At 43.2% G+C, this 62395-nt stretch overlaps 1 protein-coding gene and 1 long non-coding RNA gene across 3 annotated transcripts; one reads left to right on the top strand and one right to left on the bottom strand.

Annotated features, from left to right (window-relative positions):
- Positions 1-21431: 21431 nt before the first annotated feature.
- On the bottom strand, positions 21432-33146 carry TMEM170B (transmembrane protein 170B). The gene is made up of 3 exons (XM_035125517.3): positions 32494-33146; positions 27890-28060; positions 21432-25530 (listed from the first exon to the last, which is right to left on the bottom strand). The coding sequence occupies exons 1-3, from the start codon at positions 32765-32767 to the stop codon at positions 25400-25402; spliced, it is 576 nt and encodes a 191-aa protein (XP_034981408.3). The 5' UTR covers positions 32768-33146; the 3' UTR covers positions 21432-25399.
- LOC148684776 (uncharacterized) lies at positions 32568-58961 on the top strand. 2 transcript variants are annotated; one of them, XR_015951376.1, is made up of 4 exons: positions 32568-32689; positions 38281-38406; positions 40232-40467; positions 51272-51558. It is a non-coding gene; the product is annotated as an uncharacterized LOC148684776 (long non-coding RNA). The 2 variants fall into 2 exon arrangements; XR_015951377.1 differs by lacking the exons at positions 32568-32689; positions 51272-51558 and adding an exon at positions 57380-58961 and having other exon boundaries at positions 38278-38406.
- The last annotated feature ends 3434 nt before the right edge of the window (positions 58962-62395 follow it).

Genomic DNA, 62395 nt, shown 5'->3' with positions numbered 1-62395 from the left:
CTGCTACGTAGCTAGGGATGATGGGAGTTGTAGTCCAAAAGCAGCTGGAGACCCAAGTTTGGGAAACACTGGTTGAGACTAAAACCAGACCTGGCCCAATAAGAAACATATTGGATATTCGCAACAGCTACATATTCTAAACAGCGCTCTGCTGCCAGTAAGTGGAACAATGGCCCTTGTGCCTAGCTCAGAGAGCTGCCAAAACCAATATTTGGTGCTAATGTGTGTGCCCCCACTCCTGGCTCAGGGACAGCTCTCGAAAACAAAAGGCTTCTAGAGCTGTGTAGTCCTTTGTATGTCCTCCCCCATCCCGTGCATCTTAATCCACACACAAGCCTCTTTTTCAAAACCCTGGTTATAAATATTCACAGAAACAAGGGGGGGGGGACAGGAGGAACAAGGTGACAACCAAAAATGTTCGGCTCACAAAGGCCAATGGAAATGCCTTTACTTGGCCCAAACAATTCTGGTCTTGTGCTCAAGCATATGCAGTCATTGCCTTGCCTGCACAGTCACTTGGCACCTGATGCTGCGGCCTCCCGGCTGAGATCTGCACATTTAATCCAGGCAAGCCTTAAAGCATTTGTGCTGATCCCAGTATTGTGACCAGGCCATGCAGAATTCCCTGGAAATTCTGATGGCAGATGGCAAAGATAGGAAGCTGCACTGTCCATTTTCTGACTAGTGGCATAGCATGGGTTGGCCACAGGGGCGGTTGCCTTGGGCACAAAATTGTTTGGGGTGCAAAATTTCAATTCTGTTGCCGGACTCAATTGAAAACGGCTTCTCCATGCGAACCAGGAAGTGACCTCTCCAGACAACGGAACGACTCTTATTTTATTATCTCTGCGGCTACAGTCTTCTGGGTGATGCAGGTGCCGTTAGGCAGTTGAATGCACATGCATATTCCATCCATTCAACTCCGCACAGCTCCAGGCACTAGCAACCCACGCTACGCCACTGTTTCTGACTACTTGTCCACCTACTCCAGGATTAGGGGGCAGGCATGAGCCCCACCATTTGTGTTGTGTATCTGTATGGGTGAGGATTTTTTTAAATTAAAAAACTAGGTTGCATCTGGTGTTCGTTCTACTCAGAATGGACGCACTGAAATGAGTGGATGTGGCTAAATAAGTAACGGAGGCCTATGAGTTTCAATGGGCCTGCTCTCTTTGTTGGTGGCAACACATAGGTCTGTTTCTGAGTTGCTCTGTGCTCTCTCTGTGTCTGAGTTTTGGGCTTTGAGCCTCCCTGTATAAAACAAACCTCTGCGTTCTGTTATTCGCTACAATGGGAAATATACAAATGTCTAAAATTCCCCATTGGCCAAAGTGGATGAAAGTCCAGAAGACGAGCCCTATCTGAGTCATTCATTCTTAACCTGAAGGTTCATTTCCACTGGAATGTGCATGGTCGTCCTACAGATACAGATACGTCTCAGTGTGTGAAGCAGCTTCTTCCTGTTTGAAGCGGTCACCATCTGCTGTTGTGGAGAAACATTTCCTGCACGTTAGTTCCAACCACCTGAGTTCATGCAGTGCTGCCTGCAAAGCTAAGCAAAGGGGAAATGCTTTTGAGGAAACACATCCTACGTCATTCCTAGAACGTAGTGTCATCTGTGATGGAAATGAAGTTCTGGCCACCTACAGATAAGAGTATTCCCTAATCTTTTTCTTTCTTTTTTTAAAAAAAGAAACCTTCCATTCCACTGCCATCTTTTAAAATCAGGGATGGAGAAAGCTGCTGGACTCCCTTCAGCCCTAGTCTGCAAGGTCAATAGCGAGGGATGATGCGAGTTGTAGTCCAACATTTAGGCGATGCACCACAGGTTCCCTATCCCTGTTTTAAAAAAAAGGTGTTTGAGGCTGCAATCCTATACCTACCTACTTGGGAACAAGTCCCATTGAACACAATAGACTTATTTCTGAGCAGACATGTATATTGCAGCAACAGGGGGACCCCCCCCCACAGCTCAGGGGCTCCAACTCCTGGGGACTGAACCCCATTGAACCCTCCCATATTTGTTAACGGGGGGCGGAGCCCCTTCGATGTTTGTCCAGGTGTCATGCACAATGTTCCATGGAGGGGAAGCAGCCCCTGGCCCGTGGTGGCGGCAGGAGGAGGAGAAGGAGACAGAGGAGAAGCCACAAGCCGTGAAAGCCAAGCTGCTGCGTGACACCCACTGCGTGATGTCATGATGTTGTGACATCGTGTACGGCACCTGGATGCAATGTCATGATGTCATGAACCACTACCAATCTCCTTCCTGAGTTGGCGCACCTGCAATAGCTTATGTACTCTCATCTGTTGGGTTGTGCGCAAAAAAGCTGAGGCTTTTCCTACAGAGAAGCCGTTGCTGCTCTTTCCTCTTCAACCCCCTCCTGGTACTATGAGACAGCAGGGTAGGGGGTGGGAGGGATTCGACTGGCCCATCCCTCACCTGAACAGACTCCAACACATTCTGCTCACCCATTTCCAACAGCTCTGACCATTCCTCTTCCCCTTCGCCCTGCCTCCTGCCTCACAGCTGGCACCAAAGCCCATAAATAGCTGGCCGCCTCTCCTGGGTCAATCCCCAGGCCTCCTGCCTCTGCCACAAGCTCCACAGAATCACTGCCTCTTATCCTGACCTACTTCATAGGGTTTTTGTGAGGATTAAATGTGGAGGGGGAGAGCCATGTACACCGCCTCGAGCTCCTTGGAGGAAAAGGTGGCCTATAGATACAACAAAGGAAGGATATAATTAAATAAATGACTCAAGGCCAGAGGAATTATTTTGGTGCCTGAAGCAGAAAATCCCGGAAGTATCTCTTCCCCTCTCAGTAAAAAGACAACAGCAAAATATTAAACAATTAGCAATTTTCTGCCCTTTTGTGACACCCAAAACCAGCCACCTGAGGCAGACACAGCACTTTTGAGTAGTAGCAGGGCCGGATTGGCAAACCTACTTTGCTCAACCATTTTACGTTTCCTCCAAACATTGCAGAAAACTGTTTGCAAGAGGATTGCATGGGCAGGATGTGCCTTGGCCCAGTAAACCTGAAGGAGCGTCTCCATCCCCATCATTCAGCCTGGACACTGAGGTCCAGCGCCGAGGGCCTTCTGGCAGTTCCCTCACTGCGAGAAGTGAGGTTACAAGGAACCAGGCAGAGGGCCTTCTCAGTAGTGGCGCCCACCCTGTGGAACGCCCTCCAACCAGATGTCAAGGAAATAAACAACTACCTGGCTTTTAGAAGACCCTGTTTAGGGAAGTTTTTAGTGTTTGATGTTTTGTTGCTTCTTTATATATTCTGTTGGGAGCTGCCCAGAGTGGCTGGGAAAACCCAGCCAGATGGGCAGGGTATAAATAATAAAAGAGTATTATTACAGTTGCAGGTGCTCTGGTGAGGTGGCGCTACGTACCTGACCGCCATGTTGCTGCTGCTGCTGCTGCTGCTTACCAGGAGATAGCGGGAGAGGCAGCGTCCAGATTGCCTTTGCTAGTGCATTGGCCCCACCTTGGCCTCCATGCTACCCTGCCCCCCCTTCTACCTCCCAGTAAGCAGCATCAACGCATCTTGATGGAGGTCCAATCGCCCACTTCCTGTGTGCCTGTAACCGTGCAGTCAAGCTACTGCCCCTGTGCGTTTCAGTTGTTGGGCGTTTAAACACTAGTGCAGACAGTCTGAAGATCAATCGAAACATTCACTGCCTGTTCTCACAAGGTGCAATTCGGGGACCAGTTTATTTGTTTATTTTTAACCTGGGCCTATCTGCTGAGCAGGTTGGGAGAACAGATTTGCAACCAGAAGGCTACATTTGCATGCTCCTTTGAGGCCAATGTAAATAACACAAGGCCTAAGCAAATTGGGTCTAGCTATCCCTCCCCTGCAGGCTGCGGCGCCCCCCCCCCAAATAATAAAAGGAGAAGTTCCTGTCATTTTGCTTTGCTTGCCTTGGACCCCAGGTCTTCCATTGTGTTTGGAAAAAATCACAGCATTCCAGTACAAAGAAACAGAAAGCTGCCGAATGCCAGCCAAGTCTTTCAACAATCCTCTGCAAGAGACTTGCTGGCAGAAGTCAACCCAAGGAGCTCCCCCTCTCCCCTCGGGTTTCCTGCCATTGTTATTGCAGTGAGACTGGAATTCCACCTAAATGGATTTGACCCTTTTTGCTAAACAGCCAACACATATTTCCCTGATTACTATATTCCCGTTTTACGAAGGGGACATGCTGCGTGTGGAAGAGGAGGAGGAGGCGGAGGCAGGAGGGAGAACCATAACCTTAGTATATTCTTAGACCTGGGCTTTCCCAAACAGGTCATTGTTGCCCTTTCTTCTTTGCTTCAGAAGAGCAACAGCTCACCCAGCTGGCCAGGAGAGAAAATTTCAGCCTGCCTCTCAACAGCGGACCATAATTTGGGAGTCCTGTACATGGTGGAAAATGCAAGTGGCCCTCAAGTGAGGAACATTTATTTCAAGGGGAGAAAGCTAAGCAGCTGTCTACTACTCTCTGATTTTAAAAAGAGTCAGAAGGAAGTATCCCCCCATTCACATTTGTGTCCTGGCTTTCTTCCACCATGGAAACATAGTAGGAATGGATGGACCTGTCAGTTAGTTTCTTATTTTCCCAGCCTTAATTCAGTTCTCCATATTCCAGGGGCTTAAAAAAAAATCCTCATGAAAATTCACCAGCCTTTCAGTGCAAATTTCTTCTCATAAACATCTCTTGTATGATGTTTTGACTATGATGCACATTTTTGCAAGCAATTTCCCCTAATCGAGCACATTTTTGTATGTTATTCTTGCTAATATATGCACTTTTGTGCACATTTCCCCCAGTATAAACACTTTTCATACATACATATTGTTTGGCTGAAGAACTGCCTTGCAAAATCAGAGACATGCAAATCTTGAAGGATAGCTGTATTTCAGTTCACGTATTGGTTTGAGAAGTGCAAATCAAATTAAATTTGGTTTTCATTAAAAAACCAAAATGAGTTTCTCCTCCATCCCTAAACCCAAGGAACATGATTCCCAAGCGGTCTCCTGCACTGGTTCAAAAGACTACTTGCTGGAGATGAAACCACTGCTTTGCCCCCAAACTGAACTCCTCACTGAACCCCCTCCCCCATTAAATGCCATTGCATTATTAAACCGTAACTGCACTGTTATCTTTCTCAGAAGTGTTGGTTCAAGAATCCAAACAGCTGAAGTTGTAAAGGCATTTCAATATGAGGGAAGTGTTTTAGATTTATGGTATACTCACCCTCAAACTGGCAATGAGAACCAGAAAACCAACCGAAAGGGGTTTCATGTGTGTGATAATGTTGATATCCAAGTGAAACAAAATGTAAGGGGTCAACAGCCAGTCATCGCACAGTATGAAAAATTCATTCTGAGGTCGATGACCATTTCCTCCATTTCCAAGGTTATTACTAGCATGGAGAACACATGTCAGAAAAACTGACGCTGCCAAGTCCCCTTTTTCTCCTTAGCCCTGCTGAAACCAATAAGATTGCAGCGATAAAAATCTGGCCCCTTTAAATAATTTTTTAGAAGCTATTTTCTTGCCCAGCTGGTGGAAGGGATAACGAGGGTCGCGTCCTTTAGATTCTCTTTTATTTTCCTTTGGTACAGGATGAGTTCAATCAAATGTGAAATGTTCAAACATCCCATCCAAGGAATCTGAAGAGCCAACACAATGCACTTTGAGCCAGAGACAATGCCGCTCGCCCGTCTCTCGGGTGCCTCCTCTACACAACAAGCCTCGTTCTGTCTTGGCAGGGCACACCCTTGCAACTCCCTTGTCAGAATGTCAGATTACATGTCGCTACAGAAATAAAACTTGATTCAGCCGGCCAGGTGGTATACTGGCTGCAACAGTCCCATGGTGCAAGCCCTGCCAAGCTAAACTGACAGCGAACTTTCTCCTTTCCTCTTTCTCTGTAGTGTGTGCAGTGAAGCTGCCCCTCATGCATTTGCTCGACCTGATGAATTTCGTGATCAGGTGATGGCTTCCTGCAGATACCACCAGAAGGTCTCTTCTGCTCAAGGGAGCGATTGGGCCTTCAGTGCTGTGGCATCTGCCTTTTGGAATTCTCTCCCTTTGAATACCAGACTGGCGTCATCTCTGTAGGTTTTTTTTTGGCACCCCTTTCAACAAGACTTTTAAATTGAGATCTTCCCCAGCCTGCCTCTGTATTGGAATTGTTTTTGTATTTTTTTTAAAAAAACACACACGCTTGTTTGCCACCCTGGACTCCTTTGGAAGAAACCGCAGGATATAAATTCTGTAAAGAATCCTAATCATTAACCTGTGTGGAAGTAGCTCTTAAATCTGAATGGTCTCCCTCCCCATTTAAGAGCAGGCTAGCTGCAATTTTTCTCCAGTGTTGCTGTGACTGCATTGGTCAGTCTTAGCCTGAGTTTGGAAGAAGAAGCTCTTTTCACCCTTCTCCTCCTGAATCTGCTGCACTCTGCGCATGTGTGAAATTCATCATTGTCTCCCCGATAGTTCCAAAACCAGGAACATAAACCTTTCCCCTTGCGTGTCTTGAACCGTGTATGCATGTGTGTCACTAAAACTTCCAAAAACTAATGCCATTCTTCCTTGCCAGGCACCACACAATGCTTTCCTGAGCAGAAGGGATTTTCAACCCCCCACTTTTCAGCAACTTGAATCTCTGAAGGCAGAACAGGATGTCAAAAGGACAAGAACTCAGATGGTGCTGGCTGGTCAGGAGAGGCTGTACAAATCAAGAATGCAGCGCACACCCCCACACACCCTAGGGAAATTATTTACGCGCCTGGACCATAGGATAAACCAAAGGCCTGGCTTTAAGCAACTGCAACAACAATGGGTCACATTCCAGAAGAGCCCAAAACAAATGCTGCAGCCAAAGAACAGACGGACGGACGAAAATAAACTCAAGCATACAGGCAAGCGATCGAGGATCTCTGTCTGGTGATCGTGTTTGGCGCAATCCAAGAAATGAAACCTAAACCCCATGCCAGGCCTTCCCAGCAACTGTAGCCTTTCAGTTGTGTGTGGCAAAGGTCCCAGCACGGCTCAGCAATTTGTCATCACCCCTGCTGTAGCCTCCATGTGCTCAGCCCAGGAGTGAAGGGGAAAACACAATGTTCAGAAAATATTCAGCATCCCTGGAAAACCTGGATCACCCACTCTTTGGACTATTTGTGTTCCTTTGGTCATGTGATGCCCATTGAGTATTGATTTCCAAAGGGGAACAAAAATATTTTTGGGTTTGTTCCAGTCTCCCAGGAAAGCGAAAGAGCAGAAGCATTTAGAGGTAATTAATGTAAACTTATTTTTCACTTCTGGAGCTGATCTGCGGTATCTCCCTTTTAACATTTCCATCTCCGTTTCTTTTAATGGTTAGCCCATAACTTCTGCAGGTGCCAGGTTCCTTTTGATATGCTTATAATAAACAAAGGCTTGATTCCAACCCAAGCTTTTTCTATTTTCATTATTGCGAAAATTATATTGAACACTGCTGCTTCCCTTGAGCATGCAGACTTGGATGTACTTAGCAGCACCTAAATCAGAGAAGAAGGGTCGTGGCCTTCAGGACTACAACTCCCATCATCCCTCACTGTTGGCCATGCTGGCTGGTGCTGATGGGAGTTGGAGTCCAACAAGATCTGGAAAACCACAAGTTTCCCTTCCGTGACCTAAATCAATCAGCTGTGCTGATCTTCGCAAAGCTTGTGATTCAAGAAGATCACTCTATAATATGGCTGCCATGTCAAATTGCTGGATAATTATCTTGGAATGGGACTGTAGGACTTGGCTAGAACAGAACATGTCATTTAGGAGGTCAACCTAGACTCCAAAAGACAATCTATATCCTGAAGAAATTTATTGTTCTGAAGGATTTACATGGATCATAGAATCATATAATTGTATCAAAATATGTTGATGCTGTAATTATCAGCATCATAGTAATTGTTACACCAATCTTGTGTCAGAATTGTGTCATCTTGCCTAATACAACACGTTCAAAAGCACCCCACCATTTTATTGATCACCAGGTCCCTTTCACTACCAGGAGAGGAAAATCATTACTAAACACCATAGCATTATTTTGTCCCTTTTTATCTTTATTATTCACTTTCTCAATGGAGAATACTTTCCCAAAGTGAAGTGGGTGAGTTCACCATCTACTACACTTTGTGGATAATCAAATCCATTCAGAGTATCGGAAATTCTTCCTGAAGAGCTTTAAGCACTCTTCCAGTATTATAAACATATGGCGCAATTGATAAAAGCACGTGTGGTTTCCTGCTGCTCTTATACAGGTCATCCAGATGTTAGGGAACAATTGCAGTCATCTGTCGAAACGAAGGACTGAACATTAAAAAAAACAACTGTATTTCTGATGCAGGAAATTATTATTATTTTCTTGCACGTGGCAGCAGAATCTAAAAGGCAGAAAGCAACTCATGTGTGCTGCTTCTGAGCCAGGATGCTCACTAATTCCGAAAAGACTAGTGAGGAGGCTAGGAAGCATTTTGTGATAAGTTTTTTTGTAGGATGAAGCTCATTTTGTCCAAGGCAAATACTCAGGTGAGAAAGAGATTGTGTTCATTGCTTGTGATATGAACACTCGATCCCACTATCATCTTTGTCTACAACCTTTGCGAGGTTTCAGAGGGCATTTAAAACCTGGAATATACCTGTTTGATCACAGTAAATCCATAACATGGTGGTGAGGAACTTGTCACTCTCTGGATGTCACAATCTGGGACTGGTGGGAGATGGAGTAGTACACCACCTCCTGGAGACATTCTTATTTAGACAAGCCTATCAAGGTGTTTAGGAAGTTTGTGTGCATTTTAATTTGTTTAGTAAAGGTAAAGGTAAATCTGAAGGGCCACAAGTCCCCCCCCCCACTCCCTGCCACAGAGGAGCAAAAGTAATGAGGATTCACCCCTTGGTCACTGATGGCTTTATCATGCCACTGCACCTATTTTCCAGTGCACATCATGGAAGAGCAATTTATGGATGTAGCAATCACAAGATGCAATGATGGCCAGATGTCTTAGAAAAGGGAATTCGACAATTTCATGGAGAATAGGTTTAGTTACAATAGCTATATGGGACTTCTAGACTGGGGAAATTACGCTGCTGAATACCATTTTCTGCAGGGGGGACAGACCACCTGAAACACTCTTGCCTACATGTCCTGGTTGTGAGCTTCCCTGAAACATCTGGTCGGTCACTGTAGGAAACAGCATTATTAGGCCAGGTGGTCCTTTGATATGATCCGGGGGGAGGTTTGAAAGAAATAGGTGTCACAAACCTGTGCCAATATTATCCAAGACTTTAGTCCAGGATAGCAATACCATGAGTAAAATACTGAACGATCTTGCACAGGCATACCCAAACTGCGGCCCACCAGATGTTTTGGCCTACAACTCCCATGATCCCTAGCTAGCAAGACCAGTGGTCAGGGAAGATGGGAATTGAAGTCCAAAACATCTGGAGGGCCGTAGTTTGGGGATGCCTGATCTTGCAAATAAACCAGACATCCCCAAACTCAGCCCTCCAGCTGTTTTGGGACTACAACTCCAATCACCCCTAGCTAACAGGACCAGTGGTCAGGGATGATGGGAACTGTAGTCCAACAATAGCTGGAGGGCCGAATTTGGGGGTGCCTGAAATAAACCTTCAGCAACCATCTCTCAAGAAAGCTATTCAAATTATTGTTGTTCTATGGTGTCTGTTTCTGTGTGCTTGCCATGAAAAAAGGATGATCCATTCCAAATCAGATTAAGGTATTTATATGATTAGGGTTTTCTTGTTGATTTATTCATGCTATTCCCCCCCCCATTGTAATGATGATGCAATATGGCTGAATGTTCCCCCTTTCTGCCCAATTTCAGCTCCTAGCTTCCTAACCGAGGGATGGATTTCTTGGACCTTCAGTCGTGTGGGTGGGGTATCTGACAAATCACCCCAGGCAAGGCTTCTCTTCCACTCCTGTCTGGTATTTTGTCTTATTGGTGAGTTGACCATAACTGACATCTGACTGGCTCCTGCCTGATGGTCAGTGTCTGGGCTGTGAGAGCTTGTGCTTCTGAAGCATCCTTGGCATATGACCAAGAAAGATGGTAAATCCCGCCATGTCCCCCATTAGGTAACATGTTTGTGACATGTTAAGATGGAAAGAGGAGGTCAGCTTTCAGTTCCTATTCTATAGTTGTCAGGAAAAGATCAATTCGTTTAACCCGGTCATGACCCACCTCCTGTTTGCAGGAAGTAATTGGCCAGATAGTATTACAGGCAATCCTGCCTCCACACAGGTGTTGAGCCAGCTGCTGCTGCTGCTGCTGCTTCCCATCTGGCAAAGGGCTAGCAGACTGAAATCTGAATCACCCACTACAGAAGTTGTTATACATTAGGGGGGGGGAGTTTGATATTTTCTCTTCCTATTAGGACAGCAGCAAGAACTGTGGCTTAGTATCATAGCCAAATGACACATTTTTACATCAGGGAGAGTCAATGGGGGGCAACATCTAGCATCCCTGACCAGTGGTCATGTTGGCTGGGATGATAGGAAGTGGAGGCCCACACAACTTGAGGACACCATGTTGGCTGTCCCTGCATTGCACACAGCCATGTATATATTTTATCTGTTTCCTTTTCCCATCTGAAAGCAGACTCTGTTGTTTGACTCAAAGTTGTCCCTAGCAGCTGATATTCACATTTGGATAACCCTCTTGAGATTGTAGAAGCTCCAGAAAGATTTCCCCATAAACCCCCCCCCCAGTACATTTAAGAAGAGGGCTCCGGGTTCTTGAACACCCTACTGTGCTGCTTCCTTTCAATGGAGAAATCTTATTTATTTATTTATACGCGCAGGGGAGCTTTCAACGAGGGTTGAAATGGTGCAGACACAGCTGAGCTGTGTAGTCCACAATGTTTTTGATTGTGCAGACTTCGGGTCTCTCCAGATGGGAGATTTATTGTGGGTGTATTTGTGACACAATCATACTGTATGAGTGGGGGATTTATTCTGCTTCGGTCTGTTCTGCAATGACGCCCCAATGCTACAACATTATCGCTGCCTGGAGAGGCACCACAAAAGCAGCACAAAAATAAACCAGGACTTAACTTTTGCGGTAATAAAAAATTACAGGATTTCAGCAGAAAGTGGAAGGGTATACACTGATTGGAAACAAATCAATGTGACCACACCAAAGCATCTGAAGGCACAAAGTGTATTAAAAGTGGGACTGTATGTGACCATCCTGCTAGCATCGTGAGCACATATCATCATGGATAAGCAATAAAGGACATATGGAGAGGTCCTAGCTCTCAATACTGAATTGATGCTTCTCTGGGAGTCCATTGGAAACAAGCCTCAAGTGTGCCATGTCACAAGAGACAACACCTGAAAAATCCCTATTGCCCATTCAGATGGCCTCTGGGGGGGGGGTTGGGTCCCATTTTTGTTGCACTTTAGTGCAAGAGTACTCCTCAACTGGGCAATAAAGCGATAACATTAGGGAAGCATTACAAAACTAATAAAGCAGAATGTGTGAACAGTCCAGTATAAATCCACCATGAATACATTTTTGTAGCACCAGTGACATGTTCCAGAATGCACCTGCAACCCCACCCACACCAAAAAACAACAGTGTGAAGGAAGCGCACCAGTTTCCAATGGCATCAAATTGGTTTTCAGTGGAAATGAACTACCTTAACTGGGCATGAGTTGCAACATCAAGCCTCACAGAACAAGGCTTGGGCAATAGCTACCTGTTTGAAAACAGGATGTTCTGTGCATCTCATTGTCTTTCTCTTATCATCATCATCATTTTAAAAACCAGTACATTAACGTCCCACTGATGTTCTGAAGTGTGCCCCCAAGCCTCATTCAGTGAAATGATCAAGAAAGTACATCTAGATCTTGCATTTCCCAACTACCAGCAAATGTTGTTCTGAAATTGATAGGAAGAGTCAGCCCTGTTCTTTTTGTTACTTGACAGCAGCAAGACCTTGCCAGATCACCCTGGATTTCCCTTGGAAGTTTCCACAGGAAACTTTAATGATGTTTACTGAACGGATTCTACAGGTTGTTCTGTCCAAAAAGTTGGGAACAGGACTTCTGCAAGTGTATGTTTTTTTATTAGAGTCATAAGGAAATAGGTCAAACTTCCAAATAATTTTTTTAAAAACCACCCTGAGAAGAAACATGAGTGGGACCAGCAACAGAAAGATGTTGTGTGGAGCACTTCTGTTCCGAATACTCTATTCCGTTCCTCCCCACCATTTCCCATTCTCATCCCTCCAAAGGCAGCATCCTGTATCTAGTGAGCATGCTCAGTCCTCTGGGGGTTCCCTCTGCTTAGTACCCCCTTCTGTTTTGTTCCTCAGCAAGCCTGGAGGTTTCTCCAAGCCAGCAGATGATGCCTCTCATCTAGCATGCAGGTGGTGCTGCGTGGGCTGCATAAGTTTTTGCACTAAGAGGAATTAAGAGTTTGCTACTGGTATATATAACCACCCAATTATATATGACTAGTGTCATTCAGCCCGTTCAGTAAACGGGCGCTAGAACATGTGAGAGGAGCGGCAGGGCCGCGGCCTTCCCTCCCTCTCTGCGCTCAGCTGCTGCGTCTGGGAGAAGGGTAGGCAGCCCTCTGAAGCCCGCTTCCTCCCGAGTAGACCTGCCCGGCGGGGTGCAGTGAGGAGCAGGGCGGGCCGCCAGCCACGACCGAGCAAGGGGGACGACTCCGAATCCCCACCTGTGGGACTGAGGCGCAGGTGAGGGGAGGCGCAGAGAGAGAGAGAGAGAGAGAGAGAGAGAGAGAGAGAGAGAGAGAGAGAGAGAGAGAAGGAAGGAAGATACCCCCACACTTCCTTACCCTCTCCTCCTCCTCCACCATGCGGAGCCCTCTTTCCTTCTTTGCGTTTTTTCTTCCCGGCTTTCCCCTCTGAGGCAAAGGCTCCCCTCATGTGAGGCGGGGCTCCTGCCTGGCAGTGCCGGAGCTCCCTGCAGCCGCAATGGCAGCGCCGGCACTTGAGGGAGCCGGCGAGGAAAGAGAGGCGGAGGTGTGGGGGAAAGAGGCGCAAACTCTTCCCGCAGGTGGGCGGGGAAGGAGGGCGGCTGCGGCCATGTGAGGCTCGGCACGGTGGGACTAGGCCGGGGAGCCTCGGGGAGAGCCAGTTGCCATGAGAGTGTCCTGGGCGCGCGAGCAAGTGTCTTTGCGTCCAATCCGTGTCCGTGGGGCACATGCGCAGTAGCGCGGACACAGGGACATAGGGACTGGACGCAGAGACACTTGCACTTTATTATATAGGACTAGTGGATTTTAGCCCGTTTAAAAACGGGCGCTAGAGGAAGCGGCCTGCCGGGACTGGCTTGGCGGTGGCGGGTCTTCCCGCCACCACCAAGCCAGTTCGCAGCGGGGGCTTTTCGCCGTTTGCCTTCCCCTGAGGGGGAGGCAAACGGCGAAAAACCCCGCCGCGCCGCAATTCGGCTCCGGGACTGGCTTGGCGGTGGCGGGTCTTCCCGCCACCGCCAAGCCAGTCCGCAGCGGGGGCTTTTCGCCGTTTGCCTTCCCCTGGGGGAGGCAAACGGCGAAAAACCTCGCCGCGCCGCAATTCGGCTCCGGGACTGGCTTGGCGGTGGCGGGTCTTCCCGCCACCGCCAAGCCAGTCCGCAGTGGGGGTTTTTCGCCGTTTGCCTTCCCCTGGGGGAGGCAAACGGCGAAAAACCCCGCCGCGCCGCAAATCGGCTCCGGGACTGGCTTGGCGGTGGCGGGTCTTCCCGCCACCGCCAAGCCAGTCCGCAGCGGGGGGTTTTCGCCGTTTGCCTTCCCCTGGGGGAGGCAAACAGCGAAAAACCCCGCCGCGCCGCAATTCGGCTCCGGGACTGGCTTGGCGGTGGCGGGATGTTTCCGCCACCGCCAAGCCAGTCCGCAGCGGGGGCTTTTCGCCGTTTGCCTTCCCCTGGGGGAGGCAAACGGCGAAAAACCCCGCCGCGCCGCAATTCGGCTCCGGGACTGGCTTGGCGGTGGCGGGTCTTCCCGCCACCGCCAAGCCAGTCCGCAGCGGGGGCTTTTCGCCGTTTGCCTTCCCTCGAGGGGGAGGCAAACGGCGAAAAACCCCGCCGCGCCGCAATTCGGCTCCGGGACTGGCTTGGCGGCGGCGGGAAAAAGGGGAGGAATTCCTCCCCTTCTTCCCGCCGCTGCCAAGCCAAAGCGGGCCTCCCTCCGCGCCCGCTGCCGCTTCGGCTTCCTCGGGTTCCCCGAGGAAGCGCCGTCCCATGCCGGAGGTGTGCGGCAAGGCTGCCGGGGGGGGAGCGCTTCTCTCCCCCGCCGCCTCACCGCGCACCTCCAGCATGAGACTGGGCTTCGGAGCGGCGGTTGGCGGAGCGGCAGTTGGCTGTTCCCTGTGTCCCGAGAGCACGGGTCCAATCCCTGTGTCCCTGGTTGTCCCTCCGTCCAATCCCTGTGTCTCTGGGGGACATGCGCAGTACCCCAGGGACACACGGGACATCTGGACGCAGGGACAACATGGACATTATTGTATAGGATAACATGAGATAAGGTGATAAGCAGTGCTTTGTTTCTTTAAGGAAAAAAAGGTGCTGGTGCCCTGGGCAGTTGACCTGGGTGTAAAATTTCCTCAGGATCAGGAAAAACAATTACATACAATTACATGTCTTACTGGAACTTAATTAAGATCTGGCCATGCTTGCTGGGGCTGATGACAGATGGAGTTCAACATCTAGAGGGCACCACACTAGTCCTGTCTAGCATCATCAAGAACTGTCTGGGGCACTCCTGCTGGCAGAGTCAATGGCTCTGAGGAAGAGGACCCCCTCTAGTGGTGCTATACCTGTGAAGAAGGCTGGTCAGACCAGGACACTTCCAGGTTTTTCACAGGCTGTTAAAGACTTCTATTGGTTCATTAATAATGGAACTTATTAGTCACTTTTACAGTCTTTTGGGTGAAAAAGGAAGCAGCTGATAAGGGTGGGTGTTCCATCTGTTTCAATGACTCTTCTGGGCTTATTCCATTTTAATATCTGTTAAGAACCTGTTTATAGACTAAAACAGTGGGATGTAAACTGCAAAGCCCTTGAGGTATTTTGAGCAGGTAGGGTTTAAAAAGAAAACACATAAAGAAACAACAGAGTTATCCTAGGTGTGGAGAATAAGACCTTGTAGCTCAGCTGGTAGAGCATGAGACTCTTAATCTTAGGGTTGTGGGTTCGAGGCCCACAATGGGCAAAAGATTCTTGCATGGGGTTGGACTTGGTCCCTTCCAACTCTACAGTTCTATGATTCTAGAAGAAGATCCACCTAGCCTAGAATTCCATTCACACTTGTGGCTCCAGGAAGCTGAGGCAATGGCCACAACCCGGGAACAGATTTGACTGGCCTGCTAAACTAGGTGAGGGTAGCCAATGCGTCTCAAATCCTCAGTGAGTTAGGGACTTACTCTGCATGCAAAGACATGCTCTGGAGGATTGAGCGGATGAAACCAATAGGGTCCAAGAAAGCTGGTCTCGTCAAGCAAGCTGCTGTAGAGGGAAGTGAAGGGCAGATGGGGCTCTTCAACCTGGGAAGGTAATCAATCTAGAAGGAAAACTCTGGTCCTAAACCTCCACTGCCTTGAGGGACATCTTTGGGAGAAGAAAAGGCTAAGGAGTAAACCCTACACAAATCTGGAGCGGAGTCCATAAGACAGCTTGATGGCGCCTTGTACGCCTCCATCCAGCAACTCTTGCAGCTAAGCTGGTGCCAAATATATTGCTCCGCTTTCCTTTGGACTACATCAGTGAGGCCGAATGGTGGGAGGGGGGTCTTGTCATCTGGGCAGACCAGGCTGCCCAGGCTGGCTTGTGTCCCAAGGTCACTACAGTGCTGCTAATGCAGCGGTTTGACTTCACCCCATTGCCTGTTGAGACAGATGGAGGCCGCAAAGAGCTGGATCAGGCCAGTGGTTCCTTTAATCCAGCATCATGTTTTCATGGTAGCCAGCCAGGTACCTATGGGAAGCCAGAAAGCAGAACCTGAACACAGAAGCACTTTCCCTACTTGTGATTTGCAGCAACCGGTATTCAGAGGCATACTGACTCTGACAAGAGAGGTAAAATCTAGTAGGGCTCTTCTACTGAAGACACAAAACTTGTTGAAAAAGATGAATCGCATTGTGTCCGAATCCTGTAGGAGCACTGTCACTACATAACATGCAAACTATTCCAATGAGCTATGAGATGAATTGAAAGTTCAGTGCCATGCATTTGATGAAAATGAAGAGGCAAAGTGCACCACCTAGTGGCAGATCTCCTACTCTACAGATAAGAATGCTTACTGGTAGTTTAACTGATCAATTGAAGCTAACAGGTCCTCATCATTTTTATTATTCAAATTGCCCACCAGGCACATTATGTACCTTTGTGAAACATCTTAATAGTCAAATCAGTTTGTCACCTACACTGATGTGCTACTCAAATGTAGACTCTTCCACATAATTCCAGTAACCACTACTTATGCTACTGAAAAAGGATCCCTACCTGCCAAATTGGCTGTCCAGCCCGTTTATGTGCTTCCACTGGAGGAGGGTCCCCACCTCCCACCATAGACTACAGTGGTACCTCTGGTTACGAACACTCCTGGTTGCGAACTTGGCCTCAGGATGTGAATGGAAATCGCGCACCAGAGGCGTGCATGCAGCGGGAACCCCCATTAGCAAAAGCGCGCCTCAGGATAAGAATTGTTTCAGCTTAAGAACGGACCTCTGGAACAAATTAAGTTTGTAACCAGAGGTACCACTGTATTCCAAACAGGAAGAACTGCTTGACAGTGGGCTCTTTTATCCCAAAATTTAACCACAATCTGCTTCTATGCTATTTCCACCCTTTGCTTTTAATCTTGCCATCTGAACCGAGAACAAGTCTGCTCCATCTTGTTGTTTTTTCCCTATTTTGAACCACTGTCAAATCAATGCCACTCACAAATGGCCATTTTGTTCCAGAAGTTGATGCAAAACGGGGAATTTGGTCTGTACAATTTTTTTTGGAACCACGTGACTTATTGAATGAACTCTGCATGGAAAGAGCCAATATCTCCAATGATACCAAATCCTGGGAACTATAGTTTGTTACAGGTGATAGGAACTTAAGGGGTAAACTACCATTCCCAAATTCTTCTGGGGGGTTAAATGTATGGTGTGCATATTGCTCTGGGGGTTCTCCCAACTCCCTCAATCAATTTCAGGGAGTGAGCTGGGGGGGAGGGTCCCATAGTGCAAGTGAAGTCCTTGCACGGGGCTTCTGCTGATGGGTCTCCTTGGGTGAATCCTGCCTATCATAATGGAAAATAGCAAAGCAGTTCCTCCAAATTAAAAAAGGAAACATTTCAATGGAAAACATTTATTGTTCAAGAAGTTATTTACAGGAAATTATTTACATGGTAGTTTGTACAGACTGAGAAATTTAAAAAGCTGCTTTTATAAAAAAATATACATTTACAACATATTATACACAAAAACGTTTTATCCCTTTTTCTTTAGAGTTAAACTATTATATAAAACATGCAATATACCACAACATATTAGGCAGCATATATCTTAAAAGGATAATGAAAACATTACCTTTGTACAATATAATATTCTATAGAATATGAACTTCTAATTTAAAAATGGTCCTTCCCATTTCAGGAGTTCTTACCTTTTGGTCGGACTCCACAATTCTCACCTGGGCAAACAAGCATAAAAACCACATACTTCATGCACGTCAGTACACACCAGCACACCCATTCATTTCAATGAAGGAAACAGCTCTTTCTATTAGATCAGACACACACTATTTTATCTGTGTTTTACAAATGCAAATGAAGTTTCATTCATGTATGTCTTTCCAGTTGGAGCAGAAGAAAGGGAAACATCCTCATTCATTTCATTATTCCTAGACACACAGATTATTATTATTATTATTATTATTATTATTATTATTATTATTATTTTAACCATTACCCCAGAAGTCACACACAGTTTTTTTGTGCGCTCATTTTTTGCCGGGGGGGGGGCAAGAAACAGGTAAAGCAGATTAGAAGCAGCCTCCTCAGTTGGGCCACATGCTACAAACAAATTGTAACAATTTCCACGTTCCCTTGAGGCTCTTTATATATATATTTAACAGACTGATGCTTACTTGACAGAACAATCTCTTAAAGAAATATCACTTTCCTATATCAAAATGTGTTCAGCATGAGTGACCAAGGCTTAAGTATCTTGTGGCATGTACATGTAGCAAATAAAGCACATACACTCCCAATGGCATTTCTACAAAGAAGTGATGAAGGGGTATAAAACAGCTGCATGTGCAATATATTTGTCTTCCCTAAACTTACATAGTGTTCATTTGTCAACTTGCTAGTGCAAGATGTCAGTTAAATAAAGACTAAAGCTGTGCACACACATTACTGTTTATTCTGCATCAAGTGTGCTCCTACTGCTGGTTTTTGAAGCCACATTGGCCACAACCCTTATCTAGCCTGTAATTGATTAAGCAATGCTGTGCTTTGATACATTTTCCCCAAACCAGAGTAATTTCTATCAGCTATGGCAGGTGGCCCAGCTGTGCCCTTATATGGACAGGGCTAGCCTAACTACTATCCTCTATGCTCTGGTAACTTCTAGGTTAGATTACTGCCATGTGTTATACTTGGGACTGCCTCTAATGATGGTTTGGAAACGTCAGTTGGTGCAGAAATCAGCGGCCAAGTTGCTCACTCTGGCAAGAGGATTTGTGCATATACCCCTAATCCTAGCCCAACTACACTGGCTGCCAATTAGTTTCCTAGCCCAATTCAAAGTGATGGTTTTGACCTATAAAGCTCAGGACCACAATATCTCAAGGATCACCTCTCCCCTTATGAACCAACCCCAACCCTGCGATTGTCATCCAAGGCCCTTCCTTGTTTGCCTCATTCATGAGAGGTCTAGAGGGTGGGAATTCGAGAATGGGCCTTTTCTGCAGCGGCTCCCCATTTGTGGAATGCTGTTCCCTGGGAGGCTTATGTCGGGGGTTGGCAAACTAAGGCCCGCAGGCCAGATCCGGCCCAATTGCCTTCAGGATCCAGCCCACGGATGAGGGTGGGCCATGGGGATTCTGTTCATTTCCCCCCCCCTGCACCGCAATTTCCCCCTGCATCATTCCCCCCCCCCCCATACACACCAGCTACAGACTTGCCCTGCGGCCCGCTGAGGGCTGCCAGGCTACAGCCACCATCCTGCCTGTGGGAGCCCTGGGGAAAGAGCAGGACGACGAGCCGCAGAGGCACTGCGAGCGCGCTACCCAGCGAGCTCCAGCCCTGCGGGAGAGGCCAGGCGCATAGTGAAGTGGTGAAGCCGGAGGGCGGCTGCGACAAGTCCCGGCCTGGCGGCCCAGCTCCCAGTGGACCTGAACACAGCCCGCTGCCAGATGCGGCGCCTGGCGAAGACTCCTGGAGGCTGAAGTGACGGGGAAGGGCTCCCGCTTTCCCTTCCCGGGAGAGGGGGAAGAGGCCAGGGGTGCTCAGATCATGGGTCTGGGAAGGTAAGCACAGCAGCTGGGGCTGGGGCTGGGGCTGGGGCTGGGGCGGAGGACTATTTACCCCCCTCGCCTCTTCTTCTAGCTCCCCCCCCCCCCGTGCCGCTTCTCCGGCCCGCCACAAGGTTTGAGGGACAGTGAACCGTCCCACGGCTAAAGAAATTTGCCGACCCCAGGCTTATCTGGTACCTTCGTTACATATCTTTAGGCACCAAGCAAAAACATTCCTCTTCTCCCAGGCCTTTGGCTAACTAAACAATCTATGGCCTTTAAAACTTTGGGGGAAGGGGGTTACTTTTTTTGTTTGTTACAATGATACTTTTTGTGTTTTTATATTGTAAACTACCCTGTGATTTTTGGATGAAGGGCAATATAGAAATTTAATATGAACAAACAAACATTTTTTCCTCCATGACCGACTCACTAACTCAGCAACTTATAATGCATAGAATGGTATTTTCTCTTCACACTGAAAACATTTATTGCAGTTGTGTGTGTGTGTGTGTGTGTGTGTGTGTGAAATCACTTGATCATTGTGTTGAGCAATCACATACAGAGCAGGGAGGATTTTAAAGCAGCTTATAACCAGCATGCCATTTCATGTGCAGAGGCTATCTGATTAGCCTATAAAGTATTCTTCAGTGCCATATGGAATGGAACAGGTGTGTCTATGATGCACCTGACCAACAGTTTCTGGGATCATTTAGAACCTCTCAGAGAAGGCTCCAAGGTTTTCATTCCTTTCTCTCCAAAACAAGAACTTCTCCCCCATATTAGACAAATTTAAGGGTCTGAAAAGAGAACTGTTCATAAGCATCATGGAGCAAAGTGGCAGATTCAAGCTCTTGTAAACGAAAGGGCACAAACTACAGAAGAAAGCTGTATATGAAAACATTTAGTAGCAATTGCCAGACATATGATCCAGAATGCCTTCAGCATTGCCAATGATCACTTTAGAAACATCTTAGCAAAAACTCAAAATACAAGAGTTGGCCTCAAACAGGTAATGCCCCATTTCAAACTTCAATAATTTTATATTAACTTAAAATAAGTTTTAACTTTTAAATGTGTTTGTCAAACCTATGAGGTGGTTTCTCAAATGTGTCCGGACACTTTTCTCAAACAAATCTTTGAAGTAAATGTACCAATCTGGTTTGCATAGAATAAGGAAGAAAACCTGCAGTTTGTTATATGTTGGGAGCTTTCTCCAGCTTGCCCCACATTCTTTTATTTCCAGCTTTTGTAGTAAACAGAAAATTAACTATTTCACATATTTTTGTTTGTTACCTCTTCACTTGTTCACCTTCATTAATCTGAATGGAAGAGGAATGCACTTGCCTCAGGAGCCATACAAAAAGCAATTTTTCTAATATTGTGGCCCCTATTCATTGTCTGTGCACCTTCAGTCACAACTGAGTGCTAGTTTGGAAAAGCTTGAGTTCTACAAAGTATTTTTTTCAGAACCAGTTTGTGTCTCATGTTTGATCGGGAGCACAAGTACAGAATATGCAGTTTTAAGGCTGCACTCTAGTCAAGCTCATAAGGAAAGAACCATATAGCATTGAGGCTTCAAAATCTCTCAACTATCCACAGTAGCAGTAAACATGAGGCCTGAAGTAGCATCATATTTTTAAGGAGAAGTTGCATGTGCTTGTTGGATCTGGATCCACATTTCTCTAATTTGCTATAGGGTTGAAATCAATGTGTCTACTCTAAGCATGTCTAAGTCTGGATGTAACACATTGTGTGCAATTATGCAAGAATTTGGATAAAATGCTCAAAAACAATGCCTTAAAATATTAGGCTTAAACATACTGGGGGGGGAGGCTTAAGAAAATTGACTTATCCATGCAAATGGATAATAAACTTCAAACATAACTACTTTTAAAAATCTGTTTAATTATACCGAGAGCTGATTGCTTGGTTATACTACAATACAACAAAAATATGCAAGCTTCAAGTAAAAATAAGTTTATCATACTGAAACAAAATATAGCAAAGTGCAAAACAGAAGAGGAAACACTACTGCTTTCCTCAGATTTAATCAAGAAAAATATATTTAAAATGCTATATTACAGATAAATACAATGAATACTTAACCACCTCTTTGGTCCATATGTTCATAAATTAAGCCAACATAATGTTACCTGTGGTTTTGAAAAAGTTTTCTAAATTGTCATTGCTAAACATGTTAAGAGATCAGTTCATGAAACTTAAGCTGTCTTAAAAATAAAAAACCTGCAGATTATCTGGAATTTTTTTTTTAAAAAAAACTGCTCTCAAACAGTAATTCAGTTCATGGTCAAATACTGGTATTGCATAAACTTTACACTGGATTCTTTTTAGAATGCTTCTTAAGTAGCATGTTAAATCACTTCCTCAGATAAATTTTTGAATATTGGTGTAGATTTCCTTCATTTCCTGTAGCAGCTGAAGGTATTTCAGGTAATTCTATTCATACAACGGGGATTTCACCCTTAAGTAAAGCACACCACTCTAAACTTGCATGAAAGAAGAAACCCACCCTTTTTAACATATGAAAAATGTCCTAGTAACATTACTCCTTACACATTACTTTCAAAACCGAATACAGAATATTGCTATCAGAAACTTTCATTTGTTATTTCATTGTTTTTTAAAATATAAATTGGTTTTAAAATGCAATAAACGACTAACTCTGCAATTGCTTCAAAATACAAATGTTATGCATTCTATTCAAAGGCATAGTGCCATACTTATCCTTGGATAAAGCACATCCTTTTAGTATTCATTACCAAACAGTGACTGAAAGAGATTTTATTTACCATTTTTGATAGAAAAAGAGTCATTTTATACACTGATCTACCGTAAAACACAACTCATTAGCTGAGTTCAACGAGTCATGATCTACGATTGCTTCCTGTTACAAAGCAGTTCTGGGCAGACCCTTTTCTAGATGGCCACTCAGAACCTGCTGTATTGTTGCTGCCCAATGAACATGTTGCAATATTTAACAAAGTGCATATCTAGCCTTGAAGTTATTCCTAACCTAACCTTAATACTGATGGGATTTGTTTCTCATGAAAAGTGTAAGAGTTTGGTCAGAATGAGGCAACCACAAACATAGGAAGCATCTGAGCCTCCAGTACAGAAATACATTTCTTCATATAGCCCTAAAGTCTATCGACTTAGAAATTTACATATATAGTCTTCATAACTACTTCAGTACTGGGGCCTGAGAAGTGTTTGCTTTGCAGCTTTCATTACACCACTACATATAACACTAGACATTAGACAACTTCACATACAACATTCACAACAGTATCACATACAGCATGTTCTAATGCTCAATAAAATATGAAACCAATATAACTCCAAAGGCTTGAAGATACAGTGCTTAATATTTAAGTCAATAAAAATTATAATTAAAAAACAAAAAACCTTTCTGCATTGACTTGAACTGGGGCAGGTAGCACTAGTGATTTCTCCAAGTTTTTTCCTATTATTCATTTTAACACCACTACCACAAGCTATCATCAAATGCAAGCTAATGGCAGAGACAAAACAGCAGTAAGTTGACAATGGACTAGAAAATTCCTTCTAACATATACTCAAGGCACTATAAATTAAAGTAGCATTTTATACTAGTGTAGGTTTAGAATGTGCCTTGGCATTTAAATTAAATTACCTGAAACAAAGAACAAAATATATCAATGTTTCTTTAAATACCTCCTAGTATTAATGCTATTTCCTTTCCCCTATGACTTTGATTTAGAGTCTTGGGTAAGCACAAAGCTTCCACCCGTCAGTATGGCAAACAAAAGTCTGCAATCACACAACTGTGAAGAAGCTCCAGTTATACATAGGTCCTTGCAGGATAGCAGCCTATCACTACAACTATAAGAATGAAGACAGAATAATAATGAATGTCTTAAGTGTTTTCTCTAGACCAAAGTAGGCAAAATAGCCTCTAGTGATAATTTATTAGTATATACAACTACAAATTGTGATTTTGCCACAATATTTAGAAAGGTTGTGGAACAAAGCACTGTGCTGTCAAAGTGTTATTGCTGCAGTTATGATTTCTGTAGGCATTAACTTCTGCTGTCATGACAACCTGTGGTCATACACCCGGAAGGAAGGTAGAGACATGTACAGACTGCCAATTTTGAACAGAAAACTAAGGGCTAATTCACACATTGCACTCTGAGTGAAGGAATACCTTGAATCAAGCCCTACTACCACCTGTATTAGAGCAGCCAAAAGTACTGTAGTAGAAAAGGCAATGTCAGCTAAAGTCATCCTCTCTGACTGCATATGCCTTGTTTTTCCTAAGTTCCCAGCAAAGGGATTCTTGGCTACTGCCACTCTACTTAGAGAAGAGCACCAGCAGCAGAGTGACTGAGGTGCTGTTGAAAAAGGTGCAGTGGTTGAGCAGCGACAACATCTAGCAATTTCTGGTAAATGCAGAATTGGATTCTCCAGCCACTGCCACCTGTGCACTGGTTTCCAGAAGTAGGGAGCCTGCTCCCTTCTTTCAGCTCCTAATACAGGCATGTTTGTGCATGCTGATTACATGTGCATACTCACTGAAAGGACAGTGTGTGAATCAGCCCAAAGATACTATTAATTCACTCCTTCCCAATACTTACATTTAGATAGTGTCATGTAGTTTCTCTTTATTCACTTTATAACATGTTACAATAAAGACATTACAGTCACACCACCGCTGCTGCTCTTGCTAAAACAACACACACAGAACAGGTCTACTGGAAGCTAAGCATATGAAAGTCACATATAATCATCCCCAAATTATCTCAAGGTTGGGAAATAGGAAGATTTTAAATTCTCTCCCTTTGGATACTGATAATCTACTAGAATAAACATTTGTTCAGAATCCTGACTTAATCACATAGAAAAACTGCATTTTTATTTTCCCCATCTATCTTTAACTTACTTTAGATTAGACCATACTGTAAACACATACTTTTCAAGACTTGGGGCCCCTTCTTGGTTTTAAAATAGCATTACTGAATGTTTCAACAATCAAGGTCAAAGCAAATATATTTTTGAAATAATGTAGGATTCCTTTTGTAACCTTTTTTAGTCATCTGACCCATACAGCCTTTGTTCCAATCCGTGACCATGAATTTGGGACATACCATAACTTGATAAAATATCAAAAGCATAATATAATGTTACTGAAAGGCTGCTTTTAGTGAATGTGACATATCCTAATTAAATCCTTGCATAAGGAGCTCCTACATTGGATCAATCACATTCATGTCCTTACCAGACTGTTGTTTCAGTCACTAAATCCCAGCAATGCTAATAAATTCAATACTCAAGCAGCTTTGTCCTCCACAGGAATTGATAAATTTCTGCACTGAGATGGAGTTAGTGCCTTGTTGGTATACCTGAAATTTTTGTTGAACTATGTTTGCTGCACTCAAATACTACACGTTTAAATGGTCACACTATCAATATTTTTTAAAAAACAAAAACAAATCAACTTTGCATTTGGCACATTTATGATCCATTCTTCAGAAATGCCCATGTATTTCCCCCAATACTGTTATGAACAATGATCACATCACCATTTGCCTGATTAGCAGCTTCACAAGGTGCTTTATCTTGCAGCTTCTCCTAAATTGATCACACCTTGCCTGTGACAGAGGCACATTAGGTGCAGTGCAGTAGTGTGTCATTTTTGGACTCTAGAGGGAACTCCTTGGCGGAACCTCTAGGTTTGAAGTCTACATACCAAATATTTCTCCTTGCAATTCAAATCCAGCAGCTACTGGAACAACTTCTGGGAAGCTTCACTGCAGACCATTTCCTTTTATAAACTAAGTTTTCACAGAAGTTTCAAAGTGTAGCAAGAATTCTTGAGAAGGATATAATTAGTGTCAGTACAGTCTGGCCAATTCCAAACACCAGTGCTTGTAAAGGAGCCATGCTTTTTCCAGCTACTCTGAAAATTCCAGCTACCGCTGCACCTAGAGAATCACAAGGAAGGGGAGAAATATGAAGTTACCACAAAAAATAGTAAAAGGTTTGTAGTTTAAGACATTTTAGGACCAAAATTTACTAATGTTACTTTTTAATTACATTTGGCCTGATCCCGCTAATATTAAGGACTTGTCCCATTGAACTGAATGGGAGATGTATGTTTAACTCTCACATTCAAATTAATGGGTCTTGAAAGTGCTTATCTTTAGCTAGACTGTGTCCAATATTTTGTTGTAAGCCTGACCAGGGGGTTATATAAATGTCACAGATAAATAATAATCAAATAAACCAGTAGTTTACATGCCCTATCTAAATGCTAGTACTGTATTTGCAAGACTGACACTGTGAAGCTTTAAGTTAGTCAGTATTGTGTTCAACTTTGTTATTCTCCCTGAACTTTCTTAAGAGAGAACCTACTTCTACAATGAACACTGATGGTGCGGTATCACTAAATTTATTTAAAAATCAAAAAATTCTCCAGTAGCACCTTAGAGACTAAGTTTGTTCTGGGTACTGTATAAGCTTCCGTGTGCATGCACACTTCTTCGGATGCATGCACACGAAAGCTTATACCCAGAACAAACTTAGTTGGTCTCTAAGGTGCTACTGGACAATTTTTTATTTATTTCGACTGCGTCAGACCAACACGGCTACCTACCTGAATAAATTTATATATACCCTGAACAACCAGAAACAGACATTAATCCCCTTGCAGTGGAGGTAAAACACAGCCATCATGGTTAGTAGCCATTGATCATATCCTCCTCCTCAAAATGTATTCTAACTAGAAATGGGAATGCTGGGGGGGGGACCCCCAGTAAATTATATCTTTTTTTCTCCTGTTTTTTCTACCAGATGACACATTGGGTTTGGGGGGGGGGAGGAAGGAAGAATAACATTTGGTGGGATACCAGAGGGGGAAACTACAGAATATTTTTTAATTTTATAGTAAGTGGAAATGACAAGGATGTTTTTCACTCATTACATGCATGAAAATGTTTATGCAAGGCATTAGAGAAGGATAATTTGTGTATACTGTAGTCATATACCACGTTCAAATCCAAGATGTGTTTCTGCATCTAGAGTTCAGTATTTTCAGTGTTGTAAAAGTTACACTTTGTATTTAAATTTGCTGCTATTCTTTAATATTGTGACTAAATGAAAGTTTCTGTCCAAATGACACACAATTGTTTTAGCAAGCAAAAGAGCGTTTCTATTTTCAACTCCCCGCACCCTTCCCAAACAGGAACAAACCTATTATATATTTGCTTAGCACAAGGTGCAGCTGTTTGCAGCCTTCCATCTCTAATATTGGGTATATTTTACATTTTATTTGTAAAAAATGAATGCCTTTATACCTTCTAGTCTAATTCTTTGTGTGCTTACCAGGGAGTAAAGTCCAGTAAACGTAAACATGCTTTGCAACTGCCATAAATATGCCAAGTTTTACAAATTGTAACTAAGTTAAAAATGATGCATTTTATATTGTTTTAAAAGTAAATTAACTTTGTTTGATAATATATTTCAATTTTCTCCAACACCCTCTCCAAATGTATGCCTTTTTCTCAAGGTTTCAACATTTCTGGAAATTTAAGATCTTTAATTCTAACTGTCAAACATTAAGCACTCATTGACATAGCTCTCACATAATGTTAGACCACTGTTTGTTTAACAAACCAGGAGCTAACCACAAATTGACCTGCAGATGACCAAACAAACCATGATTTGATTTGTGAAAGTTTTGTTTTCCAGAGGCTCTTGTCTCAAGCCTTTTGTAACTTAATGGGAGTCTGGGGTGGGTGGCCAATCAAATCATAGGTAGAGAAGGATTTATGTAACACCAAGCCATAGTTAAGACAAACAGAAGATCATAAGTGAACATAAGCCATGCCTTAGAACAGAATTAGTTCAGGGTTCAAAGGATCAAACAAAACATGGTTCTAGTAAATTGCAACTTCATAAACCACAGATTAGCATTATGTGCCAACCAGGACTTAGTTTCCACAGCTATCTGTTAACAAGCTCCAAAGAAAACCTGACAGAGGAGTTAAGTGCTGCAGATTTAAAAAGCTTGTTTTAGAAAATTACCCTGCCCTACCCTGGGAAGAAGAAGCGACACTACTACTGGGAGACTGACTCTGTGGCGGCACCCTGCTTCTCTTCCTCCTAAAGCTGAGAAATATGAAAAATCATGGCTGGCAATTTTATATGGCCTTTCCCTCAGCCACTGAACAATCCCAGCAGCTGTAAGCCTCACAGAACTCCAGTGTAATGAACCAAAAATCATTTGCTACAACAGCTTAAAAAAATCTTCAAAAAGAAGTATTTGAACATTTTAAGACTTACTGGTTATCATTGCTCCAGTTACAGAACCCAGAAATCCAATGCTGACTGCAATGATAGAGATTACTCTCCCTTGTCTATGCCTCTGCAGCATCACAAACATTAAAACTCCTGCAGCACCGTGGACAAAGAGAGAGGAGAAGAGAGCCCAGAGGAAAACCCAGTACCACATTTCTGGAAGAAAGTAATCAAAGAGCAGGTTAACGTTTGAGAAAAAAAATGATTAAATCAAAGAGAAAAAAATCACTGCATATTTTGAGGAATTATAAAGAGATACAAAAGTATGCACAGACATAATACTTATTTAATAACTTTATTCTACTTTCTATTATGCTGTCCGCTGCCCATTTCTCTGCACACCCTATTAACAAACTATTTTGAGCAAATTTAAAATGCTCCAATTTTTTAATCTATGTTATACAGTACAGTACTTATAAACAATTTCTGACAGCTAGCCAAAACAAATTACCTTAGAGGGGGCAATAAGTAAATACTAATCCCTTCTGAAATTTTACTGGTCATTCACCTTTAAACATGTCAGCATCTCTAAAAGTAGCAATCTGCCAAACTAAGAGCTTTTTCCCTCCTGATGATGCCAAGAACATTTAAATTAAGAATACATTGCTTCCAATTGGTATCAAAGTGGAAACAATATTTAAACCCTGAAGAATGAATGCTACATAGCAGCTATTTAGACCAACTTGAAATTGTGAGGAAATTCCAACAATAGTTTTCATCACTGAATGTCCTAAATAACCAACTTTATCTTTCTAGGACATATTGTACACATGCTGGATAAAAATAGATTTTGTTCTTTAGTGTTAAATGCAACTAGCACTGAGAAGAAGTGTCAAAGTTCTGAAACTATGAAAACAGAAACTAGCTAATTGAGGGAGAACTGATTCTGAAGCAGTGCATATTCTCAAAAGGAGACAGAATTAGCTGTATAAAAGGCAGAAATCTTTCACCAAAGGAAACCAATTCATAAAACTATGTATCGCCTCACAGAGAGAGACTTAAGTTAGCCAAAGGCTGCTTTAACAAAACTTACTTCAGATCAAACAGACAGTTCTCAGATTTAAGTATTATATTATACTGCATGTATCAATTTCTATTACATTGTGAATTGCCCTGAGATCTGTAGATGAAGAGTGGTTTACAAATAATAATAATAATAATAATGTATACTATGTCTGGTTTATTTAAAAGTAGTCTAAATATATCCCAATTTCTTCATTCAAAGAACCTTAAATAAAACACACCAAACAAAAACAACATACCGGTACTTGCTGAATGCTTCCTTGGCAATCGGGCAGGGAAACTTTCCAAAAATTTAGTTCTCCACCCCACTCTCTTTTAGTTGTTTAGGATACAATTAACTAACAGATAAAATATAAACTAGCACTAAAAGTTTGCAGTTATTTCCAAGAGAGAACCATGGAGGATTAGCTAGAAGTACTGTACAGTATATCAAAACTGTTAAGTGTTCACCTTTGTGAGCTGGAGCCATAGAAGCTGAAATCCTCAGGGCCCGAAACCCAGTGTGGTATAGTGGTAAGAGTTTTGGACTAGGGCCGGGGAGACCAGGATTCAAATACAGTGGTGCCTCGCTTAACGAATGCCCTGCTTAACGAAATTTCCGCTTAATGAAAGGTTTTTTTCTAGTGGAGGTTGCCTCACTCGTCTAGCGAATCGCGGTTTCCCATAGGAATGCATTGAAATTCAATTAATGCGTTCCTATGGGCAAAAAAAAAAAATTCAAAAAAATTTCACTGCATTCCTATGGGATTCGCTAGACGAATTTTTCGTTATAAGAAAAGACCCGTGGAACGAATTAAATTCGTCTAGCGAGGCACCACTGTATGCAATCAGCCATGAAACTCACTGGGTGACCTTGGGCCAGTCACTGCCTCTCAGCTAACCTACCCCCATGTTGGGGGAATTAATTGATGAGGGGGAGAATCATGTACACTACCTTGAACTTCTTGAGAAAAATGCTGGGATACAAATGAAGTAAGTAGTGGTGGTGAATCATGAGGTTTAATTTAGAAATTAAATGGTACCCAGTGAATCCTTTATAATCCTGACTATGCTGCAGGCTGCTGTGGCTGCAGCATGCACTGCCAATCTTCATATGTCCAGACTAGTTGATTGGGCAAGAAAATAGAAGACAATTTCCAGTAGAGTATTTGCATGTTGACAGCATCAAAGAGTCTTTTGGCATCTTAAAGCTAAAAAAATATAATATAAGATTTTGTGAACTAGCGTCCACATATCAAATGGAATGGAAAATGAGAGTCAGGATGGAAGTATGCACTAGGGCAAAGATCATGTGAAGTTCATATATATGCTAATAGAATCCAAACTGGCTATAGCCACACAAAATAAATATTAGAATTGTAGTGGAAAGCTCAGTCTGTGTACCAAGGCAGAAAAACAGGACAATTCAACAAAATAAATTAATATTGAAATAAGTATGTTGCGTACCATTTATGAACAGACAATATAATGTTATTTTATTTAACAAAATGTACACATTGCTTCCTAGATAGAAGACTTCTAAGTGGTTTAAAGAAAAATTCAAATCCTTCATTAAAAAATGATAAAGGCAAAAAAAAAAAGTTAACATATGTTAAACAATAGTGAAATGCCTGATATAAATGAACAGGGAGTTCCAAAGACTATGCACTGCCTGATGTTGTAGTAAATACCAGTAAAAAGAATGATGCATTTTGGTTGTCTACACACTTTTACCTGAACACCACATCTAATCCACTGTTTACTGATCAGGGCCACTGTATTCTGTGAAATAGTACTAGAATCAGGTATCCAATACTCATGTAGTTTCCTTAGTGTGAACTACTTTCCTTAAGTGAACCTTTTTACTAAGAAAATGCTTCAGATATGATTTATTATCCAGGCAAATAGATATCTGTGCCAGATGGAGTGCTGAATAGCTAGATGCATAAAACTTATACAGCACTTTTACTAAGTGCTCAAAGAGCATCACATAAATTAGATCAGTAATCATCCTAACTGCACTACCAGAAAGACTAGTATGATTACAGATGGGGAGCTCAATCTGAGGATGTAAGAACGGCCCTGCCAGACCATGAATCACAATACTGTGAGTGTCCCAATCAGATGCTTTCAAAAAGCCTACAAAGAGGGAATGAGGGCCACAAGCTCTTCTTCACTGTTTGTGGCAGTTGGGGGCATCCTGCCTCGGAACCCTGACGTTCCACATTTAAATATAATTGCTCATTGTTGATAGACCTATCCTCCAGAAATCTGCCTAATCCCTTTGGCCAGTGGCCATCAACACATCTTGTGGCAGTGAATTTCCTTTAATTATGCACTTCATCCATCAATCTACAACCCTAAGGGGTTCCCATTCTGTACACCTTCCATTCCTTTCCCCACTCCTTAAATCTGTAACAGATTTTGAGGCTGCACTGGGAGCTGTAGGACAGAAGAGGAAGCCCCACCATGCAGGTTAGAGTTTGTTATGCTTGTGTAGCAGCAGTGAATGCAATTCTTAGCCTACAACTGTGCACACTTATCTTGATGTCAGTCCCATTTAACAAAATAGGATTTACTTCTGAGTCAACAGAAAAGTTGACACTGCAAGGCAGTGTTTCTTTACAAGATAAAGAGCAAATGTGCATGCGCTTATAACTTCAAAATTTTAACTGAACACATTAGACAGTTTGGGTACTTGGAGGGCATGAAATAGAAGCAAAAAAATGTAGCTTCTCTAAATGAAGAAGCATAGCAAGAGGAATGTTACCAAACTGACATTAAGCAATTAATGATTAAATCAGCATACATTTTAGTATGAATTAAGCAATAGTTGTGAAGAAAAAGATATTTATTTTTGATGACACATACATGCACCAGAATCTTAAAACAGGCTTTCACTTGCTGTGTAACAAAGCAGGGTGTGCACATCTTCAAAGGCTATGCTTGTCAACTAGACTAAGTGCTTGTATTAAAAATAATGTACATTTTTACGAAGTCTGTTGCTTCACTAATGGGGGGGGGGGAGAGAAAAAATACATTTTAAGTGCCCCAAAAGTTTTTTTAATTGAGGCAACATTTGGTTGATCAGACAGCATAAGCTGTTTGCTACAAGGTCCTGCAGGAAATACCCTGATCAGATGCCACAGATCTGAACAGCAGCAATTTTTCAAAAAGGCCCAGGGACATCCCAGCAAGAAACATAGGAAGACAGGTGCACAATCAAGTCCCTTGGGTTATCTGAGCACCCCATAGATCTAAGTCAGAACCTTTGACCTCCAGCTTGCCTATTAAGCTCCAACCTAATGCCATCCCTTACTCTCCATTTCTGATGCCACGCACGTTTTCACCTGCCTTTTTGAACCAGAAGCTACTTTACATCCACACGTTCCCGGGTACCATTTTCCCTGCCCTGCTGGAGTGTGCCCCTCCCCCCAGGCTTCCCACCTTAGACTCTGGCGACACCTGGGATGGGAGTGCCTGGAACCTCTCTTTTCCCTCCGTCACAGAACCCAGGCCGCTTTTCAAACCTCGCCCGCCCCAGCCTCCGAACGCCTCCCCCGCCCGCCCTGCGCCCGGGCCGTTACCGGTGAGGTGCCGGAGCGAGGTGCCGTGCGCCCACAGACTCAGCACCTGCTGGACCGACAAGTTGATCATGCTGCTGTCCCCCGCCTCCGCCTTCATCCCCGCCGCGCTGGTGGAGGAGGCGGCGGCCTGGCCGGCTCCGTCGTCGATGTGCCGCCTCCCGGCGAGTCGAGGCTGGCTTCGCCACCAGTTTCGGAGGTGAGACCAAGCTCCCGAGGGGACGCTGCGGGCCGAAGGGGCGCGGATGGGGTGGGCTCCCCGCGGCGGGGGAGACATCGAGGACGGCAGAGGGACGAGCCAGGAGGCGGCGGCGGCGGCCCTCGCTCTCCGCTTCTCCAGCGGCGGGACGCGCGCCGATGCCTCCCTCAGGGCTGGCAGGTGCGGAGAGCCCCGCGGTTTGGGGCCGAGGGGAGGAAAGGAGACGGAGGCAGTTGCCGGGTGGTGGTGGTGGCGGCGGCGGCAGCAGCAACGGCCATCACCGCCCCCTTCCGAAGCCGCCTTCTCATGGCCTCCTCAGCTGCGAGGGGAGCGCGAGAGGGGGAGGAGGGGGAGGCACCCGAGCGAGGCGCCAACGGGCAGCAACCGCCTCTTTCCCTCCCCACCGGCCGGACAACCGACCAACGGCTACTCCGCGCGTGCTTGGGCACGAGGCCCCACCTCCAGCCAGCCTCCCCCGCCCGACGGGATCCGCGCGCGCGCGCCACCCTCAGCGAAACAGCAGCAGCCATTGGAGCGCGCGCGCGCGCACGAAAGAGACGGCTCCTCCTCTCCCCAACCAGGCGAGTAGGACGCACGCGTACCAGCCAATGAGGAAAAGAGGGCGAGCTGACGTTAATCGGGCGGGCCGTGGCAGGGCTATTCGTTATATAGTCAGTTGGAGGCGGGGTTTCGGAGGGGTACAGAGACGCAACCGGTCTCAGGTTTCCTCTCGGGCGCTGTTATCTCTAAGCCGCGGTGTCACCTGTTATCACCGCTCGAAGCACCCGCCGTTTCCAGTTTTAACATTTCGCCTGCCTGCCGTTTGATTTACCTGCCGCGAATCTCGTTAGTCGGTCAGAGCTCGTGGGACGGACGGTAGTCTCGCGCGTTGTATTAACGCTAATGGTGCATTTCTTGCCCCTCCTCCCCCCTTCCAGTAACTGTCAGGATCTCCTTCTGCTTCCTCACAATCAGTAAATCAAGTTCTCGAATCCATCATCATGAAGCGGAACCATTTCGCAGACCGCGATCCTCTTAACACAGCACTTCATCTCCCAAAGGTTGACCAGCCAGGCAGATGCTGTGAAAACGCGCCTTGTGCAATAAGGATGCTGCCTTGTTTGTCCCCAAGTATCCAACGCGGGTGGCGCTGTGGTCTAAAAACCACTGAGCCTAGGGCTTGCCGATCAGAAGGTCGGCGGTGGCGGTGCAGTTCGAGAGCACCTCAAAGTGCAAGTAGATAAATAGGTACCGCTCAGGCGGGAAGGTAAACGGTGTTTCCGTGCACTGCTCTGGTTCACTAGAAGCGGCTTAGTCATGCTGGCCATATGACCCGGAAGCTGTACGCCGGCTCCCTCGGCCAGTACAGCGAGATGAGCGCCGCAACCCCAGAGTCGGACACGACTTGACCTACCTGATGGTCAGGGGTCCCTTTACCTTTATCCTGCTATCAGGTACACAGCCTGTAATCATGAAGGCTCCATGCGGTTTATCATATCAGATATGGCATATTGATTAAAATAATTTCTATATGCCTCCTAATAATAATAATATAATAGTAATAATAGTAATAATTATTATTTATTATTTATACCCGCCCATCTGGCTGGGTTACCCCAGTCACTCTGGGCGGCTTCCAACAGAAAAATAAAATAATCTATTAAACATTACCGAGGCCATTTAGGGCTTTAAAGGTCAGCACCAACACTTTGAATTGTGCTCGGAAACGTACTGGGAGCCAATGCAGATCTTTCAAGACCGGTGTTAGGTGATCTCGGCGGCCGCTCCCAGTCACCAGTCTAGCTGCTGCATTCTGGATTAGTTGTAGTTTCCAAGTCACCTTCAAAGGTAGCCCCACGTAGAGCGCATTGCAGTAGTCCAAGCGGGAGATAACTAGAGCATGCACCACTCTGGCGAGACAGTCTACAGGCAGGTAGGGTCTCAGCCTGCGTATCAGATGGAGCTGATAGACAACTGCCGTGGACACAGAATTGCCCTGCGCCTCCATGGACAGCTGTGAGTCTAAAATAACTCCCAGGCTGTGCACCTGGTCCTTCAGGGGCACAGTTACCTAAAGTTACTGTGGCTGTGTACAACAAATTAGAACAATCTTTAATAAACATAGTACAAGCGGCCCGAAGGAGCGTCAAGAGGCTCTTCCATCGCTTTGATTTTTATGTGAACAAAACTCTAACAACAGAAAGTAGCCTAAGGGAAAAGTTTGAAGATACCATGGTTGCTTGTGTAGGGCCTACTTGGCCTTTTTAGCTAACCCAGAGATTAAGGGAAGTGTGACCCGTTAAACTGTTGAGTTTTGAACATTTTATATTAACCAATTATGAGACCACTAAAAGCACAGTGTTTAGTATTTATGAAATTCTTATGGAAGCGTATTTTAGACTTGTTTGATGCCTTATAGCTTCTGTGGGAACAAACGTTGGAAAATTGAGTTCATCTTTCCACTCACTTTTAGTACAGTATAGAGAAATCTTGCTGAAATTACCACACAGGTGGTACTTAAGGCCACTCACATTGTCTTATATAACCCATGGGTTCTTCCTGCTGTGCTAGGGGAGGCTGCCAAGTAGCAGGCACCTACCAGCACAAGTGGGGTTGCAATAGTTAGGTGTTGAATAATCAAGGAAATTGAGGCAATAGTCAAACAGCACATCTTTCAATCCTCACATCAAGCCCCAATGAATTTTATTTATTTATTTATGGATGTTAAGGATCAGAGTATAAGGAAATGTTCATATGTTGATAGTGGCAAGGCCTACTATTGCAAGGTTTGGGAAATATTTACTAGGAATAGCATTCTACTAGAATAGCACTTGCTAGAATACAGTGGTACCTCAGGTTGCGGACCCAATCCGTTTCAGGGTGCTGTCCGCACCCCGAAAAGTCCACAACCCGAGCGGCGCTTTTGCACATGGGCAAAAGCACAATAGAGTGCTTCTGCGCATGCGCGCATGACGAAACCTGGAAGTAAACACTTCCGGGTCCGCCGCGTTTGTAACCTGGAAAAACGCAACCCACAGTGGAGGCAACATGAGGTATGACTGTACTGTTATTGTATGGTGTGGGATACAGCTTTATTTTAAAAAGGGATGTATAAACTAAGGGTTATGAGAGGTCAAAACAAGTTAGATAAGTTTATTGCAGTTTGATTTAATTTTGTAGACTACATCAATAGAAAAGAATATAGGCAAGCCTTGCCATCAGCAGACAAATGAATCTGTATTTCATCCAATATGGTAACACAGGTTCTGATTAGCCCTATCCTTGTGAGAAAGCATTTTATTGATTGGAGTATGTTTTGTTGTGTACAACTTTAACATTGCTGATTCTAAATATTTTTGGAATTCCTCAAGGTTTTTCCTGGTTAATTTTACTTTATTTTATTTTTCTGATATATCTAATTTTGCTTTAAAATGAACTATTGTTTATTTTATTTTGCTTAGTTTATGTTTAAGACAAAAAAAATCTTGTGCTATATGTTAAAGCCTAATTTCTTTATTAAAATAATTAAGGTAATCAATTAAAATGCTTTAAAGACCATTGGAGTATAAACATTTATATTTGCCATATTTAAGGAACAATCAAAACTGTTACATCATATGAAAGGCCCAGTAAGGCCTTAGTGAATAGATAAGGTTTTATTGGCCTACAAAATAGTCTGTTGATAGATATAGGTAAAGGTAAAGGGGCCCCTGACCATCAGGTCCAGTCGTGTCCGACTCTGGGGTTGCGGCGCTCATCTCGCTCTATAGGCCGAGGGAGCCAGCATTTGTCCACAGACAGCTTCTGGGTCATGTGGCCAGCATGACAAAGCTGCTTCTGGCGAACCAGAGCAGTGCACGGAAATGCCGTTTACCTTCCCGCCGGAGCGGGTTTAACCCACAGCGCACTTAAAAAACCCCTTATTAGCTACTGGCTATCTCCATAAGCTGAAGCAAATTAATTCTTAAGCAATATGTGCTTTTGCTTGCCTGGGAGTTAAGCTGGGATAAAAGGTGCAAAATCATGATGAGACCACTTCTCAATACACCTTTTCACTGATTTTCAAAGCAAATGGACATTATTGACAGAATTTTACAGGCTTACCCAGAATGTTATCTTGCCTGATTGCCAAAGCTAGAGATGCAAGGACAGAAAAATAAATCTAGCTAATATATATTTGCACTTAGTGCAGATTTGTGATCTGCAATAGCACAGGGCTGGTGGTGGCATTTGTAGTACGCCATGCCCATGTGCATTGTGAATGTTTGTGTATAAACATTGTGCAATATCACAGATGAGACCAGTAGTTTGACCCTTTTTTTTTTTACATTGCAGTTGACAAGCTTGCACATGTGGGTGGGTGTGTTGGTTTGCCAGGTGCTATGCATATTAGCGGGGCATAGTGGGGGGAACTGCTCCCCTAAATCAAGTAAATAAATACAATTACTTAACTAATTGGCCAATTGCAACACAGGTAACTTGGTTCTGCCCCCCACAACATAAAGCCCCCCCCCAAAAAAATCCTGGCTACGCCCATGCAGATTAGCCAGACCAGAACAAAATCCAAGTCTTTCTCCTTGGGTTGAATGACTTATTGCTGTATCTCAGGTCATCTAGCACAGTGTTTCCCAACCAGTGTGCCTCCAGATGTTTTGGGACTACAACTCCCATCATTCCTGACCACTGGTCTTGCTAGCTAGGGATGATGGGAGTTGTAGTCCCAAAACATCTGGAGGCACACTGGTTGGGAAACTCTGATCTAGCAGATAGTTCAAATGACTTCAGCAGCTTAAAGTCTTGACAGGCTCTGGAAAAAGCACAAGCAGGGATGGGAAACCTGTGGATGTCCAGATTTTGTTGGACTTCAGCTCCCATCAGCTCCTGCAGCATGGTCAATGGTCAGAGATAATAGGAGTTGTAGACCAATAACATCAGGAGGTATAATGGGAGTTATATAACAATATCTGGAGAGCCACAGGTTCTGCACCACTGTTCTACAACTGGAATGAGAAAAGAGGCAGTCACTTAAGTGTGCAGCAGGGATAATTCTTACATGGCCAGCTGCTATAGCATGTTAAAGACTATTAGACAGTGCTTGATTAATGGCTTTTGTTTTCAACAGAGGGTCAAAAGCACTGTGATTAGGTGTCTCCTACTTTGAGCACTATGACCCCATAACCCAATACTAAATTCTACTCCCACTGGCAAAAGGGTGACATAGTCAAATATCCAAATCTGTTTATGTATAGTTACTGTTATACAGGGCTGGCTCTTCATAGCCCCCCGGTGGCGCAGTGCACCATGGCGCGGGGCTGGTAAGCTGGGCACCGGCCTGGCAAGGAGGGCGCCGCGCGGCGAAGCCGTGCGAAAACCAATTGCGCCCTGCGAGGGCGGGGCGGGCGGCGGAGCGATCTCCGCCCCTCAGCACCAGGGCGCGCGATCTGCTCAAGACGGCCCTGCTGTTATATCACCTGTGTCCTTTACAGTGCAATCTTTCATTGCTTTCATTGTAGCTGCCTATACACAGGCATATCATGGAAATATGCCACTGCCAAAGACTTGATACATAGATTTTTTAAAACCTTTTACAGAGATACGCTGAGATATGAGTTGGGCTCCGAAAATAAAATTTCACTTGACCATGGGGGTTGGAATTCTGTCTAGTTTTAAAAGTGAGTAGAAGTGCCACCAATAAGGCAATGGGAAGACAAATTCTGGTAAGTAATAAGAGGTTTAAAATTGAACTATATGCTAAGAAGAAGTATCCTGCAGACTCAGTTAGATTAAGCCATGGTTGGTGCAAAAAGATCTCAGATTGCACTAGAAGTACAGGGACAGAGAAGTATTGCTCTCTACAGTGTAACCTGGAACTTGAAACAGGAATGTCTTACATTGAGAGGGTCATGAAGGTGCTCTTTATTAGTCAAGAACCATAATGATCTAGTTTGGAGGGAACAGTACATGAACATACCTCCATCGGGCAGCCAGTGTGACACCTTCCAGGTGTTGCTGGGCTCCAGCATACGTCAGCCTCAGTCAGCATTGTCAATGGTCACATATAATTGTAGACTTGTAGACCAATAACATCAGGAGGGCACCAGGTTGGCTACCCCTATTTCATGTATTTTTACTCAGTAGTGAAAAGAAAACATCTGATCTGAAGCAAATGAATAAAGCGTTTGTCAAGGGCAGAGTTAGGCCGCTAATGATCTCCACTGAGACGCAAACTATAAACAAAGTGCTCCCAAACAAAATCAGGAAGAGGGTAAATTGCGCTAATTATTAGAACTGGGAATAGATTGTTAAAATGTTTTGCCTATAAGAAAAATACTCTGCACCAGCCTCTTGATCACTTTAAAGATATGTTATGTAGTCACTTAAAATAAAATAAAAACACCTCTCCTGAAACAGCACATATTACAACAGCACATGTTGTAAATTTTGTATGCTGTTATCAGCAGAGAACAACATCCATCAGATACCCAGGCAACCATATTCCACACAACAACTTTAATGGGAACAAATGTACAACTCAACCTCTCATTCATTGCCAAGTTGTTGGTCACACAGTAAATCGTATACTGTATGGGATACATAACTGTTTTGCTGGCTACAATTATGTTACAATCTTTCTGGCATCAGGTTACAAAATGTTTATTTACCCAGTATGTGACCTCTGTTCGACTTCAGTCGTTTTGGTTTTTTCCTGCCTCTCCATCTTATTTTTGTTTGAAGGACATTATGTTGTTTTCTTATATTTTTTATGACTGGACACTGCACTGGAATCCATTAGATGAGAGGTAGTCTAGAATTATTTTAAGCAAATTAAATTAAATTGCTTAATCCATTTGAAACCTGTAACAACAAAAATTAAGATGAGCAATGTCTATTGTTGAGCAAGGTTTCTAGGCAACAGTGACATATCCTTCATTGTGACACTCCTGGATGATTTACCAGAGGCCTTTGATAGGAGTAGGCCTTTGATAGGGGAGAGAGAGAGAGAGAGAGAGAGAGAGAGAGAGAGAGAGAGAGAGAGAGAGAGAGAGAGAAAGAGAAAGAGAAAGAGAAGGAGAAAGTGTGTTACAGAGCAAGTTGGGGAGTTAACTCATTAAGGAGTTATTGCATGATTAAGAGTATTGCAGTGTTAAAGAGGGAAAGTGATACAGAAAAATATCTTTTGAAATTTAAGTAGGATTTCTTAGTGGTTTCTGTATTCTGGTTCTATAACTATCCATGAAGACTCAGAATCAGATGAGACCATCCTTTTCCTGTCATGACCAGATTATTTTTAAAATATTTCCCTTGTGACCAGTTTAAATGCTTCAGGTAAATTGGCTTGCCTTTTCTTTAGTGGACATACTCGGAACAAGGGCATGTCCATGTTTTGGAGGGGCTTTTGACAAGATGTCCTCAGTGTGTTTAACTCCTTGCTGCATTCTCCACAAGCTGCTAATGACAGCTAATTCATCAAAAAGCTTGAAGCATCAGGTGCATGAAGACACTGCAACCTCAGTTTCCCACCTTCTCCCTGCTCTGTCCTAGGTTGCCAAAGCTTTGGGACCTCATAAAAAGCAGCATGCCAAGGACGAGTCCTCCAAATCCTTAGGAGGATTTGTTTCTTCCAAATAAAGAGCGCTGCAAAGATGGAGAAGAAAATCAATTTCTGGTATTAGTGCTAAAAGTCCATCTCTTGGCCTGGATGTTTGAGCCCAAACTCTGTGTCGTTTTTGAGTGACCCAAGGCAGTAGGAATGGAAAGGAGTGGTTCAGATTCCTCAGGTAAGGAAGTTAATTATGCTGATGTGGAATTGTTGTAAGGGCAACAAGAATCTGTCTAATTGGGCAAGAAGGAGGCATCTCTCTGATTCAAGAAGACTTCAGAATACTTTCACTTGACTTGCAATGGAAAGAGGCAGAGAATACTTTCCTTGCTGCCTTTGAGGTGAAAGCATGGCACTTAGTTAATGTGGTGCAGGGGTCTCTAATATGAACAATTAGTACATTAAGCACTAAACAAAGTGAGGTTACAATCCTATAAGCACATCACTGCTTGTGTACCCAGTGACATGTTTCTTCAGGAGTAAGTGAGACTTCTGAGTGTATATGCACAGGATGGGTCTTCAGTTGCACGGTTTTAAGAGCAGTGATAAGCTGTGCCATTAGATGGCAGTGTTTTACATTCTATAGTAGTATCTATGCTGAGCTTTTTTCTTTTAGAGACACATAGCTTTCTTGACTTAAAATAGCATCCTTCTGGTATTCATTATATGGAAAATCTCAGCTTTAAAGACTTTTCCCATCTTTACAGAAAGTACAGGCAAAGATTTGTTCCAAGGGTTTGGGTCTATTCCCCCCCCCTTCATGATTGTGTTAGTCACTTTAAAATTAATATAGTCAACCTAACCTCAGTTCCATGCAAGTACATTATGAAACCTGTTGGCTTTAGCAAGAATGGGGGTCATGGGACTGAGCTAATAAGAAAGTAAGGAGGAAACCCTTGCTTCATTCTAATCTGCTTTGATAGAGGATAAAGGAATGGAGAAAGAGATGGGAACAAAGCATACTCAAATATTTTGGCAGTAAATCCCATTGCAATTCCCTGCTGCCATGGAGTTCCTGTTCTCTATAACTTGAATGGTGAAGTGAGTGCTCCTTCAAAGGGAGCAAATGACCAAAACATCCAAATGTATGTGTAAGTTGTGGGAAGATGCTTCCTTCCTTCATGCTGTGGGGATTCCATCTTGCATATGTTGAACCCCCTCCCCTGCCAGTAGATTGTTTTACATGGACAGAATTAAACACCATATGAACATCACTGGTGCATTATTAGAGCGTTGTTGCTGTGCTATAGAGAAAGTCAGAATTAAGGAAAGGTCCAGCCACAGTTATGTCCTTTTAAGGCCCATCTGGATAGCTCAGTTGGTTAAGAGTGTGGTGCTGATAACACCAAGGTTGCAGGTTTGATCCCTGTATGGGACACCTGCATATTCCTGCATTGCTGGAGATTGAACTGCATGATCCTCAGGGTCCCTTCCAACTCTACAATTCTCCGATTCTATGATCAATGGAAAGGTAAGAATGTGCTTAAGAGTGCAGTCTGAAACACACTTATTAAGGAATAATCTCTGTTGGACACAAACTATCTATATCCAGGTTCAGGTAAAAAAATGGGTCAGGTAAAGCACATCAGTTAAACTTATAAATACAACAGCTATTTGGGACAATTTCTGTAAATTTACAGTGGCCATATCCAGTCAGTTTATGGGGCCCAACGCCAGAGTCATAATCAGCACTTTGAATTGTGCCTGGAAACAGACTGGTAGTCAATGAAGCTGTTGTAACATGGGAGTTGCATGCTTCCTATAATAAGCCCTGGGCAATAGTCTGGCTGTAGCATTCTGAAGTGACTGGATTTTCTGAGCACCCTTCAAAGGCAGCCTCATTTAAAGGACCTTACAAGTGCTTTAGAATCCAAACAGGTTATACCTACGGTAGGGGTAGGCAACCTAAGGTTCATGGGCCACGTGCGGCTCAATCACCTCAATCCGGCCCGCGGACAGTCTGGGAATCAGCATGTTCTTACATGAGTAGAATGTGACCTTTTATTTAAAACTAGCTGGCCCTGCACGCGTTGCTGTGCGTTAGTCTGTGAAATGGAGGGTAATAGCCCCCCTTCAGATCCCCCTGAGCCTCAGAGTCCCCCTGAGTCGAGGCGAGACACTGTGGAGAGGGCAGGTTTCATCCCTGTCTCTCCCCCCCCCCCATTCTGACCCATTACGTATCCCTGCCCTCTATTGCCCCCCCCTTACCTCCACTTGGCCTAGTCTGGAAAGTGGCCTAGTCTGCAAAGCCGAGGTGAGATATTGTGGAGAGGGCAGGTTTCATCCCTGTGTTCCCCCCCCCTGTTCTGACCCATTACGTATCCCTGCCCTCTATTGCCCCCCCCTACCTCCACTTGGCCTAGTCTGGAAAGCGGCCTAGTCTGTCTGATAATGGCCGCCTGTGTGGTTTAAGTTGCTTGGTTGATGATGATGTAATTTGGTTTGTGGGTGTGGCTTAGATTTCTCAGGAAGGGAGGGGGTGTACTGTGGGAGGAATTCCACTTGAGGGCGCTGTTTGACTTGGTGGAAAAGCGGGTCAAATCCTGCCGAGGTGTGTGATTTGAGGTTTTTCATGTCCCCTACAACCCTCGGGGAGTGGCCTGGATCGCTGTGTCAAAATTTCAGGACGATCGGTCAAGCGGTTACGGAGAACATAGCGGCCGTCAATTTCAAGATTTTTACATTTATATATATATAAATGCATCTCTGGGTTATTTGTGGGGCATAGGAATTCGTTCATTTCCCCCCCCCAAATATAGTCCGGCCCACCACATGGTCTGAGGGATGGTGGACCAGCCAACGGATGAAAAAGGTTGATGACCCCCTGACCTAAGGCATATGTCACTCTGGCCAGCATAAAAGAAAGTTCACCACCTCTTTGTGTCAAATTTGGTCCTGTCCAGTATCCATCAATGACAATAGTGCCAGCATGAGCTTTAGGATGATAATTGGGATGAATATCACACCTCTCCACCCCCCCCCAACATGATTGCTCATCATACAATTAATGCAACGTATAGTTAAGACCCTAATGTGTTGGCATCCTGAGAGAGAGAGCAAAGCATCAGTGATGGTATAACAGTGCTGGATCTCAGTTAATGTTTCTATTTTGAATTTATGTAGGGTGACTTTGAAGCATTCTTAATTTTATTTTAAATTAGTTAGCCCTCTGGCCCATTCAGCAGATTTTTAAAAACTAGTCTTTTCCCTGATTGTTTCTAGCCTGAGGACAATCAGTTAATCAGTGTTTGGCTATTTTTCACATAACATTTTTTCCCTGCTATTTCCCTTTCCTAGTTCCCTTAATCCCAGAAATATTAAGTCTAATTCTACCATTGTTGTCACTTCATCCTCCCCCTTTTTTTGCCAAATGCCCACAATCTCTGTTATTTATGCTTGGATTTTAATTTACTGATAGGACAAAAACCTTTTAGAGCTGTACTTAACATTTTTTATTGATTGCAGGCTACTATATGGTTTTAATTTGCATTCCAGGCATTTTTAGAAACAGCTTTAACATGCTCTTGAATTCCTGTCATTCCGTTTTGTTTCTTTTCTACTTGAAGGTGTGATCTAATCTTTTCCGTCTTTGTCCTCCCGCACTAAATGATTGAAGGGGCACTGTGGAGATGTCTAATTTGGAAGCCCTAGTTAAAGGGCTTGTTTATGTTGTTGATTTAAACCATTGACAAGAAAGCCCCAGGACCAAATTCTGCCAGCAGCTGAAGAGGAAATTGCTGATTTCCCCAAGTACCTCTAATGAAGGAGAAGCCAATATAGTTATCTGGTTCTTTTCATTGTCCACACCCCTCTACAAAAGCACAGAATTTTAAACAAGTCCCCTATTACATCCCCACTGGAGGTCAAAAAAGCTTGACTAGCAAGGTTACTTTGTTATGCACCAAAGCTACATTTACAAAATAATTTAGGGTTCAATTTTATACTTGTGAGCCATAGATTAAGAGGCCATCGGATTTGGTGGAAGCCCTGCTATGCTGACAGTGGCCGACCTCGTATGCATGAAGGAAGCCTTCAAGCTGGGCATGAGCACCCTGCCCACCTCTCTGCCAGATACACCTGTGGAATGACTAACATACAGTAGAGTTGTGGGTGAGACATGGGTGGCGTAGAGGAAGGGCATATTTATACCATATCCTAGCAATCATCCAGGACAACCTGGGCAGCTACCACAGTGCTCTGCTTGCTTAGGCTTGGAAGATGATGTCTCCACCTAGGAGCAAATACATCTGAAGGCTTAAAAAATCTGACAGGGCCTCCCCTTCTAGTGGCTCTGTCTCCTAGAAAGAGCTGTATGCTGCCTTTAAAGTCACATGTTCTTGCATGGTTATGGAACGGGAAGCTTTTGGGGAGTCATTCTCGGATCTGAGGGTGATGAGAAAGCCACATCATCAGGCTAGGCACTGCGGTGTCAGAGAGTGGCAGCAACTAGTTCAGAACCTGGGTCCACTTCAGGAAAACATTGGGGCCCTATCACTAGGGATATGACAAAAATGTCTTCATGGAAGTCTAATACAAGACTCCTTGAACAGAAGAGAACCAGACAGTCATTTTTTTTCAGTGAATATATATAGCCAGATTATTATTTTCCTCCCAGCCTTTTATTACCTGGTCTTCAGACCCACAGACAGGACCACAGACTTTCTGAATAGATTACAACGGGGAAATGTCTCAGCACTTGCCTTGGTCAGACAGAAGCCTGGAGCAGGGAATGATGTAAACGATTAGTCTCTCCATTCATGAGGTGTGTATACATTCTATTCAGTTCACCTCATAACTAAAAAAAGAAGCTGACAGATCTGGAACACAAAGAGAAGGAAACAGCCCAGATGTTCTCATTATGGTTACTATTTAGGAGCAAACCATGATATAATGAAGTTCATACCAGCCAACATTTTGCAAATAAAAATAGGGCCAGGCTTGGAAGAAGCATCCCAGTTTTCATAACAAATATCAGCCCCCTCCACATTATTAAAGGCTCTTCAGTGCCTGGTGTACAGTGCATTGGTTTGTTTTGCAATAGCCTATCTTCCACTGTACAAACAGCTCTGAGCCCTTAAGAAACAGAATACCATTAATGCCCTTTGGGTTCTCTGCCCCTTTCTCCTTGCATTTCACTCCTTCCCTCTGTTTGGTGCTTTAATATCCTTGTGCCTATAGGTCCATATATAAGCCTTAAGAAGAGCCCTGCTGGATTAAGTCAAAGGCCCATCTAGACTAGCATTCTGTTCTCACAGGGCCAACCAGATGTCCATGGATGCCCACAAGCAGTACCTGAGTGCAACATCTCTCTTCCCACCTGTGATTCCCAGCGGCTGATATTCAGAAATAAGACAAGATCAGAGGCAGATTTAGGGCAGTGCGACTGGTTCTTCCGCACTGGATGCCAAGCCTAGGGGGCGCTGCAGGGCGTCACAACTATGAATTTGGCAGAACAGAAGGCAAAAGGCATAGGGGCACTAGGTTTTGGCCTCACACAGGGCACGGTTGAAATTTGAAAGACCAAAGTCCACCCTTGACAAGATGCATCCTACTATCCACTGAGGCATTTGACTTTTTCAGACCAGGAATTTCCCAGGGAAAGGGACAAAACCTAGGCTGTCCTACAGATGACCTATTTATTGAATATTCATCCTGATTTACTTGCACGAAGCTTACACAAAGCTTCCATTACATTCGTTCTGATTTGTTTGCTGGGTTATTATTCATCCTGATTTGATTGTGTCTTGCTAGTAGTTATTTGTTCATTCCACAGTTCTCGGTGCATTTCCCCATCACTGTCCTAACTGAAAGAAGTCTATTTTCAAAGTGGATTTGTTGTGCTAGGGCAAGAGGGCCACTTAATCCACCGTAATTGTGCAAACTTAAACTTCCAGGATGTACCTGAATCCTTCCCAGAAAATACTGAAGTCTGCAGGTGCCATAGGAACAACCCCTGTGAGGAAGGGGTTTGTTTGTTTGTTTGAACCTATGGAAGCAGTATGCATGTAGATATTTTCTTAAATAATAATAATAATAATAATAATAATAATAATTAATAATAATGTTTCTCACATAAATATTACTCTGCCTCCAAACGGAGTTTGGGGAGGTGGATGTGAGCAAACCATTTATTCAGTAAACTGAATAAAAAGGAAAATAGTATTTTACAAGCTTTGTACTTATTGCATGATACATTTCTGTGCAGTGTTTGTTTCTGCTAAGCTTGCAAAAACTGTGAAACAGTGCAGTGCTGCACTCTTAGGGTTGTATCCAATGAAGTTATACACAGAGTAGACCAACTGAAATTAATGAGCCTAAATTAGGCATGGTCTACTCTGAGCAGGACTGGCATTGGAGATACCCTTTAATATCTAGTGGCCCTTTTTATGACTATTCTCCAAAAAAAGGCAGTCAGTTGTAAATTGCTTTAAACAAACAGGCCTGCTGGATTTGTCAATACTTGGACAGGCATGATATCATTCACAAACTCAGCAGGATACTTTTCAGGCTCTTAAGATTTCTTTAAATTACAAGAGCATTCTATTTACATGCAGCAGCAGACCTTTTAAAGGGCAGGTTTAATAATCCAGGTCAAGCATATTTTATGCCCTCTTAGAAAAAGATGTGTTAGAGTGACTGAGTACAATATTCAGGGTGGCCATAGATCCTACTTTACAGAGGACAGTGCTGTATTTGAAGGGCTGTCAGAGAAGGAGTCCTTTGTTTGAATGGCTGCTTGGTCCCAAGTCCAGTTTAAAGATCACAAACCTTAGTAACTGGGACTTTGAAGTTGCCCATCAAATGTTAGCACCTAGATGGCAGACTGAGGAGGCACCCAAGTCATCTGGTCACATTCTTCCCCACTTCTGGTGAGAGGAATTGTAGTTATACTTAAATTAAATTAATTATTTATAAATTTGCATCTCTACATATACATTAGTATATGCATGTTTTATGCAATCTGTATCCTCTTTTATTTCCTGTTATTTGATGATGTGTTGAGTAGTCAACAACATGGTGATGCTTGGAATAACCAAGCGGTGTTTAATGACTTGTTCTCCTGACAACTAGACAGAGGCCAGTCTTAGAAAGATATGAGGTTCCTCAGTGTTCATCTGGAGAATTTCTACACTTGTGTTGCTTGGAGAAAGAGCTGTTGTGCTTGCAGGAATGTCAAGTTATATCTATGATCATAGAATTGTAGAGTTGAAATGAACCCTGAGGGTCATCTAGTTGATCCATTTTGCTCAGATAGGTGAGAGCTCAAGGATGGTCTCTTCATAGGATGAGAGCATTCTCCTCTTTCTCCCATACATCCCATGAATATGCCAAAGAATGAAACAGATTCTGGAGGGAAGCACTGCCTGACAATATCAGATTTACTGTCTTAAATTACAGAGGGGTTGCTGTATTAAGTCTTTCAACAAAGACAACAGAGATTCTTATAGTACCTCAAAGGCAATTTGGGTTATCCATGAAAGTTTATGCCACAACAAATCTATTAATATTTAAGTTCTCTCCGGATTTATTTATTTTTAATATTTTCAGTTAGTTTCTGTTTCATCCTTGTGAAAAAGCCTGAAAATTTGATTGCCGTGTGCAACAGTTGCTCAAACAGTAGCTTGGATCAAAAGCGGCTCTTATTTATTTTGGAAATGTGGCACTGGCATTAATTGCTGTAAGTGAAGTGTTGAGACCAAGAGGGTGGTCCTTGGCTCTTCACAAGGATGATCCTGACTGCCTAAGTAGAAACAGCGGAGAGTGTTTGTACTCTCAGTGGGGTGATGTCAAGCCATCAGTCACTCTCTCAACTGTTAGCAAACGGGGGCCCAGCAGCAGAAAGAACTAATATATAGGAATTCTTAGTACTCTTTCAGAACATCCTAATTCATATTACCTCTGGGTTTAATTTTTAACCATTTGACTAAAAAAACCACCCATCTCTAGATCGAAATAAGAAAAAGAAGTCGTATTAAAATGTATGAGCGGGCCAGTTGATTTTCCCTAGTGAGATTTATCAGGAAGGCAGGCTAATGAAAACCTTAATAGGTTAGATCAGTACGGTAGTTCCTAATTAGCTAATTACTGAGGATCCCCCTACTTTTGGCTTTCAAAAGCCAACCCAATTCTGAAAATTTTGATAACTCTATGGTAGTTACCTCTGCAAAGCAATTTTATAAACAAAATGTGAGGTATGCCTTAATCAAAGGATTTTAGGTATACTAAAAAACAGACTAGGGCAGAGCGCTATCTGGTTTTCAACTTCATGACATATCAGCAGCTAAACATTGCAATATTCCAATATAGCACAATGTCTGAAATTGGAGATCAGGCATGGGTAATGAGGGAAGGAGCAGCCATGGAGATCGGATGGTGGGAAGGAGCGGAAGCAGAGTCATCTCCACTGATTGGTTTGAGTGCAAGGGGATTGGGGATGAGGGGTGCTTCAAGCCGCTGTCAGCAGGGCAGCCAGCGAAGATGCATGTCCACTGTGGCTGCTGCTGCTTTTCTGCTGACTGAGAAAAGCTGCTCTGCCTCAGTGCCCAGGAAAAGGTAGTGCCACCGTGCCTTGAAGTGAGGGTGATCAGGTGTTCTGTTCTCCATCAGTGTGCGGGTAAGAGCACCTCACAATCGGCTGCCCTACGGCAGTGTTATCTGCTTAGATCATTGTGCAATATCAGCAGTGCCTTGAAATCGGCTGCCGTACTCTCCCTCAAGTGAGGAGTGATATATTGCTGCATATTGCTGGGTCAAAATTGTTACTGCGGTGTGATTTCAAAAACAGATTTTGGCCAATATATTGGAAAATCGCAGTGTGGTAAAACAGAGCATAATATTTGTGATATTACCATGCAAAAATGATTTAAAAAAATTAGATGGGGGAAGACAAGGGATGGGGCTGCAGACACACTGAGTGCGCTCTGCAGACCCCCAGGAGTCCCCGAACCTCTAATTGGGAACCACTGATTAGATGAAAGGTAGCTGCTGCTTTTTTAGGAGCCACGTTTAAGTAGCACAGGAGGATCAGCCTGCTCTGGGTGGCTCTTTATTACCAACAGTGTTCTCTTGTGAGACTATCTTTTGATGTGCCTTGTCCTGTCAAACTCAGTAACCTATTTATATGATACTCTGCAGCTGCTGTAACTTTTCTCTCTCTTTTAAAGACCAAACCACAAGGGTTTTGTTCACATCTCCCCATACAGCTATTTTTCTGAATGGCTAGAGGAGAAGAGAGAGGGTCAGAATCAAAGGCCCTCAACTTCAGTTGGTATTAAGTCTGTAGAAGTCCAAAGAGGTTGCATGTAATGAACACCAAAGATGGGCAATGAGGCAAGAACACTTGCACTTACGCTGTTTTTCATCACTGTTCAGGATTGACATTTATAAGAGTTCACCAACTATGGGGTTATCCGAATCTTCCTAGAAATCTTTCAGAGAACAAAAGGACAGGTCCCTGTTCTGAGGACCGAATAATCAAAAATTTGTCACAAAAATGGATATAAGGGAACAGAAGTAGAGGCACCATGGCTAAGGTGAAGTGCAATTATTTCAGTTAAACATTTTTAGTTACAACAGACTGCTGGATTTTGATCTTCCTCATTATTTCCAGTGATACAACTGGCTCTTAAACAGAGAAGTAGTTCTAGGGAGGTAAAATGCCCTACAACCAGACAGAGCCAGAGGTTTGACATCATACCCCCCAAAATGCTTACCTAACCATGTAAGCTGGGAAGAACAAGGACATTAAGGGAGTTCCTTCTCATCTGTTTCCCTAGCTGGTTTAAGGACCTGCTCTATTCCAATTTTCTTGTAATGCCATTATTGACAAGCTCCAGTCTAGACATTCACACCCTTATGCGCACAGCAGAACATGGTATTTTGTTCTGTTTGTAAAGTGAAGGGATACAAGAAGAATGGCTGTACCGGTATATAAGTGGTAGAGCACATGCAAAAAGTTCAATCCCTAGCATTTCTGGGTAAGATTGGGAAAAACAGTTGTCTGAACCCCTGAAGAGCCACTTCCTGTCAGAAACAAGACTGAGTTGCATGAACCAATGGTTATTTATCTACTGAATTTATATACTTGTTCATAATAGTTATTCCAGTGTATTTTGCAATGCAAATTAAAACAAGAGAAAAAGCCCCAATGATATAACCATTAAAACATCAGAGAGAGATTCATTTTAGTGATTAAAATACAGTATCTTTCTAATATCTAAAATGCCTAAAAGAATAAAAATGCCTTAAGCTGATGCTTAAAAGATATTACAGAGCATTCCAAGCAAGCCTCCTTGGGGACAGGATTCCATAGTTGAGAAAGCCCTCTGCTTTGCTTTAGTTGTTTGTTTGCAAAAATTTCCATGCTTCCAGCATTAAGAAGAAATATCACGGCAATGAAAAACATAAAACCAACAATACAAAATACAACTTAATACATTAACATCACTGGATTACCCCTCAGGGAAAGCCTCTATGCACAGCTGATTTTTAAGGCAGATTCCTAAATGCCAACACTGTAGGTGTCTGCCCTATGTCCCTAGTTGGAGCACATTCCAAAAGGCAGGTGCCACCACACTAAGGGCACTGGTCTTAATGGACAATAGACAAACCTTGCCACCTGCTTGATCTCAGATGGTGGTGGCAGTCTGAAAAGAGCCGCAGTAGAAGATCCTGGTGTTCAGGCAAGTTGATGGAAGAAGGCAGTCCTTGGCTACTGAGTTGTGAAGGGTTTTAAAGGTGAAAGCCAGCACATTGAATTGCAGATAGAAACTAATAGGAGACCAGTGTGGATTTCCAAAATGGTGGTAAGATATATTCTCAGCAATCTTTCTGAGTCAAACTTCTGGCTGCTGTATTTTGAACTAATTGTAATGTCCAGACTGAATTCAAGGAAAGCCCCATGTACAATGACTTACAGAAGTTAAAGCAGGATGTTACCCAAGTGTGGATCACCATTACAAATGCTCTCTGTTTACAATCAGGATTATCAACACTTATCACCTGTTAATGTGGCACAGCAAGCCCTAACCAAGTAACTACACCAAGTAATGTGGTCTACATCTGGGATTTGCATCATGGACAGCATCATTCAGCACCTTACAGGAGAAGAAAGCAGGACACTAGCCTATGTGAAAACAGTGTAAGATGAAAAGGATCATGGAAAACAAGCAAAATGGATAAGTGACAGACAAAACCTTTGTGCACCCCTGCCACTGATGTATGCCATCACTAGGGATGGGAAATAAATTTGGTTTAGTTCACATTTAAAGGGGAGCCTACCTAATTCACACATTCCAAAACAGGATGAGAACCGAAACACAACCATCCTGCAAAATTCACACAACTCCAAATTTTTTGCAGTGCAGTTCTTCAGTGAAGTTGTGTGTACAAAAATTCATTTACTAAGGTAACGTATGCATAAAGATGCATACATTAGTGACAACAGTACACAAAATGCATCATATTAGGGATACATTAGGCAAAATAGCGTACAAAGCTGTGTGTTGCACCCAATAATGCACATGGATTTTCATGAGGACTTTTGGAAAAATTCTCCAACAGATGTGGAAATGTAGTGAAATGAACTTAAGACCAGAAGAATGAGAAACTTAAATTGACAAATTTCCCCATCCCCTAGCCTTATATAATCAAACTGTGGCAGTACTCACTCCAAGATTTGGGGGGACTTCGGACGTGACACCTGAAATGCTTCCCACAGATTTGAAGAGTTAGGACATGCAAATTTAGGATTCTCTTAGACTGCATATCTGATTTTCTTTGATAGTTTTTACCAAAGTATATACCGGTATGTATTTTTTCAACTGTCTGTTTGCCAGTGCAGCTTTTCCTGACTTCATTCCAATCTTCCAATCCAGGCGGTTGTCCAAATCTATTGTAAAGTTTAATGATGCAGCAGCTTCCATGTTGTTAAATTATTCCAATCCGGGCTGTTGTAAATTAACTGTATTCCACAGATATGTCATTTGGCGATTGATCGACTTTCGGAGACCACACAATCCCCCCCTTCTGGGCCCTAGAAGGGGGGCTGCTAGACATCCATTTAGCCTTCTCTCTCACTCATAATGAATAAATTCTGCAAACAGATGCACTGTATGTTATCCCAAATTATTGTTTCAGGTCAGCCAGAAAGCATCTCCCACTTCCTTCGAAAAAGGGAGGAACTCTCATTTTTCTGTGCTGCGTCATATTAACAAGCGCCATCTTGTTTCTTCTTTTATCTTTATCAAGTCTTTCAAGTCTAAGTAAAGCTGCACAATTGAGTACTTAATTATAAATAGAAGTCCATCTGTACTTTTTTTTAAAAAAGGTTTCTTAATGAGGCTTGGCGTAGGAAAACAATTGTAGGTATTGGGAAGAAAAAAAGAATGTACCAATCACCTCTGTAATCCAAACACCATGATGAGAATCTCTTTGAAGTCCAAGCTTAAACACCAGGGACTGTGCAGTTCTGCATGTTTTTTCTCAGTCTTCTTCGGTCCAGACTATGTCTGTTTATTGTCCAAATCTAATTATTTTATCAAAGAGATATTTCTAGCTATGAGAGTGGCTTCGGAGAGTGCCAGCTGTGTTGTGCTATCGGATCCAGTGTCCTGCCGCTTGCACCTTGATGCAAGCTGACAATCTCGGACAATCAGTGGGTCTACGAGACAGTCCTCCCCCACCCTGGGGAGTCTGCCAGGGCTAATTACCCCCATATCAACCCTGAATTACTGGCATGGCTGAGGTCCAATTGTATGGGAGTCAGCCATTTCTCACTGCTGGAAACAGGAAGCCAAGATGTGGGAGATTCAATCTGACACCCTCTGCATGCAAAACAGATGCTCTGCCACTGAGCCGCAGCCCTTCCAAAAGACGGAATTTCCTTTTAATTTTATTTTAAAAAAATCTCTTGTTCTTGAACTATTTGGCTATCTCTCAACTGCTTACTGCTGCACAGCATTGGTAGACCTCATGGAACAGATGGAGAGCTGCCTTGAGGTAGGGTGGTTTTCGGCTGCAAAGTATAAAAATTAGGCCCTCATGAAATTAGTGTCTTGCTTTTAGGGCTGACACCTGGCCCACATAATTCACACCAGCTTCTTGAAAAGAGTAATTGGATCAGCCCCTTGATAAAGACATCATCAGGTCCTGCTGAGCCAGAGGCAGCCTCAGCCCATATCCATGCTGCCTTGAAATAAACTGCCACGCTACATATTATGTATCATAGAGCTGCAGCTTTGTAAAGCCTGGGTTTTAGAAAAGGGCCAAGCAGGTGTAACCAGACAGATTATGTTCCAGCGACATCAAAGAAAAGAAACATTTATGGAATAACCACAGGCTGCAGACGTTTTCCTGAAGCCCTGTCTTCCTTCAAGGTACTGTGTAGAGTGGGCTATCAAATTTCAGTTAAGGATGGTGGGAGGCCAGCTCCCAGTGATGTCACAAGGAATTTGGCTTGTGCTTTTTTTTAATGAACAAGGTGCAGGCCGAAACAGGCAGCATGAGAGATCAATGGCTTCTACTGAGAGCAGCAGCCTCAGCTTTCCTTCTTGCCTCGGTTTAGTAACAACTAGTTGCAGAACATAAGAAAATGCCATATACTAGATCAGTCTGTTTATCCATCAAACTCAATACTATCTACTCTAGGTTGTATGCAATGATGTCCCTTGCCTCGGTGGAAGACATCTTTGATCCAGTGGAGATTTCCACCTTTGCAACTGAGACGGAAGTTATTTAAATTTATTCTCCTTCCCTCTGCACCTTCCAGGCCACACCCCCACTCTTTTCTGAAGGGTCCTCCTGCCCTCTGGAGGACATGGGAGGGGCAGGTTGCAGGGATAAGGTAAAATTGGCAAAAAATCCCCTTTTTGCTCAAAAGAGCTCCACTAAAAAAGCCTGCCATCAGTGTGAGGGACACCATTAGAAGGGCAGTAGCTCTAGGGCAGGCATCCCCAAACTTCGGCCCTCCAGATGTTTTGGACTACAATTCCCATCATCCCTGACCACTGGTCCTGTTAGCTAGGGATCATGGGAGTTGTAGGCCAAAACACCTGGAGGGCCGCAGTTTGGGGATGCCTGCTCTAGGGTAAGGGTTTCGGACAGAAGTCTTTCTGAATTGCCAACAGATGCTGCTTTAAAAAAACAAAAAAACAAGATGTATCAGATTTGATTTGGGGTCTTCTACATTCAAAGTGTGTAGTCTAACAACAATACAATGAATAATAATTTATTAGTTATATCCTGGTCTTCTACTAATAGTGCTCACAGCAGCATAGAGCATAATCACAAAACCACATCACAGAATCAATGTAAGAACAATTTCTAAAAGCAACCACAAAGAACACACAATAATACAACTGAAACTTAAAAACAACCCAACAATATCAGACTTAAAAGATGCTATGCATTAAAACTGGCAGCAATGACAGTGTTAAACGCCTTTCAAAACAAAATTGTCTTCAGTTTCTGATGTAAGAGGAAGACCAACACATTTCAGTTGGGAAATCATTCTAGACTCATGACCCCACCACTGAAAAGGCCCTGTCTCTTTTCTTATTATCCAAATGTGAAAAAGAGCAAGTCCTCTGACACAGATCTTCATTCCTAGGCAGGTGCATTTGAAAGCAAGTGGCCCTTAGGAACACTTTGTCCTAAGCCTTTCAAAGGCACTTTGAACTGAACTCAGAAGGAAACCATGGGTAACACAAGATGGGACATACGTTCAGACCTGCAAGCACTGGCAGAGAAAGGGGGATGTGGTGGGTGCTCCTCCCTGGGACTAGCTAGCTCCACCTCTGCCTGTAGCCACTAATACATTTTGGATAAATTGGAGCCTGTAGACTGGCTTGCAGCCCCATGTAGATTGCAGGAATCCTGTCTAAAGATAACTGAAGCAGAAGCTGTTAAAGTCAAGTTCGTGTAGCAACTGAAGCTGATTCAAGGCTCTCCACACAATCTCCTCTACCTGAGCATCTAGGGATCAAGGAATGACCCCCAAGCCACATACCTTCTCCTTCAAAGCAACTGCTGTCCTATGCAGAACATGTTGATCCACCTTACCTAGATTGCCAGTTTTCTTGACAAGTAGTGTCTCCATCTTGCCTTGTAAACTGCCACCCATCCTGATCTGACTCCAGATAATGGTTTCTCACTTCCACTGCATCCCTGGACCAGTCATTGGGAACAAGAGGAAGATGTGTGTGCCATTGCCTACTTGTGACATCTCATCTAAAACTTCTGGATGACGGTACACAATAGCTTCATGGAGGTATGAAAAATATGGAAGACAAGATAAGACCTTGTATAGTACCACACAAACCACAGGTCTACCATTCAGTTATTGCCCCTTCTTGGGTGGAAGAAGATGTATGTGTGTGAAGATGTATCACACAATTTTTTCACTAGACCTTCATGTGTTGCTGCTCTCGGGAAACAATGTAGCCCTAATAACATCTTGTTTGACTTGCAGGCTTCAACTCAAAGTACAAATATGTTTGCTAATCTTCTGAGTATTTTTCATGCTTGTTGACAACATGAGATGGAAATGCAGAGACTGTAGATGATATAAAATCTTATGCAAATTCCACATTAGTTTACCAAGGGAGTACTGTATAGCAACCTTGTGATAAGAATTGAAGGGCAAACATATTCCAGCATTTCTGCATGTTTACATTCACTTCTTTACAGATATGCTTGAAATAGCAGGCATAGTTAGGATTCGTCATCAGGCAAATGTTTTCACATTGCCTGAGATGGTCAATCTGATTCTGAGCTGCTCCACTTCAAACTAGGTGTGGGTGTGTTTGGCCCATACCATTTCAGAGGATGCTCTATTAGCCCCAAATATCTCCAAAGCAGCCCACTTTGGTTTGGGATTTGTCCAAACAACAGGCATACCCCTGGTTTGAAATGGTACTACTCAAACACAACTTGATCATTCCCGGTCTAAGTCCATATTGCATGGAGTTTCCTCAATTCTTTCCCCTGATGTCCCCTCCCCCAACACACCCAAGAAAAATCATCTATGTTTCTCATCAGTCTTCCTCAAGATTCTAGCTTCTGATGAGTGGTTTTTCTTGGGGGGCAAGGGGAAGAAAATCTTTTTGAAAAGGAATCAAGGAACATTGCTGACTAATACAAAGGAAAGAGGTGGATTCTCCCTGCCAGACTTAAAAATATATTATGATGCTGTGACATTTTACTGGCTTAAAGAATGGTTTATGTTGGAAGATACGGATCTGTTGGATTTAGAAGGTTTTGATAATGTATTTAGATGGCATGCATATTTATGGTATGATAAGATAAAAGCCCATATGGGATTTAAAAATCACATAATTAGGAAACCATTGCTCAATGTATGGAATAAATATAAAGATTTGTTAGAAAGAAAAACACCCTGGTGGTTATCACCATTGGAAGCCAAAGCTCAGAAAAAGTTAAATATGGGGTCTAAATGGCTAAAATATAGTAACTTATTGATTGAAGAAAGCAATAAATTTAAATTAAAGTCATATGATCAGCTCAAGGACAGTTTAAAGGATTGGTTACAGTATCATCAGATAAATGAAATGTTTAAGGTAGATAGTACAAATGCTGGTTTTACAATGGAAAAATCAAAATTGGAAACAGAAATATTGAATACAAAGTCAAAAAAATTATCAAAGATGTATAATTTATTGTTGGAATGGCATACTAAAGATGAACAAGTGAAATCGGTGATGATTGATTGGGCAAGAGATTTGGGGCATAATATTATGATCAATGACTGGGAAAGATTGTGGAAAAAAGGTATGAAATTTACTGCATGTAACGTTTTGAAAGAAAATATGATGAAAATGATGTACTGTACAGGTGGTACTTAACACCTGTTAAACTGGCAAAAATGCATTGCATGTCAGATAATAAATGTTGGAAATGTAAGGAGAAAGAAGGTACCTTTTACCACAAAGACTTCTGGGAAAAGATTTATAATGAATTGAAAAAGGTGTTGAAATATACATTTCATAAAAAAACAGAGGCCTTTTTGCTTGGAATTGTTGGAGAAGAAATTAAGGTAAAAGACAGAATATTCTTTTTGTTTGCCACAACAGAAGCAAGGTTGTTAATATCTAAATTATGGAAGACACAAGAGATACCAATGATCAACGACTGGCAGATGAAGACGATGGAATATATGGAACTTGCCGAGATGACTGGGAGAATTCGCGACCAAGACGACGAGAAGATGGAAGAAGATTGGCATAAATTTAAAATTTATTTGAATTTTTTTTACAATATATAAGTTACTTTAGGGAAGTATGTGTAAGTTTTCAGTTTCTATTAGAATAGTATTTTAGGTTAGAAATTAAATTTAAAATTAAGTTAGAAACATATTTTTAAGAAGAACCTGCTATAGAGGTGAAAGAAAAGGAAGCTCAAAAGGTGGGAACGATGGAAGTCCCTTCACAATGGAAAATTAAATAAGAGTAAGAGTAAAGAAATTTTTTTCTTTTAATTTCTGTTTGTTTTAAATAGTTTCTTGATTTTATTGTTTGTTTTTATTGTATTTTTGTTATCTGTATTTTTGTTATTGTGTAGTTTTTGTTATTGTGCTTAATTTTTGAAAAATGAATAAGTATTTTAAAAGAAAGAAAGAAAAGGAATCGAGGAACAGAGGACATGTAGTTTGGTTCTCAGTGAGAATTTGGTGCAGTATTATTGGCCAGCAAAAAATGACGCTTTGCAATTTCCCTGCAGTACACAGAGAAAAAGCCAAGGCAAGGATGGGAAACTTGTGGCTTCCAGCCAGCCTTCAAGACAAATGTTCAAGGGTGATGGAAATTGAACCTTGAAGGCCACAGGTTTTCCACCCCTGCCTGAGTGCAGAAGAAGCAAGCAGAAGATGTTCTATAATGAAATGCTGCTATGTAAGACAACTATAGTTCAGGATGAACCTACTCACTGTACCAGAAAACTGATGTATCTCAAACACATGATTGCAGGTTGGGAGCGGGTGTTCAACCCTTCATTGCCGGACCATGCACTCACCCCAGCCTACATCTCCAACTCTCCCAATGCTGAGTTTCTTCTAGTTTTGGAGTCCAGGTGGAGGAACAGTAGTTCAGCTGCCCTAAATATGTATGCCATTCACCAACTTCTGGCTTGTAATGCTGCCTACTTTCGGAGATGTTTGCAAAATAGATATTTGTACTAAGTAAAAGTAAACATCTTTAGAACAATGGAAGTATGCTTTCATTGTAAAATCCTAAGCACACGTAATTAGAAATATTAAGTTACAGGCTTGGAATTTCAAATTGTGTGTAGCGACAAATCCAAAACTATTTGTGTATATCTTTTCTTACAAGGATGAATCTTAAGGCTTAAGACGCAGGCAAGTGTTGATTAAGACTAGTTGTTCATGAATCTTTCTCGGTAATCAGGTACTCTTTGAAGAAATCTGAAAGCCAGCTAGCAGCGTGCTTGTCTCAGCAATGAAACAGACACAGTACAAGTTACAACCATTCTCTTAAGTACAACTAGCACATTTCTTAAGATACAAAGAAACCTTTAAAGCTACGCTCTTCCTCTAGTGCTCTGGAGATTATCATCTATAAACCTGGGCTCATACTTGCATGGTATCTTTCCTCTTCCTTTCTTTTCCAAAATTAAAATACATTACATTCTGTTTTTTTTAATTCCTTCTTCTGTTTGAATGCAGTGGCTAGCAGGCATCTTGCAACTCTTCTATAAAAATGTTATGCTGAACTGAGCCCATCATAACATTTACAAAACATAGTGGGTGAATGGTAAGTTTATACTAGGAAAGAGATGTGACATATGGAGATGACATGGGACACATTTTTTCAGTCCACTCATTCTTCTGTTTCCTAGAGTTTACCAGCCGTTGCCCACATACATCCAAGCATTTTCTTCACAATGCTAAGCTGAGAGTCTGAGGAACCTGAATCTGGCTCCCAGTATCACCTCCTGTATTTTCTCTGCACTAGCCTAGCATCACAGCACAGTCCTGACCATCTGTTTAATTCAGAGTTAGTATGGTATAGTTCACTCCATCAGGTCAGGAATTATTTATGGGTGTGAGTGTAATGTACGCATTTAAATTTACAGCTTCAAATATGCTGCCTTTAAGTCTTCATGTAAACAAGTGCCAAGAGCAAACAGATGCAAGCACAAAATCCACAAACCTATGTAATCATCAGGATCAAACACAGTGAATTATGTTGTTACTGCGAACAACGTGCTCCATCAATCACTGCTGCCTTCAAAGAAACCTTTGCCATGACCTCAACAGAGCACCTGTTCTAGCTCTGACGAGATGAAAAATGGTCATTAGATCCACAGCTATAAACTTCTGTGTACTATTTCCACCCCTGATAAATTCTGACCACATAAAACAATCCAGCCTGTCAAAATGCTAATTAAAGAAATGAATGGAAAGCTCCATATCCTGCCCCTAACACAGCTTTTGTCTCATTCCTGTCGACCCAATAAAAGTGATGTTAGCACCATAACCTTTCTTTGAAATTATACTTAACACTACATCATCTAATCCACTCTAAGTTACTGCCTTGTGATATTTTAATTAAGAAATAAAACACAACTACCCACACACATGCACTAGCATTTTACAGGCAAATATACATTTTGGGCATGGCCAGAAATCCCACCTTGCCCAGTCTGGAATTTGCTACATTGAATAAAAGGGTTCAAGTGTGTCAAGGAGCAGAGGTGGATTTAGGGGAGTGCAACCGGATTGGTTGCATGAGTGCAGAACCTCGGGGTGCTGCAGGGGTTGCCACAACTATTATGTAGAATGGAAAGCAAAAGGCAGGGGCTGCCAAATTTTGGTGTTGCACAGTGCGCTGCTGAAATTTGAGACCCCAAGGTCCACCACTAGAAGGAGGCATTTTTAAAATTTTGTTTATAACGTTTATATACTGCCAATCTAACTAGCTTATAAGCTTATAAAAATGCAAAATACCACCCAAACATTTGAAAATAAAAACAACACATATACGTACAATTATGCAAGTCATGGATTGATGTAGATAGATACGTTCAGCCAGCATAAGCACAGGAGCAGAACATCAATTTAAAACCAGTAAGGGGAAAAACCTTATGTGATAGCACCTTAAATATCCTGGTACCAAGGGCTTTTTTCAGCTGGAACTCACCAACACTCAGTTCTGTGTCCAAGACAGCTGTTTATCAGCTCCATCTGGTACGCAGGCTGAGTCCCTACCTGCCCACTGACTGTCTCTCCAGAGTGGTGCATGCTCTAGTTATCTCTCGCTTGGACTACTGCAATGCGCTCTACGTGGGGCTACCTTTGAAGGTGACCCGGAAACTACAACTAATCCAGAATGCGGCCGCTAGACTGGTGACTGGGAGCGGCCACCGAGACCACATAACACCGGTCCTGAAAGACCTACATTGGCTCCCAGTACGTTTCTGAGCACAATTCAAAGTGTTGGTGTTGACCTTTAAAGCCCTAAACGGCCTCGGTCCGGTATACCTGAAGGAGCGTCTCCACCCCCATTGTTCTGCCCGGACACTGAGGTCCAGCTCCGAGGGCCTTCTGGCGGTTCCCTCACTACGAGAAGCCAAGTTACAGGGAACCAGGCAGAGGGCCTTCTTGGTAGTGGCACCCACCCTGTGGAATGCCCTCCCACTAGAGGTCAAAGAGAACAACAATTACCAGACCTTTAGAAGGCATCTCAAGGCAGCCCTGTTTAGGGAAGCTTTTAATGTTTGATGGATTTCTGTATTTTAATGTTTGATGGATTTCTGTATTTTAGAATTTCTGTTTTGTTGGAAGCCGCCCAGAGTGGCTGGGGGAACCCGGCCAGATGGGCGGGGTATAAATAATAAATTATTATTATTATTATTATTATTATTATTATTATTATTATTATTATTATTATTATTATTATTCTGGCACCTCTCATGTGGGTGCCATTGCCATTATAAGAGAACAAGGGAGCTGTTCGTGGTGAGTTCCAACACCTCTTTTTCTAGAGAAAATAGCACTGCTGGTATCCCTGTGGATCTGGCCGTGGTTGAAGTTGACTCCAATTTATCAATCCAGCAGGTGGCAGCATGCAGAACCTCTGAAAAACTGAGAGTTGCAATACCTGATCCAGCCAACAGGAACTGCAAAGCACAGCTCCAGCTGTTAGGATAGCTTGAAGCCTCACTTCCTGCTTGAGCAGAGCCTTGGGTTTCTGATGACAGGGTTCCAAAGAAGTTCAAACACTGGGGCTATGCTTAGCATATGAGAAATATGAAACTAGTGGAAGCCAGCCTGCTTACTGAGATGAAGTGTAATTTGAGCCAATGGTAAAATAAGTTCCATCTCTGATGCAAGTGGTTACGGTAACAAATCAGAAATTATTTAGAAAAATAGTTCCTAACGGGTCTGAACTTCCATGACAATAGCCAGAAGAGTTGGTTATTGTGGAAAAGGGATTCAACTTACCGTATAAAGTAGATTGGATCTAAAACTCGGTTCATTTATTCCCAGCAGGGCTGCAGAATTCCAGGTATCTCAGATCGTGCTGTTGGTCTGTATTTAATCTAGTGGTTCTACAGGTAGCTCAAGAAACAAAACAGGGCAAGCAAAGAAAGGACAATGCGGAAACAAGCCCATATTTCTCATTGTATTTTTCCAATTCAGACAGGCAGGGCATGCCAGGTATTTGCTTGTCTTTGCTTCTCATGGAGTCAGGATGGAATCTGATCATATATTGTTATATGCTGCCAGGGCTAGTACCAGGAACCTTCCATTCCCGGTGCACCTTCTCCATTTGGTGAGCTAGCTGCCCTGGAAATGCCAATTGACCATTGAAGGGGGAGGTACAAATTTCAGAATCAAACCACAGTGTGGAGAATCTTCCTGGCAGTGACTTTGAATTGGTCCCACCCAGCCAGGTTGGTCACCAGATCCTCCTGGACCTGGACAAAGACCATAAAGGGCTTTTTGTCTGGGCTGGGAACTTCCCTGAGCAACAGTGTATTCCTGGCTCTGGTGCATTTCAGTTCTCTGATGCTGGATCACCTCTGCTCTGACAGCTATTCCTTGACAGATATCGCTCAGGCCTTCTGAG

The sequence above is a fragment of the Zootoca vivipara genome, chromosome 8 (assembly GCF_965207765.1).
Source record: "Zootoca vivipara chromosome 8, rZooViv2.hap1.1, whole genome shotgun sequence".
Taxonomy (NCBI): Eukaryota; Metazoa; Chordata; class Lepidosauria; order Squamata; family Lacertidae; genus Zootoca; species Zootoca vivipara.
Note: the sequence above shows the minus strand (reverse complement) of the source record. Positions and strands in the feature narration are given on the sequence as shown.

What these genes read in the sequence shown, in the direction of transcription:
- TMEM170B (XM_035125517.3), bottom strand. Translation starts at nt 32,767, where the DNA reads ATGTCTCCCCCGCCGCGGGGAGCCCACCCCATCCGCGCCCCTTCGGCC. An exon ending in CTCGCTCCGGCACCTCACCG is followed by an intron (nt 28,061 to 32,493) that starts GTAACGGCCCGG and finishes ACTTTCTTCCAG; the next exon opens with AAATGTGGTACTGGGTTTTC. An exon ending in AACTGGAGCAATGATAACCA is followed by an intron (nt 25,531 to 27,889) that starts GTAAGTCTTAAA and finishes GTGATTCTCTAG; the next exon opens with GTGCAGCGGTAGCTGGAATT.